The following is a 72,089-nucleotide window of genomic DNA, read 5'->3' on the forward strand; positions in this document are numbered from 1 at the left end:
TAAGTTTCGGAAATACAGACATTTTTTTGAGAAACTTGATTTGTTGGCTTAGTTTTTACCCTAATTCGAAAATTTTAATAGCATTCGATAAAAAGTTAGATGTACTCTACAATCTATTGGAGAGATGATGATTAGTGCTTGCTGTTTTTGAGTTATTTTGGATTAAAATTTCAAGATGTAATTTCCAAGATGTTTTGCAATTCATAAACTATGGGTTGTAGAAAACCCATTTTTGTTTTATCTGCTATTGCTAAACGAATAGTATAAACATAAATACACTAGACTCTCGCTAATCTGGCCCCTCAATAGTTTGCCCCTGTCAGTAGTCTGACCCACCTTCGGCCTGTAGTTACTCAAGCAGAAATGACACGCGCAACAATAAATTATCGTTGAGTTGAGTTGAGTTGGTGTTTTAAGTCCACTTTATGCACAGTAAGGCTAATCGGAACTGGACCTACAGTTCAAAGTGGGATCCGAACCACTATGTGCCTCCACCGGGTATCGAACCCGGGACCCCTTGATTACAAGGCAACGACGCTACCACTGCGCCATCGGGGAGGCCCTAATAAATTATCGTGTTCAACAATGTTGTTAGTTAAAAATGTTAAACAATGCTATACATACGTACAGTATTTGAAATTGCGACTTTCTTACAGTAAAGTTTAGTACATACTATGGTTTCTAAAAGGGAATACGTTACGCTTGACCTCAAGCAGAAACTCGAAATTTTAGATAAGTTGAACCGAGGCTCTTCCCAGAAACCTATTGCTATTGACCCTCTCGCTAATCTGGCCATTCCTTGCACATATGGGTGCCGGATTCGCGAAAGTGCCGGATTTGCGAAAGTCTAGTGTAATGCTTATTGTTTCATTTTAAAAAAATAGCTACTGGAAAAAACTGTTTTCTGGAATTATAATTTATATTTCATACGCAAGAGGATTGAGGGTTAGAAAGAGATTGTTCGGTAGAACAAGTTAAATAAAATTATGTATACATTCGATCCGCAAACATATTTTCTTATATTTTTTTATTTATTTACAGGGTTAATTAAGAAGCATATTTGTGGAAGACACCATCACCCAACAATAACATATACATAAATAAACCCCCCCAAACTAGCACTATCGCGAATTAGCCTCACAAGATTTTCTTTTGTAAGGATTTTTTTTGAGAACATACACACTTCACCAACCAAACAACACATATAAAATAACATACTCTAAGCCCTGTGTGCGAGAAAAATATTTCAAGTAAATATTACACACAACATTGTCGTACCTGTGTGCCTGGTAAACATGTGACTCCTACCGAATAGTGTTCCGGATGTGGTAAACATATTACTAAAAATAACATAAAAAGGCTTGTCTTGCTTGCAAGTGTGACGGAGCCCCAGTTCAACAAACGTCCACCTCGACCAAGAGTAAGGCAGAAGCAGCTGCCATCAACGCACCATCTGCCAAACGCATCAAACCTGTAGCGAAAGCAGACCAAATCGCTTTCGAGCATACGTTGGAGGATTTTGTTCACACTTCGGATGGCTCATGCGACGTGCGAAGCTTCTTGGAGTTTAAACGGGACAAGATTCTTTCCATTCTCCGCGATGCGTTGGCCACAAACTCCACCAAATTCTACTCATCGCTATGCTGCAAGTACAAGAAGCCATCCAATGAAACGTACAACTTCTACCACAACACTAAGGCCAAGTCGTTGTATATAGCGGATAGTAACAACCTCGTAACCATCTACGACAAGTTTGTCGAAGAGCTGCTAGCCAAACAGGAGGAGCAAGAGGCTAAAGGCTCGGGTGGCTCGCTGTGTAGCACCCCGCACAAACTCTGCGTCAAACTTACCAAATTCATGCCACCGTCGGGGTCCAGCTATGTTCCCCTGCCATCCAAGTTTTCGGCAAAGAAGGCAGTTCTGAATATTCAGAACAGAGACACCAAGTACTTCCTCTGGTCGGTGCTTGCAGCATTGCAACCTTTCCACTGGAAAAAAAAACAACCGCACCGTGTTACCCACTACAAGCAGTACGAGTCGGAGCTGAAAGATGCGATGGTTGGGATCGACTACCCGGTGGAGGTCTCGGATATTCGCAAGTTCGAGGCCCGTACACACAACCCGCAGTTGGCTATCAATGTTTATGGTATCACGGAGGAGAAAAACAAAGTATACCCTATTCGGGTAAGCGACGTAGACACCAATAATGCTCGAGAAATCCATCTCCTACTCATCAAGGATGAAACGCACCATCACTACACTCTTATTCGCTCTCTCCCTCGGCTTGTTTCTAGCCAAACAAGCGAAGACAAACACCACATAGAAGTTTGTCGCAGGTGCTTGTCTACTTTTGATAATCAAAAACAGCAGGATTACCAGAGCATCAGAGGTCCCAACACTGCTGCCCAGAAGCTTGCTCGCCACAAACTCTATTGCAATACCAACGAGCTAGGGGTGGCAGTTTTGCCCAAACCTGGCACTGTAGAAAAATGTCACATGCACAGTGCCATGGTAGAGAACCCTGCTGCAGATTTCGAGGCCTTCCTCAAACCCATGTCCACATGCGATCCCAATCCCGAAGTTTCCTCCACTATCCCTTACCAACTCCACGAGACCTCGAATTTTGCTTATATTGTGGTGTGGCGAGACCGACATGTTGACCCCGAGCCCTATGTGTATCGCGGTCCCGACACAGCCAAACACTTTCTCGAGAGGATGGTTGCGGAAGCCAACGAGATAGGAAAGTTCCTGGTGACCCCCAAGCCTATGCTACCACTGTCTCCTTACTACAAAATCAAGCACGAGGAGGGTACTACCTGTTCTGTATGCACCTGGAAGTTTCCACCAACAACCGTAAAGTTCAACATCACGATCACTTCAACGGCAACTACGTTGGTCCTTGGTGCAACCGGTGTAATTTGTTGGCCCAGGACACGCTCTTCATCCCTGTGTTTTCCCACAATGGCTCGGGGTACGACTTCCACCATCTGGTGCCGCATCTTGGGTACGACGACATGCAAATAAACGTCCTGGCGCAGAACGAGGAGCGTTACATTAGCTCGAGCAAGTGGGTGCGAATCCTAGATTCAGGCTCCCGCATCGAACTTCGTTTCCTCGACTCCCTGAGGATCCTCCCGGCCAGCCTCGATGCCCTGGCGAGAAAGCTCAGCGACGAACAACTGCTCATCACCTCTGTCATTTTTTCGAACTTGGGGTCGGTCTCTTCAGGCGTAAGGGGTCTACCCCTACGAATACATCACCAACCCTACCAAGTTTGGGCAGAAGGCGCTGCCTCCCCGAGCGAAGTTCTACAGCAAGCTGCAAGGCTCAGCCATTTCTGAGGACGACTACAACCATGCTCAGTCCATGTGGCGCGAGCTGGATTGCCAAAACCTTGGGGACTACCACGATGCCTACCTAAAACTCGATGTGACGCTCCTCGCTGATGTGATCCAGGCGTTTCGTTCAACTGCGAAGTCCATCTACAAGCTGGACCCTGCGTACTGCTACAGTCTTCCTGGACTGGCATGGTCGGCCATGTTCCTCGTTACAAAAGTCAGGCTTGAGCTTCTTTCGGACGTGGACATGATGCTATTTGTAGAACGTGCCGTCCGGGGTGGAATGGTCCAGGTGTCGCAGCGACACTCGCACGCCAACAATCACCACATGGCCACCGGTTACAACCCCTCCCAACCGTCCAGCTACATCATGTACACGGATGTCAACAACCTCTACGGGCGCTCCATGATGCTGCCACTCCCCTCCGGAGGGTTCAAGTGGGCTGATCCCTCCAATTTTGACGTTGAAGGTTTCAGCGATGTGGAATGCGGGTTCTTTGCCGAGGTGGACCTTGAGTTCTCCGAGAAGCGGCAGGATTTGTTCTGCGACCTCCCGCCAGCCCCGGAATTCAAGTGCCCGCCTGGCTCGAACCAACCAAAGCTAGTCATGGACTTCAAGCCCAAAGAGCGTTATGTTATGCACTACCGAAAAATCTGGTTGATAGATGCAGCGAGGGGTTACCGTCCGCACAGTACATCGAGTTCTTATATTCAAGCATTCTTCATGGTTGAAACCATACATCGACGTCAACACCAAACACCGCACAGTCGCCACTTCTGATTTCGATCACGATTTCTTCAAGTTAATGAACAACGTAGTGTTTGGGAACACCATGGAGAATGTGCGAAATCGTGTGGATGTGAGGCTAATATATAAAAAAGCAAAATATCGCTAGCTTGTAGCAAGCCCGTTATTCAAGTCTGGTATTATTTACAATGAGCAGCTTGCTCTGGTGCATATGAGGAAGAGCAAGGTGAGGCTCTACAAAGCCAATCTATGTTGGTGCCTCAGTATTAGACCTGAGCAAGCTGCACATGTTTCAAGTATATTATGGGATACTACGCCAGCACTATAACCACAATATTAGCCTACTCTACACGGACACGGATAGTTTGGTGTACCACGTTCACACGGACGACGCGTATAGGGATATAGCCACAGTACCAACTCTTGTGAACCTCTTCGACACGTCAGGCTATCCCTAGCCGAACCGATACGGAATCCTGGCTCGCAACAAGAAGGTGCCTGGCAAACTCAAAGACGAGAAGGACGGGGATGTGCCAAAGCCTATGTTATTCGGGCAGAGGGTTCCATCACAAAAAAAAGCTAAGGGTGTGGGCAGGCAGGTGGTCCAAGAGCACCTCAAGTTCGAGGATTACGTCGATTGCCTGAAGAAGACCAGATCGCCAATTCTAGGAGTGGAGCAGCGCATCCAGAGTCTCGACCATGTGTTGACAACCAACGAGGTGACAAAGGTTGCCCTGGACGAACGCGACGACAAGAGGTGTGTTCTGAAATGAGGGATTCACACACTCCCGTGGGGCCACTATCGTCTAGAAACTACTAAGACATGCCTCAAATGTAGTATGGAATAGTAGTAGATACTATGTAATAATGATAATGAAAAAACTCATGTAACAGAAGTTCCAATTTAATATAGCCAAGATATTGGAACACTAGTGTTTATCTTCAAATGCAAACAGGTGGAGGTTTGGGATTTTTTTAACGGAACTAACTCCCTGCCGTGTCCTAGGGGGCGAAAAAGGGGCACACGCAGCAGAGCCAAAGAGGAAGTTTCTTTGTGCGCTCAAGCGTGATTATTTCTAAATACATCAAAATTATTTTTATTTTTTTTAGATTATCCTCAAAAAATCTTCTCCACAAAAAGAACGGCATCGCACAATGCGTTGACAGGAGAAGTATCGTGAAATCTTAATATTGTAAGAAGATGTTCCATGAAGTATGCTCAATTATCAACCTCCACTCTTCGCAGTACATCCTGGACACTGCGTTTCAGGTTAACAAAAAAATCTAATGTTTGGACCTACGGTCAGTATAATCTTTATAGAATTACGCATTTTTTTCTTGTACTTAAAACTGTTCGGTCAATCTTTCATTCTTTACATCATACACAAAAGTTTTCTCTGCAATAAGAATGACGCTGCACAGGGTGTCGGCGGGTAAGGCATCGTGGAACTCACACACAATCTTGATGTTGGTGCGATCGTTAACAACCACCTGCTTCCTCTTAGATGTGTTGATGACGAACAATGGTCTGCGAGCTATAAACTCGTCAGGGTTGTAATACACCTCCACGTTGCCGACAGTCACCCTCTTGTACGATGTGTACGCCTCGTACAATTTCAGTTAATCTTCGTTTGCAATGTTTAGGTTGTAGTTCTCACGTGGGAAAACTTCGTTCCTACCAATTTTGAGGTAGATGTTCTTAATGTTGCAATTGTCGAACTGGTTGGAATCTTTCTCCTGATTATTGTCTGGAAGAGTACAGCCACGAACTCTGGCATGTCGTACCGGATGCTGTTGAACTGTGTGGTAACATCGAATTCAAAATGATTACCAGAAGCAGGTTTCTGCACGCACTGGTAACCGTAAAACTGGAAGGGGACTTGGGGATTCTTCAGGATGTCTGCTTTGTACTTGAGGGCATAGTTAGATTCGTATTCCACCACAGTCATGCGCAGCTTCATAGACCTCACAAGACACTTGGCAGGATGGGGTAGTGTATTTGGATTCGGGGTGGTCCCGTCCGCATCCAAGATGCTGTAACGCATCAGCGCATCGTTGTCGTTGGCGCTTCTGCGACAAGTAACGCGCAAACCACCCATCCACATGATCTCTGTGTAGTCGGAGAAGAAGCCTGGAAGCAGGCGCATGGGAAACAAAACTGTATGACTTTGGATTTTGGTTTTTGCACTTGCTTCGAATCCCCCTGCCTGGTGCAGCGGTCTTAGAGAGTTTCAGCGTTCCCACAGCTGTGAATGTAATGCCAGGGTAGTCAACCCTATCGATGACGGTGCCATGCTTTCTAACTTCCACCTGCGAGAACAGGTGCGGCACAAAATTGTCCACGAGTCTTAGGTTTGCGTTGGTGGGGAAAGCTTCGCCATTGTCTCTCTTCACTACATCAAACTTGATGTACAAATTAGCTCTGTGAGGGTGAATGAATACATCCCCGACGTCCACATCAAACTCAATCTCTCAGTTCGCTTCGTTGAGGTTAGCAAACGTGCGACGATTGGGAGGGAAGGACTGCAACTCGTAAATTTCAATTTGCTCCATGATGGTTATTTATTACACATTGATCTCCACGACAGCATTGGTCGTGGCACCGGCAAAATCTACCACCTCGCCCTTCTCGTTTGTCACTGCTAATTCTATGTTGTCTATGCGGTTACGAGACACGGGAAAATATATCGGTGAGGAGGGTGTGTAGATAATTGGCTTCACGAACTCTGAGTTTGGTTTAAACGTAGCAATAATTCCTGTATGCTTGTGGCTGCCTGGGATGCCGTCCGAGGATTTGGTGATCATACCTTCTGCCACATTGCAATGTATGTTCAGAGTCTCTATGGCTAGAAATTTTGGAATGTTGGCGCCGATGTGCTTCATGCCAGGTTCGAGCTTGGTGTTGTTCTCAAATCCCAGAAGCTCTCCGACAGTGCCCAGGTCCACGGTTTCCGTAGCAGACACCAGTTCCACTCTGTGGGTTATAGAATTTTGTGACAGCAACACATCTCTCGGCAAGTGGGCCTGCAAGGTAGACAGGTTGTACTAGCCAGGGGTGATGCTGATTTTTTCGCTGCCAACCTTGATGGTGTTGGTATGAATCGTGACATTGGGTATCAGGTACATGCTGTAGAATGCGCAAAAAGCAATAGATTTAGGATAAATGATGTCGTCATGCAATGCGAGTTTCAGAACTGAAGTCTGGCTTGTGAGATGGAACACTCTCATAGTGCTTCAGGTGCCACATTGCTTTTTGGATATCCTCAATGGTTGGGTTATTAAATTGCGAAAGGAAGACGAGAATGGAAATGCAGAGATGTCCGCAGTTCACATTGCTGAAACCCTGGATACGTTCGTCATTGTAGTAGAGGCTGGGAACACCGAGATACTTCACCAACCCGGCAGGTGGTGTACCTCCGAATGAATCGAAAACAAATGCTTCCTTGTTGTTTACTTTCAGGTAGCATATCCAATGGGTACCACTGATACAAACTCTTTAGGTAGGGTATTGTAGATTTTGACGCCACTGCCAGTTTTGACCTGGTTCCATATTGGCTTGATGAGGTTCCTGTACTTCTCGCCGCTGCTGGATTTGATGCGATTCTGTGTTGCATCATTGTTTTGGTACAGGGCGTCCGTCATGATCAAAATTTCCGTGTAACTTTGGTAATCCTCATCCGTGTAACCTTTGGGTTGATTTTTGGTGATGAGCTCCCACAGTCCCACTGTGCCGGGATACCTAGTCCAGCTGTTCTTCTCGCCCAAATTCATTTTTACGTCGTCGCCCTCGAACGTGACTTCCAATTTTCCAATTTTCCAAACCACTCAATCGTTGAGTTCCATGGTTGGGTATAATCCGAACACCTCGTCCTTTTCGAATTTCCCAGTGCTTAGGTAATCCCTCGCCAACGGACCCAACTTGACTAGCTTGTCCGAAGAGGTGCTGCCTAGGGCCTGACGTCTCGGAGTTGGTGAAAGTTCAAACGAAGTAGTGTGAATGCTGGATACCGGTGTGGGTATGGTATAATTTCGAGCAGTGAGTGGCACAAGCTCGTTGATCAAGTTTTTGTTTTGTTCTGTGACATGTTTGATTTCTTTACCAAGTCCGGTGATGGCATCGATGATAGGTTGGTCCTGGCGCTTTTTCCCTTCGTAAATTCCACGATTCTCGGATTTCCACACCTTGAACCTTTTGCCAAGTAGTCGCGCAGCTTCAGGTTGTCGTCTGCGAGTTTGCGTTTCGCCATTGTTATTTATAATACATCAAGACGTTTCTTGTAACGTTGCAACATTTAGAAAGTTATTAATTTTGTTTCTGTATTTTCCGTTATTGGGTATCCTCGTCATGTCTATTGTGACGAATCCGAAATCATCTTGGTTCCAGCATGAAGAGCAAAATTTGGAAAACTGATTGTAGTTTATGTCCCCACTTACATAATCATCGAAAGCGTGCTTTAAATTGGTGTGGTCTTGACGAAACAAACAAATGAAATTAGCATTGTCCCGGAGCAGCGGCTTGGGGATTTTGGAAAAAGTCTGAGCAAGGTAGAAGCAGTCCATGCCTCTGTGCCGGCCCTGAGTAAAAAAATTGCTAATCTGGTTCTGGTTCTCCAGGATCACATCGCCGAAGACCACCACCGAATTTTCGAGGCAACAGTCTAGTGGCATCACTTCAGAAGCAATAATAGCTATGCCCAGCTGACAGTACTTAGGTTGTTCCAAACCTTTGGAGAAAACATACAGGTGCCTTTTCTTCCAATCTAGCCAGTCGGGCGCAAGTAAAAAATTGTCTAAAGCCAACGTTGTTTTTCCGAAGGTACAACGACAAGGCAGCGAATATTGTCGGGCAACAGTTCACAGTTTTTCCTAACCTGACGTTCCGAGGGAAAATCTGGCAGTCGCCTCACCACATCTCAAGCACCCGTTACACAATCACCTCGTTTGCATCGATCCAACTTTTTTCCTGGAGTCCCAGCCATTTCACCAACAGTTTGTCACTTTTCTACGTAATACTTTTTCAATAAGATATGTGTCGGGGTATTTTGTTTTAGAAAGTTCCTCTTCGTAAATTCTTCCTTTCAGAATTTCGTCGCGATTATCTTTTTTTTTATATACGTGTGACGGTTTCCGGGTAAGACTCGAACTACGGTGAAAAGTTCCGTACTCCAATTTTTAGTGTAGCCTTTTCGAACGTACGCTTAAATTTACTGATTCTCACCTGATCTCCAATTTTGTGTTTCGGTTTCTTGCTTGTAAAGTTGTACTTTGGACAATAAACCGTAGAAATTAAAATCCGCTCGTCCGATTTGTTAACGTCAGCTGGTTTCACGTTTATCGTACGATTCAAACTGTGATTATAGCTGTTTACGAGTTCGGAAGCATGTCGAGCCACTTGTAATTCCCCTGAAGCGTGAATTGTTTCCACATGCGTGTTTTGAGAGTTCGGTTGAAACGTTCCACTACGCTGGCTTTCATGTGACTAAAGGTCGAGTAATGTTGAATATTTTGTTTTTGAATAAATTGTCGAAAGACAGAGTTGTAGAATTCTTTTCCGTTATCTGTTTGAAGAAATCGAGATCGCCTGCCACTTTCATTGAAAATAGTTTTAAATGCTTCCACTACACAGGTTCCTGTTTTTACCTTGAGGGATAAAGCCCACGCAAATTTTGAAAATGTGTCTATAACTGTGAGAAGATACTTGTACCCTTGTTGATTTTACGTACATTTTTAAAGTTGCCACCGCTCATTTCCACAAGGTGAGCTTGCCACAGGTCGTATATGCCTTTGGTCACTACCGGCAGTCGTTTGAAGTTTCGCCGTGCAGGTTTGTGCAGCTCGTTCACAATAGCCTGCCTAGACATTGTGTGAAAAATATAGCTTGGATGGGATTTCTGGCCGCAGACAATGCTGGGTTTTCTATGTACAGCTTGTCACCTACTTCTATGTCGATAATTTGAGTGGCATCTTCGTCATAGGCTGTCTCGCGACTTTCGGGGTGGGTGAAATCGACCAACTCCACTCCTCTTATTTTAGGCTCGTCACCGATGTTCGTCACGGTCATGCTTGGGTAGTGGGTCGCGTGAGACAAAGACCAGTAGGAAGCCTTGACGAACTGAAGTGTGTCAGCGATCAAAAACTGGTGATAGGCTTTGGCAGCAGTCAGCATGTAGAGTTTGGCACCCGGATGGAAGAGCGAGGAAAATTCCCTGTTTGGAATGCTGTACAGTTCGATGACAACAGTGGGCTTGAGATTGTCCATGCTGGCGTTCAGGGTATTTACATTGGTTCGAACCTCGCTCTCCACATCCTCCAATCTACCGTTTATTGATTCCAGATGTTCCTCGATAGCAGGGACAACAGTGTCGTAATTGGGCTTGATCTTCACATCGACAATAAGCCTCTTGAATTTTTCGTTTAACTCATGTAGTTGGGTACTGAAATTAGTTATGGCCGATTCCTGGCTCGCCTCGATGCTGCCAATTTGCTCTTTCACATTGGCGATAATCTGCTGTAGACTTTCCACGAGTGTCAACTTGGAGCTCTGGGTTGCGAGGTCGTGGACCTGGGTTCTAATTTCCGCAAACAAGCCATGTAGCTCGCTGATGTTCTGGTTGGTAGGCAAGGTTGCAACAGACTCCCGAAGCAATTCAATTTCGGTTTGGATGTTTTTGATGTCGTCGGATTTGAGTATTCGGTTTAGAGCCCTCTTCACACTTTTCAATTCCTGCGAGGTAGACAGGGTGGCCACCATGTTTTGGAGCGACTCCAAAACTTTTTTGACCGCGTCCAACTCGGAGGCAGCAGCAGCAGCGCGTATGCCTTCTTGTAATTGTGTTATGTCGTCCTGGGTGGGAGTGGATTGTTGCAAACTTTCCAACTTAGTCTGTATGTCGTCGATCAAGTGATGAAAATGCGACAACTCTGATTCGGTGTCTAGATTTTCCAGCTTGGTGATTTCCTGTTGGACGCTGGCCAGAGTATTTCTGATGCCAGGCAGTTTGGATTCCGGTGCCTCGTGTACGTTTGCCAGATCATTTTTGATGACGGCAAGAGCATCCTCAATGTGCGTTATGGTGTTTTGCAGCTTCCCGAAATCCTCGTAGGTCTCAAGTTGGAGTTTTATGTTGGCAACACTGCGGGCAATGGCGTTCAGCTCGCTGGACGAAGGTAGATTGTCGATGAAGTTCTGTAGCGTTTGGAGTTTAGTTTTGACGTCGGTGATGTCTGCATGCAAAGCGTCTGTGAGAGCTCCGCCTTGATGCTTTCCAACGTAGAAATTTCGAACGATTGAAACTGTTCGCGCAATTTGGAAATACTGGCGTTCACGCGATCGTAGTCATCTTGAGTCTTGATGCTCTGGATGATGGTTTGCAGTTCAGTCTGGATGGTGCTTGTTTGGTCCTGCAAGTGTCGCTTCAGCTGTTCCACATCGGAGGTCTGTGTTTGCTGCAGTTTCAAACCTTCGTTCTGCAGCTTGCCTATGCTCAGCGCCAAGTTGTTGAGGTTGTCTATTGACGCGAAGTCGGTGTACTTTTGCAGCAGCGATTTGAGCTCGGCGTCGATCTTGAGTACGGGGTCCAGGCACTGAGACTGCAGGCTGGCTATCTCCGACTGGAGGCTGCCAGCGTGGACTGCAGGGCCTGCAGGTCGCTTCGCAGCTTCTTGACCCTGACGTCGAGCATGAGAAGCTCGTCGCCATGGTCGTCGCGTTTCGTGTGGCCAAAAATATAGTTAGGCATTGTTACTGCTGTGGTTATTTATCATAGGGTAGGTGATTCGCATCTCCACAAAAAGAGGGATGAGTTTGCCAGAGATGAGGAACCGGTAATAATTCAAGTTGTTGTTAAATACATAGAAAGTTTTGCCCACATAATTATGTATAATTAATAGACCGTTAAATTTAGATAGCATGGAAGGCAGGAGTTGGTTGGACGGGAACTTCCATAGCTTGCTTCCTGAAGCCAAACAGGTTCATAGGCATTGTTATTTTATAGAAACATTGCCAGCTGTAAGTTCAAAATTGCACCCCTCTTCCCCCAAATCGCATTACATACATGTGTAGGACAGAGGTATGCATGTTTCCGTCCGTGGCGTTACAAGAGAAGAGGCCTGCTTAAAGATTTTTGGTTAGCATGCAATAGATCAGTATGCTAGAAAAGACAGAGAAAAGGGGGGTAACAATAGCATGAACACTGCACAACCACTATTGTCAGTTAGCATGTGTTAGATCGTAGTCATTTGTCACCAACTCTCCATCTTACTGCATACTTATCATCATAGAAGGCTACAGAATATTACAGCATAGATCGTAGTCAGCGCTGTCAACTCCTATTTGTAGGTTAGCCTCGCCTGTGAAATATCATATGGCAAAATAAAAAAAGAAAGGTTTCTGAGCGAGTTTTTGGTAGTAGTCAGTGTTACCAACTCCTATTTGTAGGTTAGCTTCGCCTGTAAAATATCATATGGTGAAATTTTCGTGGGGTGGGTTAGCAACACTGCGAGCGCACTGTGCCCAAAAGGATGTTGGTGAACCGGGAAATTACTACTACTAGCATTCCACCGAATAACGCTGTAAGGCACTAGAGGCTACAAACTGGCCAGTCATAAGGTCGGATGTTGCCCAAAGATTGCTACTGTGTTTGCATAAGGTTTTATGTCGTTTCTACTGTAGTCCAGTAACATACAACAGGTTTTATCCGTTGTTCTCGCATTCACTGGAATGTGCCATACAGCGTTATTCGGTGGAATGCTTCAATTGCACACGACAATAATAATATTTTGTTTAATTCAAGCTTTTTCAGGTGTGTGTTTGTAGAGTTCTATATCAAGCTGGTTATATTATGTGTTACACAAAAATATATTCTAATAATATTCACGAAAATGTAAGTTCCTAACACTCTTTGTCCATTGATGCACTAAGCACAGCGATTGAAATAAATCCTTACATGTTATTACATTTATAAAAACAGCTCAATATTGAATGTGAAATCAATCCAATATTTCTAATGTTGAATGTTTTATATTAAAGTTATACAGTATATTAAATTTCGGAAGCATTTTATGTAATTGTACAGGTGCAATAACACGAGTAAAGGTAGCGGTACAAATGTTTTGTTTGTTGCACAATTTGTATCATGTTATTTTCGTCTTTTATGAATTATGTTAATATTTATGTAATGACTTCTAAGAAGTGGAAAGTATGTTATGTACAGGAATCACAGCTTTCAGTGGCCTTTTTTTGTATATTTTATTGTATTTACACCCTTCATGTACGAGTAACGTTTGTAAACGTAATGAATGATATTCAACTTGACGTCATCACGCAGTGCACTTTGGGAAGAAACAGCATGAGGTCCGGCAGATTCGCATGTGTTAAGTAAAGCGAATACCTTCCTTACAGAGAGAAATTTGCATTATTTTATACGTACACATTCCTCATACGATCAAAACATTCATACCTTGAAAGAATACATGCACAATCTGACCTATTCGTCCGAGATATGGCGGCGGAACGTTAATTAGCGCAATGAATTGTGGGGGAAGTTGTTCGCGGAATATCACCCATTTACTTTGTATTGCACATTTTATTCTCATAGTCTTGATTTGTAATTTACAGGGAAACATTACAGTACATGTTAAGCACATTACGTACATTTTATTGCTCACTAACTTAAAATTATATTTTAGAGAAGTGGAAGTTTTGTTTTTCCAACGAACTAATAGCTCAAGTTCAGTCTTGCGTTAAGTACGTATATTAATAATTTCAAAAACCAATAGAACCTGTATGTGGGAACTAGGATGTGAAGGGTTAGGTGGCATAGCAGACCTTGGCTGAACCTCGTCGCTTAATAAAGAAAATTTATTACTGTTATTATATTTCTCCAATCAAGAAAATACTTTGTTAAAATGGCTCTAATTCTTGAAATAAAATTAAATAATGCTAACTTAAATTTCTGCGGTTGAAAGTTGCATTTTATAAAAATTGGCAAATTACGTAGGCTTGTAATAATTCTTCAAGTACTGCAGCAGTAAACGTGCTCAGTATATTTGGTCGGAAACAATAAAAATGCAATACTATCAATGGATGAAAATTCAACGACTTTTTTAAAACCCATTTTTGGCATAGTTTACCCACCTCCGAAATATGCATTTTAGTATTCTTCAGAGAAACTGTTCCAATGTTTCAGTTTTTGACAGTAATCTGTCTATTTGTACGAGTAAAAGTTTTGTGATTGTCAGTCTTATTCACAAACTATACATGCTTTAAAATAAAGTTCTCTTTAAAATTTACTTCATGTGCACATGTTCATTTCAGTGTAGCAATATGGAATGTCACTGCTACGTTTGATGATATAACTTTCATACACAAATTGACTATATTTAATTAGAAGACACGAACACTAAATGCTATATTAATCAATTTAGAATTAACAATCAACTGTCGTGAGTTTTTGCATCATTGACGTATGTTTTCTTGTAGAAACTAGAGAACAAATATATGAAGAAGAACAAATTTGGTAAATACACGAGTCCAATTAAATTAATCGCTTTGCAGCAGTTGCTCCACACACCTATCGCAATGTGGATGAACGAAACGAAAAACTGAATCTGAAAAGAAGGAAAAAAAGGACAATGTTACACTGTTCTATGATACTGTTCATTAGAATACACACACACATAGAATTCCATTCGGTTTGAAAATAGATCTAAGTAATTATATGAACCTAGTATACTTTATTTCAAGTTAATTAAGTTCATAGGCGAAGTTCTGCCCCAACCCCCCCATGACTCCCTTTGTGAATATGGATAGTGGCGTGGCCATTTTTACCCCACAAAAGCAACAAAATGAAATGAGTGATGAAGGTCAAATATGTTCTAAATCAACCATAAATGCACATGATAACGCTCTGCCCCATTTCTCCCTCTCGCGGACGGGAAATTGCTTAATTTTAGATGCTAAGAAAGAGTGATCAATCCCATAATGTACCATGAAAGACGAACGATACAGCAAATCGACTACTCCGTATTCTCTAGAACTATTACTTTGCAGGAGAGATTCCATAAGGAATACTTACCAACTGAATCGTAGTTAAGTATTTCTTCCACCAAAGATATTTTTGTACTTTAGGGCCCAAAATCGCAAGGAGGTAGTAGGTGTACATAATGGTGTGCACCACACAATTTATTGCTAGCGTTAGTGCCGCTTGTCCACCTGAAAAATTAATATTCGCAATGAATGTCTGATAATTACAGTAGAAGTTCAGGAGGATAAAACCATGACACAGCAGAATTTGACACGTTTGGTGTTAGGTTATATCCTGTGACAGCGGTGTATGAGTGGATAGAACACTGAGTCAGCAGAAAGTTGACGTGCCTGTTGACCTTGAAGACGTCCGGTGGCGATGTGGAAGAGGGAGGGGGGAAATTGACCCGTGACGTTGTTTTTGATGTATGCTAACTTAACACGTGCGTTAGTTTATGTGTGTGTGTGTGTGTGTGTGTGTGTGTGGAGGAAATGCGCGCGCAACCATTGTGTAAGATGCAAAGATATGAAGGAACGTGATTTAAAGATGCCGCCGAAGGTGCCTTAACCCGAAAGCTTAGCGGCTAAGGTTATTGCTTTGTAAACAAGAGGTGTCGAGGGTTCGATTCCTGATAGAGTCAATATTGATTGATTGAGTTATTGTCTTAAGTCCACTTTATGCACAGCAAGGGTAATCGGGACTGGACCTACAGTTTAAAGTATGGATCCGAAACATTATGTGCCTCCACCGGGTATCAAACCTGGGACCTTTAGATTACAAGGCGGCGATGTCAATATCGAAATCTCTCGATTAGCCTTCGCGTACATAAACCCAACAAGATGGTGGTGTTCGAAAATTGAGTTGGGTTAGTGGTTAAAGTTGTCGCCTTGTAATGAAGAGGTTCCGGGTTCGATTCAGTACGTAGTCAAATGGAGTCAATTGTTTTTGTCCCCCATTATAAATCCCGATTAGCCTATCTGTGCATAAATAGTCCTTGAATAAAAACAATATGGCGGCCGCGTTTTGTGTGCGGCATAGAATGTTGCCTCCATTGGAGTAGTCGAATCTGCGATCCCCTTTTGATAACAAAGCGATAGTGTCTGCCATGTTGCTTATCTTACCTACTCTTTATGCATTAGAGCTAATCGGAACAACAACAGCAAAACAACAGAATCTGCTTTCTCTTTATACATTAGTGGTAAAGACTTTGCATTGTAATCAAAAAGGTTCCAGTTCCGATATCTAGTGAAACAACTTCGTTAAAAAAACAAAAAAACACCAACGATAGCACCAGCGGGAATCGAAACCTCGACTCCTGGGTTACAAAACCCCAAAGTCAGCCATCTCTATCTGTGTATCAAGATTAATTGGGAATAGTAACTCACTTTTTAAAAATCAATGTTATTCTGCAATTTGTTAGCATTGGGACTCGAAGCAGAAACTTCTTGAATACACAACGACAGTGTCAGCCATCTTGTTTTGCTTTTTTTAATATCTGTTCGTGTATAAATGGTAATAGGGACCGATCACGCACTTCTTTCTTTGTTTAAATAGAAAATCATTATTAGGCAATTTGACAACATTGGGAATCAAACCTGGGATCTCTTGATTTCAGCATTAACTTTTACATCCTATTTCCACTTTAGTTCATTTCCTCTTTGTGCGCAAAACCTAATCGAGACTTTTAAACAAATAGAATTAAATATCCAATTTTGCCAACATTCGGAAACGAACCCCGAACCGTTTGATAAACAACATCAGCTTTAACCTTATCTATATCGGTCACAACCGCTTCGCCGTCTCCGCCACGGCACACAATACACAGCCGCCATAATGTTCTTTATATAAATACTATTTTTGCACAGATGGGCTAATCGGGACCTATATTTGGGTGAACCAATAGCAATTGACTTCATTTGACTGCGTACTGAACCGAACCCTGGACCTCTTTGTTACCAGGCAACAACTTTAACCAATAAACGAACTCGATTTTCGAACACCGCCATCTTGTTGGGGTTTATGTACACAGAGGCCAATCGAAACAATTCATTATTGACTCTACCAGGAATCGAACCCTCGACACCTTCTTTACAAAGCAAGAACCTTAGCCACTAGGCTTTCGGGGGGTTACGCCAGGTTCGGAACCATCTTAAAATCAGTTTCCTTCAAAACTTTGCATCTTACACATTGGTTGCGCGCGCATATCCTCCGCCATATTGATTTTATACAAATACTAATATTTATACACAGTTAGGCTAATCAGGACTATTTTTGTATCAACGTTAATCGGGAATAGTAACTCACCTTTTAAACAAATCAGATATTCTGCACTTTGTCAGCATTGTGGTTCGAACCCGGAACCTCCTACATACAAGACCACAATGTCAGCCACCTTGTTTTGCATAAATACTATACATCACACTTCATTTTTCATTTAAAGAAAAACTCCTTAACAGGCAATTTGACTACGTTCAAAATCGAACCAGGGACCTTTTCGATACAAAACAACAATGTCAGCCATCATGTTTAGCTTTTTGAATATCTGTTCGTACATAAATACTAATCGGGACTGTTACCCCACACTTCTTTTTTTTATTTAAACAGAAAATTATTATTAGGCAATTTGACAACATGGGGAATCGTGCCCGAGACCTCTTGATTACAGCATTAACTTTTACACCCTATGTCCACTTTAGTTCATTTCCTCTTTGTGCACAAAGCTAATCGAGACTTTTAAACAAATATAATTGAATACCCAATTTTTCCAATAATGGGAATCCAACCCGGGAACCCTTGTTCATTTCATATTTAAACTATTATCTATATATTATATATATATTAAACAATATATCGCTGATTAAGAAACAACATCATCGCCGCGTCGCGCCGCGCCGCCACCACCGCATCCCAAAACGCCGCCGCCATATTGTTTTTATTAAAAGACAGCCCGACCCTGTGGCCGAGTGGTTAGCACATCGCGCTGCGACGCCAAGGGTCCCGGGTTCGAATCCTGGTCGGGCTTGGTTGTTTGTGAATGTCCATTCATCAATTTCATCATTTCATCACTCATCCCCATCTTCGCAAATTAGCCAAGAGGCACAAAACGCGAAGTAAAATAAACTAAATCAAATCAAATCAAAAGACTAATTATGCACAGAAAGGCTAATCGGGATTTATAATTGGGGACAAAAACAATTGACTCCATTTGACTACGTACTGAATCGAACCCGGAACCTCTTCAATACAAGGCGACAACTTTAACCACTAACCCAACTCAATTTTCGAACACCGCCATCTTGTTGGGTTTCTGTACGCGAAGGCTAATCGAGAGATTTCGATATTGACATCGCCGCCTTGTAATCTAAAGGTCCCAGATTCGATACTGTAGGTCCAGTCCCGATTACCCTTGCTGTGCATAAAGTGGACTTAAGACAATAACTCAATCAATCAATATCGACTCTACCAGGAATCGAACCCTCGACACCCCTTGCTTACAGAGCAATAACCTTAGCCGCTAAACTTTCGGGTTAAGACACCTTCGGCGCCATCTTTAAATCACGTTCCTTCATGTCTTTGCATCTTACACAATGGTTGCCACGCAATTTCCTCCACACACACAGACACACACACAAGCTAACGCATGTGTTAGGTTAGATAAATCAAAACAACGTCACAGGTCAATTACCCCCCTCCCTCTTCCACATCGCCACCGAACGTCTTCAAGGTCAACAGGCACGTCAACTTTCTGCTGACTCAGCGTTCTATCCGCTCATACACCGCTGTCACCGGATGTAACCTAACACCGGATGTGTCAAATTCTGTTGTGTCAGGGTTTTATCCTCCTGCCCTTCTACTGTTACCGTATACCATATTGAATTATTAAACTGTTTTACAATAAAATTAATTCTTTTGGCTATTTTCTCTTATCCAGATATAATGGACTGTATGTAAATAACTATAAAAAGTAATAAATAACTATTCAAGAACATTTATATTAAATATATATTATTAAATTATTTTGTTAATCTTATATATCAGACTTTTATAAAGCAGTAATTTCTTTACTGACGTTAGAAACGTCAATAATTTACAAAATAGTTGAAATTGTTTTATTAGTGTTGCATATTTTTTTGATTTGTATTAATATAAATGTATTAGATTTCATATTTATTATATATGTTTTACTTTCATTGGGCAAATATTGTTATTGGTGTAGATCTTCTAATATAAGGAAAATATTTGGGCCTAAAAGGGAACCACCACGTGTTTCCCAATTTGGACCGGTCCATTTTAGGAGACGTTAGGTAAGAAAATATATATTTTTAAAACATTTCGACAGGAAGTAATTGGAGTACTGTCCTTCATTAGGTTCCCAAGATGTCGAATAGAGGCACGTATGGGAAATGGAATGATTTGCAGATGACTGTGGCTGCTTACACAAACGGTGACTATGGACTCGATGAGTGTACCCGCTTATTTTGAGTCCCAAAGGCTACAATAAAGAGACACGCTGACAGCAAAAATACGTTTTTGAATACAATAAGGTGCTTCGGTAGGCAAGCAACCTTCACTGGAGAAATTGAAAAAAATTCTGGCCGACCACATTCTGTTATTTGAGGAAAGGTTTTGCAGCTTTAAAAATATTTAACTTAGGTAAATAGCCGCTTGTTTCAACAAAAAAATGTTAGTACATAAGTGAAAAACACTACTTACAAATATTATTTCCTCTTGAAATTGTGTTTTTTATGTTATATTACATTAAGGGTCATGTGTCGATCGTTTCAGCATAAGTTTCATATTTCCTAGTTTTCAGTAAATACGTTGTACGTATAATGAAAATTGTTGCATTATCAATGTTGTTTTACGAAAAAAACACTTTTAATTTATTCTAATGTTAATAATAATTGTTATTTGCAGTTTTATTTCTCAGGTCCAACTTAGGCAACTGTAAATTCAAATTAGGCAACAGGTTTCCCAATTTTGACCATTGATTCAATTTCTTTTTCTTATTTTATAAATGTTAGTACTTACATATTTTAAAATTTATTACTCTCCGACGAAAGTAATGTAATGTAATGTTCTATACTTTTTCAAAAAAAAATATTTCGAATTAGTCATTAATAGAGAAATACGTAAGTTAAGAAAAACAAAAAACTGGTCCAATTTCGGCAACTTTCCCCTATTTGAGGATCTAGCTGTCCCATTTTTATTTCCGGTGAGTGTACTTATTTCAAGGGAATACATTCTGTGCTGCTGTTGTCATATACTAAGAATTTGTTGGAATTCCTTTTTGTCTTTTATTCTGGCACATGTTACTAAAGCAAAACATTATTGGTAAGTAGGCATGGTTGTCGGAAGAAAATTTTGTAGGGGATGGGGCTGAGCATAGTAGAAATAACAATAATAATAATTGTATTATTATTGCATAATTAATATTATTATTATACGTACATTACTATTATAAAATAATAAATCGTAACATACCCCATCGGTACGAGTAGAATCGTGTCCAGACTTGTCAGAACCTGTTATACATTTAGTTGAGAAAGAGGTTTTTACACAGGAAGCGGCCGAGGCTCGCCTTGGTGGAAGGTGAATGAAGGTCGGGGGAACATGAACAAAACCAGGGAACCTAGAAAGCAAGGGGGTCCTTTCATTTTCATCGCTGAGAGGAGTAACACTTCTAGGGGAGAGGCTGCTGGTAACGATGTTTTTTTTTTATTGATTGAGTTGGTGTTGTAAGTCCACTTTATGCACAGTAACGCTAATTGGAACTGGACCTACTGTTTAAAGTGGGATCCGAACCACTATGTGTCTCCACCCGGGATCGAACCCGGGACCCCTTGATTACAAGGCGACGACGCTACCATTGCGCCATCGGGGAGGCTTCGTACCGATGGGGTATGTTACGAAATATGATCCACTTTATTTCAAATGTTAATATTATTAGTAGTGTGATTTGTGGTACAACCAGCACCACTTACAAGTGTACAAATGATGAGCTCATTTGATTAAACAGCCCGATTTGCCCACACTTAAAATTATGCCAAGATGCCCTTAATCCCCAATTCTTCAAGTGTAATATGCTCTTAATTCTAAGAATTTTGAATCCTAGTGTACAAATGATGAGCCCCCTCAGATTGATTTGCCTACACTTATAAAAGGCACTTCTGTGAGATTGTTGTCCATAAATTTGTTAAAAATATGCCCCTCTTGATATTTTTTTTGCCCACATCTAAAACTAGGCCAAACGTATTAACACCCACCCACCCACCCACACACAAACACACACACACACACACACACACACACATATTTACTTCCGGTTTAAGTTCAATTGGGCACCAGGCTCAACTTGCATATCTAGTACTAAAACAATGTAATTCTTCTAGAATTGCTCTGTGACTCTCTCATTTCTTACATCATAAACATATCAAGGGGTCCCGGGTTCGATACCCGGTGGAGGCACATAGTGGTTTGGATCCCACTCCAAATGGCACAAAATTTACACAGCCCCACATAACAGAAACTGTACCGGTATATTCAAATGCAAATTCAGACAAAATAATAAGCAGTTTGATAGATCAAACACTCTGAATTTGCAGCAAAAGAGATGGATGGAGCCTATGCGGATCTTCACACAAGTTATATGTTAATATTTCTGAATTCAACCCATTACAAGGTTCCACTTATGTGCCATTACCTGCCAATATCAAAAACAAAACAGCCGTGGTTAATATAAAAAAATAATGACCAGAAATGCTTTTTGTGGTGTAGCTGCTTTGTTTCCAGTTTCAAGGAATCCTCAGCGAATAACTTATTATAAACAACATGAAAATGATTTTGATGAGGCAATGGAGGGTTTAGAATATCCAATGCTTGTTCAGAATATTGATAAATTTGAAAAAAAGGCCAGGCACATCAATGGCAAACAATTATCTATTAATATATTTACTTGTTCTACTGGCCGTGACAATTGCTTGATAGATCCTCTCAGAATCAGTACACTTGATGATGAATCTGCTATTCCGATTGATCTGATCTTAATTGAAGGAGATGGCACATATCATTACACTCTGATACATAATCTTGAAGCTTTAGTCAACTAGACAAAACTCATAAAATATTCAAGTTGTGCAGAAGATGTTTGTCTGTATTTGATGGTCAAAAAATGGTGAAAGGGGTTCGGGAAAAAATGCAGAAATTGCTAAAAACAAGTTACTTGAGCATCTGAAATACTGAAACCATAAACCTGTTCATATGGTGATGCCAATGCCAAGTGAAAATGCAAAATTCAAAAAGTTTGAGGCCTTGTTGGAACACCCAGCATATATAGTCTGTGATTTTGAATCAAACCTCAAACCCCTTGCATTCTGCAGCCAAACCCTGAGGAATCTTCAATTACATCATATCAATTACATGAACCTTCCAGCTTTTATTATGTGGTTGTACAGGATGGTGTTGTTAGTAAAGAATATTTATACATGGGAGCAGATGCCATCAAAGAATTTGCACATAGAATAGAAAATGAGTGCCATGACATAGCATCTAATATCTTATTAAAATCAAAGCCCATGTTGCCTTTAACAGAGGATCAGATTGAAGATTTCAACAATGCAGAAAAATGACCGGTATGTGATTCTGAATTTTCAGATACAAATAACAAGGTGAAACACCATTCCCATACAGATGGTAAATTCTTAATGGCCCTGTGTAATAGCTGTAATATTAAGATCCAGAGACCAAAATTTATCCCTATATTTTGCCATGGTGCATCCAATTATGATTTTCATCATCTGATCAGGTACGAGGGGTTTGACAAGCAGAATTTAAATATTTTAGCTGAAAATGATGAGAAATATATTGCCATTAGCAAAATAATTAAAGTTAATGGTGTTCCTATTCACTTAAGATTTCTTGATTCATACAGAATTTTATCGGCTAGCCTGGCTACACTGGCCACTCAATTATCTGATGATCAATTCAAAATTACATGTGCTTTGTTTCCAAATGAGGACCTGAAATTAATTAGGCGAAAGGGTGTATATCCATATGATTATGTTACAGATTTTTCTAAATTTGATGAGTGTTCTCTGCCACCAAAACAAGAGTTTTACAGCAAAATCAGAGGATCTGGAATCACTGATGAAGATTATCACCATGCCCAGTTGATGTGGAACAATTTAAAATGCCAGACATTTGGTGATTATCACAAGGCTTATTTAAAACTTGATGTCACTCTCTTAGCTGATATACTTCAGGCATTTAGAAAATCTTCCATGCAAAATTATAAGCTGGATCCAATGTATTTTTACAGTGATCCGGGCCTAGCATGGTCTGCAATGTTTTTAAACACTAAAATGCAATTGGATCTGATCCAGGATCAAGATATGTACTTGTTTATGGAGCAATGTATAAGAGGAGGCATGGTGCAATGTTCTCAGAGATATGCCAGAGCAAATAACAAATATATTCCTGATTATGTTCCAGCATTGCCATCAAATTATATACTGTATGTAGATGCAAACAGCCTCTATGGTTATGCTATGATGGATAAATTGCCATATGCAAGGCTTGAGTGGGTTGAAGATTTCAATATTGAAGATCTTAAGGATTTTGATGACAGTAATTATGGCCTCTTCTTAGAGGTTGATCTGACAATTCCAGATAATTTACACAATAACTTTTCTGATCTGCCCCCAATTCCCGAGGTTGAGTGCTCACCTGGCTCTAAACACAAGAAATTGATGATGACTCTAGAGCCGAAACAGGATTATGTCATATATTACAAAAACCTCCAGTTCCTGATGCATCATGGTGTTCAAGTGACCAAAGTTGGAAAAGTTTTGAGGTTCAGGCACTCAAGATGGTTGAAACCATATATTGATACAAACACAGAGCTTCGAACATCTGCAATGAGCCAATTTGATAAGACCTTGTTTAAATTGATGGTCAATTCAGTGTATGGCAAAACAATTGAAAATGTCAGAAAACATATTGATGTTAAAATAATTACTGACCCCAGCCGGAGCAAAAAATTGATAGCAAAGCCCAACTTCAATTACAGAAGAATTTATGATGAAAATATGGCACTTTTCAACATGAAAAAAACAAAGATTAAGTTTGATAAGCCTATTTATGTAGGGGCTGTGATATTGGAATTGGCCAAATTACACATGTTAAAATTGTTTTATAATGTGTTGAAGCCTTTTTATAAGGATCGTGTAAAACTGATGTACATGGACACAGATAGTTTTGTTCTTGATATTCAAACAGAAGATGTTTATCAAGATATGGCACAGCCTGAATTGTTTGAATATTTTGATACCACTGAACATACAAGGATTCAACCCCACAACAAAAAGGTGCCTGGCAAGTTAAAAGATGAGACACTTGGTGATGTTATTGTGATGTACAGTTTTGAAACATGTAGTGGTGTTGTTGCCAAAAAGGCCAAGGGCATTGGCAGAGTAACTGTGGACAAAGAGCTTGAATTTGAGGATTACAAAAATTGTCTCAAATCATGTAGCACAATCAGAACATCAGAAAATAGAATTCAGAGTGTGGATCACTTATTGACTAGCAATATTGTAAGAAAAGTGGCTCTGGACCCACATGATGATAAGAGATGCATTTTGTCATTTGGCATACATACTTTGCCATGGGGTCATTGTGATTTGAAAATTGGCATTCAATGCCTAATTACAGAGCATGATTTGAAATAAATAAATATGCCTATGAACTTATTTGGGTTCAAAAAACAGGCTATTATGGACCTGCCAACACCTCAACCCTCTTCTGATATGATATCTAAACTAAGTGCTTTGTTAATTATTCATCTGAACAGCATACTTACAGATGTTGATGATGAAACAGGTAAAACATTGTACATATTTAACAATAATTTAAATCATTACCAATTACCTGTAGGTGGTCAATTGCAATTTATTACAACCCCTGAGGGTGATGTCAAAATTTCAGTGGGGGGAAATATTTATAGAATTAAGCACTCAAACATGATTTCTGGCACTGTATATACTGTTTCTGCTGGTGACTGCTTATATATTGAGGTCCCTGGGTCATATGACAAGCTTATACCTTTTTTTATAGAATTAAGAATCAGATATTCAATAATAAATAACCACTAAAACAAAAATGCCTAATGATATATTTGGCCATACAAGACATGAAGATCACAGTGATGAGATTCTAATGCTTGATGTCAGAGTCAAGAAATTAAGAAGTGATTTACAAGCTTTACAAACCACACTCAATGCCAGTCTTCAACTAGAAATTACAAATTTACAATCACAATGCATGGACCCTCTTCTTAAAATTGACTCAGAACTTAAATTATTGCTTCAGAAATATACTGATCTGGCAACATTGGATAATTTTCAAAGTTTAGAAGAAGCTGTAGCAGCTCTTCAAGCCAAATTTAAGACCCAGGCCACCAACTCTGAGCAATTGAAACAGCAATTGGAAGAGCAGATAAATAATGTACAGACACAGCTCCAAACAATTGTCAAAAGCATAAAATCACAAGAAGATTTTGATCTAGTGATTTCCACTCTAAAGGAACAGATTCAATCACTCCACATACCTAATCTGGACCCCTTGAACAATGCCATAGCCGAGGTTAAAGAAAAAATTGAGACACTTGAAAATTTTATGAACAACTTGCCATCTTCTGATGCTTTGAGTGCAATAACTCGGAGTGTTGCAAACATCAAGCTGCAACTTGAAACATATGAAGATTTTGGAAAAATTCAAAGTACCATAACCCATCTTGAGGGTACAATAGCAGCAGTGCAAAGTGATTTGACAAATGTACAAGAATCCCGCCTGCCCGGTATTGTCGACACACTTGTCAGTGTCCAGGAACAGATCACAAAGCTTGAAAACCTCAACACTGAATCTGAGCTATCTCATTTTCATCACTTGATCGATGATATCCAAACAAAGCTTGAAATTTTACAACAATCAACACCCACTCAGGCAGATATAGCCCTGCTCCAAAATGCTATGCAAAATGTGGCTGATGCTTCTGAATTAAATAATGTGAATATGGCACTTGAATCTTTGCAAAATACTGTATCAAATCTGCCAACATCACAGGAACTTAAAAATATTAAGAGAGCAGTGAATCGCATATTGAAATCAGAAGATATCAAGAATATCCAGACAGAGATCAAACAACTCACTCAAACAGTGGCCACTCAACCAACTAATCAACATATTAATGAACTGCATGCCCTGTTTGAGGATATCAGAAGACAGGTCCATGATCTTACTGCTCAAAATTCAAAATTAGCAGTTATTGAAAATTTGCAACAAATTGTAGCTAATATCAAGCAACAGCTAGGGACCATGGAATCCAATCAAGCAAATGCTTTGTCTGTTTTTGCCACCCAGCTACAAGAAATTGTGCAACAATACAAGAAACTTGTTGTGGACATAAAAATCAAGCCAGGCCATGATGATGTTGTTAGGACCATCAATGAGCATCTTGAATCTGTAACAAGCAGATTGCTTACAGCAGAAAAAGAAATAACAGGCATAATCGAGAATCCAAAACATACAGTAATTCTTGAATTGTACAGCATCCCCAACAAAGAATATGATTCACCATTTACACCAGGTGGCAAAATATATATGCTGTCCCCTGCACAATTTTATTACCAGTTTTTTGTTGGGGGCACACTGAGACCAATCAAGATCAAATATTGGCTTCAACCACAGGCACACCACTACCCCACCTTATCAATAACAAATGCTGACAACAAACCAAAAATCACCAGTGTAGAGTTAGAGGATTTCACAGATCCCAATACATTAGAAACATCTTATGCTGAAGATGAAGGCTCTCTGGAATTTAAAATACAAATAGGAGACAAATTATATTTAGAAAATCCTGTAGTATCAGCTACTGAACACCCCATAGTTGCAATATTCTTGTTTTCATATTATGTCTAGACAAATTATTGTTGATGAATTACACAGACAAGCCAGACATAATTATAAGAGACTGCCAGTAGTCACAAAAGGCATAGATGATTTATGGCAGAGCGACTTGATTGAGATGGCAAGTGGACAGCTGAAAAACTTAGACAAAATCAACAAGGGCTACAAGTATCTACTCACTGTCATAGACACATTTTCAAAATTTGCCTGGGCTGTGCCACTCAAATCCAAGACTGGAAAATGTGTTACAGAAGCCATCAGGACAATCATCAATCAGAGTGGAAGATCACCGCGCTATTTGCAAACAGATAATGGCAAAGAATTTTATAATTCTGTGTTCCAACAATTTATTAAAAGCCAGTCAATAAAACATTACTCGAGTTACAGTGATCTCAAAGCCTCAATTGTAGAGAGATTCAACAAAACCCTAAAAAATCATATGTATAAACAATTCACACTGCAAGGTAATTATAAATGGCTTAATATTCTTCCAGAACTTCTACATAAATATAACAACTCGGTCCATTCCACAATCAACATGAAACCCTCTGAAGTAACTTCATCTGATGAGCAAAAATTGATCAGGACTGTTTATTATCCTAGATATCAGCCAACAACAAGAAAGGCCAAATACAAGGTGGGTGATCAAGTAAGAATCAGCAAATATAAGCACTTATTCAAAAGAGGCTTTACAAGAAACTGGAGCACTGAATTATTTACAGTGGTTCAAATTAAACCTGGGACCCTTAACACATATATAATAAAAGATCACCGAGGAGAAATTCTGAAAGGCAGATTCTATGAAGAAGAACTCAGCAAAACTAAACAGCCTGACACATATCTCATAGAAAAAATCATCCGCAGAAAAGGCAACAAGTTACTTGTCAAATGGCTAGGACTTCCAGAACACAGCTGGATCGATGCAGACAAAGTGATAATATGAGCGCCTGGGATGTTATAAAGAGGCTGAAAGAACCTGAACAGCAGATTAAGAGAAATGGCAAGTTGCTGCCTGAAAATATTAGATGCCTTATTGTTGGGCCATCTGCTTGTGGTAAAACTACTAATGATTGATAATTTTTTATTGGCACCCAACTGGTTAGACTGGAAAAACAGGCACTTGTATGTCTTCTCTAAGAGCTTGGAACAATTAAAATATCAGCAGGTGATGAAGCTATATGATGGATTGGATATAGCCACTTTTGAACCAGATGTTAAGCCACTTCATGAATGTCTCGATAATTCTGTTGTGTTTGATGACATTATACTGGATAATCAAAACAAGGTTAGAAATTTCTTTACACAGGGCCGACACAAAAACATTGATTGCTTCTACCTGGCACAGACTTTTTCAAAAATACAGAAGCAGCTGATCCGAGACAACAGCAATTTTATATGTGTGTTTCATCAAGATCATACCAACCTCAAACACATACATGATGAATATGTAGGTGGGGACTTGAGCTACAATGATTTTTCCAAGTTTTGCAGTAGGTGCTGGAACCAGGACAGTTATGGGTTTGTCACAATTGATATGACAAGAAAACCCAATAGTGGCAAATACAGAAATAAAATCAACAATTTCTAGACATTGAAACATATATAAATAACCATGAAAAGGCCAATCATTGATGATCTTAAATTAAGAGATTATCTTGTAAAAAGATTTAAGGGATGGAAATCACAGAACCGAGGAATTTATGAACAACACAAACAAACAGAACAGCCTATTATTGATGCTATTAGTGAATTAGGTAAAAATATCAAAACTGTTACAGAGCAAAATCAAAATTTGATCACAGAGCTTGTACCTGTAGCTGCAAGGAACATATTAGATTATCCAATCACCCCACTTTCCAGTATTCATACACCTAGTCCTATTGCTCCTCGAAGAATTGATGCTACTCGGGATCCTATTGAATTGGATCTTCTTGCTCAAAAATATTTAAGCACACCTAAAGACAACAAAGATGAGGTCTTTGGCTTATATGCCGACACAGAGCGTAATGGTAGCATCATACATAGAATTGGCAATTTCAGAGTAACATTTATGGGAGATGATCTCATTGTATATTCAGAATCTCATCTTGGACAAAGAGGTGGTTTTGTTAAATATCCCGGCACACCTGGGTTGTGGGAACTGATGACTAGGAAAAGGCCTGGCAACTATACAGATCAAGATTATGAGCACTACAAAGAAATATTAATAAAATCAGATGCTCTATACCAGAACAATGATCCCACACAAAAAAGAGTCAAGTCTAGCAGTGGAGCAAAATACAACAATTTAATCAAGCCCATATGGTCACAAATCAAGACAGGTAGTGGAATCAAACAATACAACACCCTCCCTAAAGAATTTGTGTGGGTTGATGATGTCAGGAAACTTGTAGATAGGTTATTGGTGATAGCTGGGGAGGAAAATGCTGGCAACCACAATTTTTACAATGAAAAGGTTGGAATTATGGACACGATAAGCACCAAATTGTCTAATTTTATAGTGAATGACACTAAGGGGATTGGATATCTTATAAAAATTATTAATACTCTACCACCTAAATTTTGGAATATTTCTGAGGGCCGGGGACTGGTTAATGACATTATAAACAAGCTTCCATTTGAACTACACATTCCAGGCTATCAGTATTGTGGTCCAGGCACAAAATTGGACCATAGATTAAACAGAGGTGATCCTGGTGTTAATCCCCTAGATGCTGCTTGTAGAGACCATGACATAGCATACAACACACATTCTGATCTTGACAAGAGACATGTTGCAGACAAGAAATTAGAAGAGGCTGCATTTGGTAGATTTGTAAGCAAAGATGCTTCTTTGAGTGAAAAAATAGCAGCATTGGGAACCACCATAGCTATGAACACCAAGCAAAAACTGGGGTGGGGGCTGTGAATATGTATATAATAAACCTAGAATGAAGGCCAAGGGTGTTATGTATCAAATACCTTACGCAGGTCTTAAATCTCTTAAAACTATTGATAGTCTTTTAACCAAAAAGCAGCGCAAGAAAAAAAGCTCTTGTATTGCCAAGGGTCATGGTATGAAATTGTTGCTTAGTACCCCCCAATTAAAAAAAATTACAACAATCCAGGAAAAAATCACATGTGGGGGGTTTCATATTTACTATCCCGGCCATCTTAGCAGCACTTGGGGCTGTTGGGAGCTTGGCTGGGGGATCAGCTGCCATAGCAAAAACAGTAATAGATGCCTAGAAAAATAGGGCAGAATTAGATGAATTGAAGCGCCATAACCTGGCCATGGAGAAACAAGGCAAAGGTGTTAAGAGAGCCATGAATAAGTTTTAAAAAAACAAGAGCCGCTTACAAACCAAGATATTGAAGCTTTAATCAAGCCACTGGGCATCAAAAATTTTAGAGGTGTGTACATGTCTGATTCTTTACCAGAACAACCACTCAACAAAGAGTGTGGCATTGTTAATTTGGATAAGTACAAAAATCAGGGCACTCACTGGATCTGTTATCTTAAATATTTAAACGATGAGGCATTTGTGTTTGATTCATTTGGAGGTGTTCCACCTGAAAATTTAATAAAATATCTAAAATCAGCTAATCTTTATTACAATAATGCCCGTGTTCAAAACTTCAAAGATGTTAATTGTGGACATTTGTGTTTATCTGTTCTTAGATATATGTCTCAAATAAATAAACCATCAATTGAAAATTTTCAAAAGGCCTTGTGGTATTTAAAACATCATGGGGGTATTCCATCTCACCAGCCAAAATTCAATATTGAAACTCAGATTACATGATGAAATAGTGTATCCCAAAACAATAGCTCTCAGAGCATTTTATGGCATGTACTTGATCCCTAATATTACTCACCACAACAACACAATTGCAGTAGGGGATAAAAAAATTGTCATCACTCCAGGGCAGTATAATCTGTCCACTCTAAATGCTCAATTACCCAGAGGTATAGTGTTAAGTCAAAATTCTGTCACTCACAGAGTAGAGATTGTATCTGCTACAGAAACAGTGGATCTGGGTACTATAGGAGAGCTGTTAGGTTTTGAGAACAACACAAAACTTGAAGCGGCCATCAAACACACTGCTATTAATATACCTAAATTCTTAGCCATAGAGACTCTAAATATTCACTGTAATGTGGCTGAGGGTATGATCACCAAATCAAATGGCATAGGCACTCACAAACAAACTGGCATCATTGCAACATTTAAACCTAATTCTGAATTTATGGAGCCAATCATCTACACTCCATCCCCAACATTATATTTTCCTGTGTGCCATAATAGAATAGATAACATTGAATTGATGGTCACTAATGAAAAAGAAGAATTAGTTGATTTTGCTGGAGCCACAACAACTGCAATCATAGAGATTAATATTTAAATAAAAATACATACAAAAAAAATGGAAAATATTGAGAGTTATGAGCTACAATCATTCCCCCCAAACAGGAGGACATTTGCAAATTTAAATCAACCCAACACAGAAATTGAGGTTGATCTTGATGTAGGGGATGGCTTTATACACCCCCACAGAGCAGATCTATACATCAAATTTGATGTTGTAAAGCTCGATGGAACAGATTATCCGGCAAATTCAAATATAAGATTGGTAGACAATTTTGTGCCGCATCTGTTCTCTGAAATTGAGATCAGAAAGCATGGTGTTGTTATAAACAGAGTGGATTATCCCGGCATTACCTCCACAGCTTTGGCCACACTAAAATTATCCAAAACCGAGGCTTCTTACTACAAAATAGGTGGATTTGAGGCTGGTGATAAAATATTATCCAAGAGCCACACAGTGCTGTTTCCTATGCGCTTGTTGCCAGGATTCTTTTCAGATTACAAAGATATTATGTGGAAGGGTGGTTTAAGAATCACATTTAGAAGAGCTGCCAATGATAATAATGCTTTGATGAGGTACAGTACATTAAACTTTACAGGGGAAGCTCTGCCTAATACCCTACCTGATGAAGGCAAATGCATTATTCAGACTATGGAGCTAAGAATGCCAGTTGTTGAATATGAAGCCAGTTATGCTCTTAAATACAAAGCAGATATAATAAAAAATCCACAAGTACCTTTACAATTTTATACATATCAATGTGTACAGAAGCCTGCCGCTGGTACTTATTATGAGTTTGATGCTACAAATTCATTCTCCAGTATACAATATGACATGCCGGATTTTGTGGTGGTACTGTTTCAGACTGGAAGACACAATAATCAGGAAAAAAATTCAAGTAGATTTGATAACTGCAGCATCAAGAACATATATCTTAAAAATGGCAGAAATGAGGTATTCCCTAGAGAAAATTATAATTTAGACATGTCCAAGGATGATTTCCTCAAATTATATGAAGCATTTACAGCATACAAAAGGGTCACTACTGGCAATACTGACATGTATTACACACCAGATGAATTCAAAGCACAGAGACCCATGTTTGTCATCAACACTTCAAAAAGGAAACAAGTTGTGGTTAATGACAGGACAAACATTAAAATTATCTGTGAATTCCACGATACACTCCCTGATGACACTATATGTAGTGTTATTCTCATAGGTGAAAAATCATATGTTTATGATGTAAGAAATGAGAGAGTCACAGAGCAATTCTAGAAGAATTACATTGTTTTAGTACTAGATATGCAAGTTGAGCCTGGTGCCCAATTGAACTTAAACCGGAAGTAAATATGTGTGTGTGTGTGGGGGGGGGGTGTTATTACGTTTGGCCTAGTTTTAGGTGTGGGCAAAAAAAATATCAAGAGGGGCATATTTTTAACAAATTTATGGACAACAATCTCACAGAAGTGCCTTTTATAAGTGTAGGCAAATCAATCTGAGGGGGCTCATCATTTGTACACTAGGATTCAAAATTCTCAGAATTAAGAGCATATTACACTTGAAGAATTTGAGAATAAGGGCATCTTGGCATAATTTTAAGTGTGGGCAAATCGGGCTGTTTAATCAAATGAGCTCATCATTTGTACACTTGTAAGTGGTGCTGGTTGTACCACAAATCACACTACTATTATTATTATCGTATCCTTGAGAAGACTATACTACTTGATTCATTTTAGGAGCGACTATTTAGCACAACTGTCATTCATTATATTCTTTACATTTCATACAGATTTCCAAACAAAATGTAGTCAGTTAAATCTTATGCTACGATAAACACGTTGACTACGGCATTACTTACAGTGTCCAGGAAATCTATCAGCCTTGAAATGAAATAAAACCAAAACACACGGGCCATCTGAAATCAGATACAAAATTAAAATTAGGAAAGCAAATAGTACTATTATCTAAACAAACATACGTATAATATTCGTTTTTACTTTTACAGCACTGACACACACACACACACACACACACACAAATGCACAGTTATATACATGGTGTCACCATACAACGTCAATAAAAGTACACACCATGTAGAGTACATTAGGACGGGCAATTTTTCGTAGCGGCCTCCCCGATGGCACAGTGATAGCGCCTTGTAATCAAGGGGTCCCGGGTTCGATACCCAGTGGAGACACATAGTGGTTCGGATCCACTTTAAAAACTATAATTCAAGCCTTTCTGTGCATAAAGTGGACATAAAACAACAATTCAATTCATTTTCGTAGAAACTTTCTTCTCGTTGAGGTCTTGTTTTGGAGCTACCAGCCCTTGTAAAACTGCATTTTCTGTCATGTGCGGTTACGGGGTACAGATTCCCAGTTGCCAGTGAGCAGAGGCGTAGTCGAAGTGGGTGACAGCTAGTAGGCCTAGCTTCTCTTGAGTCTTGTACAGAAAAGTTGTAAGAAAGAGAAGTGATAAAAATATATGGAAAATGCAAATTTTTGTGGGCAATAAAACTTCAACATTCTGTTGTTGTTAAACGTTACAATTTGAATTAATGCGTCAAATATTTAGAATTTTGAATTAAACCGGCTAAAGTCGTCTGCTTTTAGAAGCCACGCCGCTATAAATAAGCTATGAACAATTTCTCGCTGTATCGAATCTGTGATTGCTGTTCGTCTTATGCATTTTATATAGTGAAACTCGGAAGTGAGCGTGTACACTTGCATTAGGCAACAATGAACACCGAAGATAGTGGAATGGAAGAAGCTTTTCCAAGTTGAAGATAATAAAACCTACCTCTGAAGGACTATGTCACAAAAAGGAATGCTATTACTGGCAATATAACCTCGCCCAAAATCATATTGAATTCAATTGAATCCATAGGCAACATCCATTCCTATTTTCAGTCGCACCGGCCCCCGTGGCGGAGAGGTTAGCACATCGCGCTACGACGCTATAGAGGTCCCGGATTGGAATCCCGGCCTGGCATGGATGTTTGTGAATGCCCATTCATCAATTTCATCACTCATCCCCATCTTCGCAATTAGCCAAGAGTGGCACAAAAGCGAAGCAAAATTAAACAAATTAATCAAATTAATTATTTTCAGTGGAAAAACGATTAAATAAATTCTAGCTCGTTAAGGGTAGACTGCGTAGTAAATAAATATAGAGTCCTTTGCCGCTTTCAGAGTATGAATAACTTGGAACGTAACGTGTAAAAGCCTCCTTCTTAATGTAAAATCATCAGAGTGGATATGTACATATGGATGACACATAGCTGGTTTATATAGGAGGAGTTTAAACCCTACAACTTTACCCTCCCTGCGTTTCTTCTGGGTTGGTAACATTTCCGTAGCCTACCATCAAGATTTCGGTTTCCGAAAAAAAAAAAAAAAAAAAAAAAACGACATTGGAAACTGAATTTATGAAGCATGGCAGCACGATAGATGCTTTTTTTTTCTTTTTCTAGGGCACGTATTACCAAAACGAGAAATCAACGAGTGAAATGTTGCTAAGAAAAGATATTCGTCTTGATATTCTCTACACTCTGTGACCTCCTCGATGAAGTAGTGGTATCGTTGTCGCCTTGTAATCAAAGGGTCCTGGGTTCGGCATCCCGTTAGATGAACACCAGTGGTTCGGATTCCATTCTAACTATACATACAGTGCCAATTATCTTAACTGAACATATCTAACTAACTTTCTAGCATTCTTAAACCCGAAGGATGCAGCAACACAAGTCTTCCATCTGTCCATACCCTGGGCAAGATCAATCTAATCTTTTCCAACCTTGCCGATTTCCTTTAGGTGCATCTCATCGATATCCTTTCGTCTTCGTCTTGGCCTTCCTACAGATCTCTTACCATTAGGTTTCCCAACAAAAATCCTGTAAACTCTCCTTTCTTCAAACATTCGTGCCGCATAAGGATTTCAAGGTGCAAAATTATGGTCGGGGAAAGGCAAAAAAAAGGTTCTGATAAAATGCCTTTATTCAATGCTCTCTTTTTCTACGTCTTCTGTATATAATGCGCGCGGACCGCATAGAGAACTGTGATTCTGCCGAATAGGTTTTGTTGAAGGTTGTGTTTCCTCTCGCGGGTTGTGTTACATTATCTTGGGAACTATTGGGGCTGCTATAATTAAATTATACCATTTTATAGTTCTCGTTAAGTTCTACAAAATGAAACTGTAGGATTTTATGTAGCTGCTCAAGAAAAGTGAAGATCATTTATTTTTCTGTCCAATTTTTGTACAAAACATGAAAGAAAAGGAGGGGAAAAGGCGCTGAAGCATCAAAGAGGGAGTAAAAAGAGGATAAATGTGCTAATCTTACGAAAAGGTGAAACAAAGTGTGTTAATTTTACTTGATTCCATGTCCTAAAACACATATCTCAAACGATCGGTTTGAAAACAGATATATTTTTGGAAAGCTGCTGCACCTTAAAATCCGTTCCCTACTTATTACAAACGTTTGCTCTGCCACACGTTTAAACGGTGGACCGATATAAAATCTAACGATTCCAGTAACGCATAACCTATGAAAGCGATATTAAAATTCAAACGCTCTGTGAATACTTCCTCATTCAAAATATGTAACCAGCTGACTGTAATGGTTTTTGCCTTGGGAACGTAGAACTACCAACTTTTAGATTCACTCTGAGACAGTACGTATAGTAAATATTGCCATAGTCACGAAAACAAAAACAAATCTTGCTAAAGATATTCATTCAAAACTTTTAAACACGTCTCCTGAAATATTACATTTTTTTGCTACGTCGTTTTTACAGCAGAATTGCAGCAAATGAGCAATGTTGAAAATACAAGAAAACGTAAAAATATTTTAAAATAACTCACTCTTAATCCTTTAGGACTGGACGTGTCCGCAGGTTGACAAATGATATTATAGTCTCCCCACAAACCAGATTGGAGGATCTGAAATATTAATACTAATATTAACAACAAAATAATATGCATACAAACACCGTCTGTGCACTGTAAGAATTAACAATTTGTACAAAATTTACCTCATAAATCAGTTTTAAAATATCATTTTATTATATAGACTTGAGAGTCTTAATTTTGTGTTATTTTGTTATCTTTAGACAATTATATTGTCTTTTGTATTTTTTTTAAAAATTATACACGTAAGAGCAAACTATATTTACTAATATACATGACCACATGGTTATATTTATATTTTATATTTATGATAGCAAATGCTTCTATGCACAATATAATTGAATCAAATTGATAATAAAATAGAAAGAAATTATCATCCTATTATTAATGTAAAGGATTACACTTATCTTCTAACTCTTAAAATATACACTGAACTTACCTCCATTGCTAACAACATGTTGGTAACTATTTGGAAGATGTTGTAGAAAATTATGACAGTCTTCAGATTGTAAGGTTTCCTATTTTTCATGTAGTTTGGTCCCCAGAATTTTATAAAATAAAGGTAGACAGCACACAACGACAGAACGGGGAAGTAGCTGTCTACAAGGAACCAGGATTTGACACGAGGATCTATAAAGGTGAAAATAATATATATTATAATATATTATATAATATATACATACACACACACACACACACACCATCACACACACACATATATATATATATATATATATATATATATATATATATATATATATATATTGTGACGTGACCTTGGTATTAGAGGGATAGGAGTCACGAGAAGCGTAGCTCGGAATAAAATAGGAGGCTTCGATTCACTTGCTTGGCTATCGAGGACAATTGAGAGGTTACAGAGTTGATTGGAGGATGGTCACTCACCTATGTGGTCCCTGGACAGTGGTCGGCCGGCGACGGGCGGCGGAGGTGGCGGTTGCTTGGATCGTTGCGGTCACCCTGGTGGTAGCAGAGGGCGACTGGAAGACGGCGTCACAGCGAGGCTGGCAGCAACCGGCAAACCCCGATCAGCGTGAGAGAGAGAGAGAGAGAGAACGGTACCTTGGTCAGCTCAGGCGGGAACCTCCTGCTCGGTGTGTTGTCTCGGATGGTGATCTCTCCGTTCTCTCGCGTTTGTCTCCTGAATTGGGGTTTTATCGATCTTTATTTGGTGCCGGACGTTGCTGACATTGCCTTGCGTCAATCTCTGCTCGCTGCTTCTTCCCGCTGATTGCAACCCAGTGTTGCGGCGTTATTCAGCTGAAATAGCGGAATTCGTTGCTATTCCTCTTCCTGGTCTGGGGTGACTGTTCGGGGGTAATGTCCCGAAGAGTGAGCGACTCTCGATGTTAGAGACTCGGATCTTTCTTGGAGCCTGGTCCTTCATCAATATATAAGGTGTCCCAAAAGTAACGGAGGATTTAAATTGCGCGCCATTTTCTTCCGTTGGGTTGGCAACGCTGTCTGCAGCACACGTTGTAGTAAGCACATTCCGGTTAGTAGTGAGTTAGTCGTGATGGAGAATGCAACGTCCGCGCGCCGGAGCACTGCACACTACACCACGGAGCGGTGCAAAAGTGTACCCATATATGCTAGCTTGTAGCCAGCCGAAGACATGGACTCAAAGTATCTCAGGGCTTGCGGGGTTTAATATTGAAAGGTCAAAGGTCAACTAGTAAATGTTTATTTATATTTATACACGCATGTAAATAACCTGTTTAGCACATACGCTCTTAAATCCTCCTCAGTGAGGTACCTGGGCAGTATTAGTATTCTTATCTAATTTAGGGGGGGAACCAACTAGTACAGGTAACCAATAGGAACCTTAGTAGTCGTCACATGCCACGCCACCTGGGGACAACATGCGAAAGCGTCCAATCAATAGCGAGGGACGGGCCAAGGGCCCGCGGTTTCACAAAGGTGTTGGTATGAAAGGACGCCGCAAAGTCAATCCAGCTACGACAAGGGAACGGTTCGGTCCCTTGGTATGTCCAGTCAGTAGCAAGAGACGGCAAGGTCTGGAAGCACCCAGGAGACTTGGGCTTGGGCCGCCACGACCCAAGGTTAGCACACCAAGCTCTTATGGAGCAGACCAGGTAGGTAGGTAATCTGCTTTTCTTATCCTCCTCCTTCCTTCTCAAGGAAGCTATTGGATCCCGGTAGGGGGAACATCCAGACTAGATCTGGGAACCAGGTCTTTCGCAGTCGACATCTGGCAGTCGACTGAGCTCCGGGCCTCGCTGCATTGTTTATATACTGTTTGGTGGCAGCACTGAGGCGGGTGGAGAAGATCGGAACTAAGCCGGCTGCAGCGTTGCAAACTCCCTTCAATTCACGAGATGCAACTCATGCGTTATAAATTATCAAGTTTAGCATTGTAAAAACCACTAGCATGTAGCGATATAAACTCAACACTTGTGTGCTAAACTGAACACATTAAAAAAAAAAGTGTTCCCCTGTGCATAGCACCACGCCATGAAGGCGTATAGGGGGTGTGGGGGTAACGCCCCACACTTTCTTGATCCGGTCGTGAGTGGGGGTGATGTGATCAGCATCACGCCTCTGACCGCCTTTACCCCCCAGGGTTTCCCCCAGGTACCCATTTTATTCGACGCTGGGTAGGCGCCGGGGCCGTTTCCACCGTTAGAAAAGTTCCCGGATTTGAACCGGCCGGGGATCGAACCCGGGACCTTGAGCATGGTAGTCAGACGCGTTACCGACTGAACACATTACATTAAAGAAATTACAAGATAAAGAGATTCGACAATGCAAGTTACAAATTAAACAACAATTACTGCACAAAAGATAACTGAATGCGTAAACCACGCAGGGTATTTAGCATGCTTTCTTTAACCTAAACGTGTGTGCCATAACAATATATGCTTAACAACAATGCACTCAAAATTAGATAAAAGATAAATCAAAAGCGTAAGCCTCGCAGGGCATTTCTCAAGCATTAATAATTATATATTAAAGAATATGGCTATCACGCAGGATAGCTAAATGTGATGACCACGCAGGGTCGTTACATATGCCCCTCTCTCGGGCAAAAATTTTGAGGAAAATTAAAAAGTTTAAATTTTCAGAAAAAAATTTGGTAAACCAGACTCTATATCTCTTTTAGGGCCTCCCCGATGGCGTAGTGGTAGCGTCCTCGCCTTGTAATCAAGGTATCCCGGGTTTGATACCCGGTGGAGGCACATAGTGGTTCGGATCCCACTTTAAGCTGTAGGTCCAGTCCCAATTAGCCTTACTGTGCATAAAGTGGACTTAAAACACAAAATCAATCCAATCCAATCTATATCTCTTTTACTTTTTCAATCACTAAGTCTTTTCTTCATTCACTATTTGTCTTCTCCGTTCGGGGGAACACCTGAAGAGACGAAGGTTGTCAAAATTCACTCGGTCAACTGGGTTCTTGGTCGTCGGGTTCAACAGCAGGGCAGGGTTGCTTCGAACATCCGAGGCGACATAGGGGCCAATGTATACCTCAAACAATTTGGCGATAGTCCTATTCTTTCGGGAACTTAACTTGTGATTCCTGACAAGAACCAAGTCACCTTCTTCTAATTGAAGAGCGTTTCTTTTTAACCTAATTCTTCTTTTCTTGCTTTTGGTGCTTTCCCTAGTCCTTGCCATAAATAGTTTCTGATTCCAATTAGATATTTGGGAATCTGCTTCATTTATGGGCCAGTTGAAGTGGTCCAAAACTTCATTAGGCACAGGCCTGTTAAAGAATAACTCGGAGGGAGCGTAACCGGTCGTGTCGGAAACAGAGTTGTTTAGAAGCCAAGATATTTCGGTTAAGTATTTTGACCAGGACTGGTGCTCTCGATGACAGAATAGCCGTAGTAATCTTACTATTTCCTGATTCATCCGCTCGATGGTATTGCTGCTAGGATGATAAGCGGTGGTGAAATAATACTTTATTCCCTTTTTATCCAGATATTCCTTCCACAAGCCTGATGTGAATTGCGTTCCTCTGTCTGATAGAATGGCTCTGACTTTAGGAAAGTGGGTAGAATATCCTTTCTCCATCACATTAATGGTCTCTCTGGCCGTGCCTCGCCTCAGGGGATAGACAGAGACAAACTTTGTTCCTACATCAACCAAGGTGAAGACGTATTGATAACCCAAAGACATAGGTAACTTTCCAATTAGGTCGATGGACAAAAGTTCATGCGGGTCTTTCTGGTTAATGTGTAATTTGTCTTTGATGATCCCAAGTTTATCCATCTTGGTCTTCGCACAGGTCAGGCAATCTCTAACATGTCTGGCTACGTCTTGTTTTAATTTAGGCCAAAAATATCTGTTCTTCACTCTTTTCAAAGTCTTAGCCATGCCAAAATGTCCTAACTCATCATGGTTCTCTCGTAAAACCTTATCTTTTAATTTCTCAGGAACACACAATTTCCAGGAGACTTCCTCGCCCGTAGTTTTTCTAAACAGGAGATTTCCGTACAACTGATACAACCTTCTCACCTTGGACTCAGCAGGGGAGTCTTCATCTTCCTTCTGTCTCAGTACTTCCAAGATGGAAAGGCAGAAAGAATCATGCTCTTGAGCTTGCACCCAATTCTCGACATTGTCTACTTCTCCTCTTTCCTGCCAAATGTAATTAACATGGAAAAATTTTGGTTCTTCATCTTCCTCACTGACTTCTGCAGGATAACGACTGAGTACATCTGGCACTACGTTTTCCTTTCCTTGTATATAAGTAGTGTAAGTGTATCGTTTCAAAATAACACTTTGTAGGTATGCATTTGTAGCCTCTGTTTTTTACCAATCGAATATCAGTTTTTGACATATTTTGACAATTTTTTGTCGATGTTTTAGCGTTTAGCGATGTTTTAGTAAAATTTCCCTTTTTTTCCCACTCACACTTGGTAGGTATGCATTTGTAGCCTCTTTTTTTATCAATTGAATATCAGTTTTTGACATATTTTGACAATTTTTTGTCGATGTTTTAGCGTTTAGCGATGTTTTAGTAAAATTTCCCTTTTTTCCCACTCACACTTGGTAGGTATATCACGATCTTACGTGATATAACTTAACCTATCCTTTTTTTTATTACGTGCTAAACTACACGAGAGCCTCTACATGCTTTGACCTACTTTAGAGTAGTGTAGGTGCACGGGTTGACCAACATTAATTGAGGTTCAAAAATACCTCAAAAACTCACTTTCTCTCCACGTTCCGCGCCTCATTTATTGCGCTGACGATGTTTCACAGCGTAGAAAACAGCACCAAAACCTCAAAAACTCACTCAAGTGAGCCACAGTGTTGCTAACCTACGAAAATTTCACCAAAACCTCAAAAACTCATTTTCTCTCCACGTTCCGCGCCTTCATTTATTGCGCTGACACAGCGTGATGAGTAAATAATGCACTTTCTCATCCTTGAAGGATGAATGCATCTTATCGTAATTTTTTTCCGAGTCCCGGTCAAGTGTGTATATATCGTGACCTTTGTAAACCTCTCTCGGAACGATGTGCTACGCGCGCGCGTGCCTCTCATTATTTCCGTATTGTGACGCAAGCAAACAAACAAATAATAATTGTTTTTTTTTTTTAGGATTCCTGGCCCCTATAACCCCGCCAGGGTGCGTGCAAATTCTGATTGTCTCGTGCTATAGTGCAAAAACTGATGAAAAAAAAAGACATTGTAACTGATAACTGATGAAATTGACATTGTAACTGATCTGAACTAGTGAAATTCGTATTGTGCCATTGTAACTGATTGTGCTACTACAAAAATTCCTTATTGTAACTGATTGTGCAAGAGAAAAGATGTTAAAAACCTGTTAAAACTGCTCCGTGACCCTCTCGTTCTTCACGTCGTGGACGAAGGACTTCTCTGCGACCAGGATGACGCTGCACACGGTATCGGCAGGCAGCGGGTCGTGGAACTCGCAGACGATCTTGATGTTGGTTCGATCGTTGACCACCACCTGCTTTCTTTTCGTGGTGTTGATGACGAACATGGGTCTGCGGGTTTTGAATTCGCTGGGCGCGTAGTACACGTCCACGCTTCCCTCCGTTACTCCCTTGTAAGCGGTGTAAGCTTCGTAAAGTTTGAGGTAATCATCTTTGGTCATGTCGAGGTTGTAATTTTCGCGCGGGAAGACTTCGTTCCTACCGTTCTTGAGATAAACGTTCTTGATCTTGCAGTCGTCGAACTTGCTGGAATCTTTTTCCTGATTCTTATCGCGTCCGGTCTGAAAGAGCACTACGACGAAATCTGGCATGTCGAACTGTATGTTGTTGAACTGCGTCGTCACGTCGAATTCCATGTGACTTCCCGACGCTATCTTCTGCACGCACTGGTAACCGTGAAAGTGAATCGGCACCTGCGGACTTTTCAATATCTCGGCTTTGTACTTGAGGGCGTAGTTCGTCTCGTATTCCACCACCGGCATTCTCAACTCCATGCTCCGGATGACGCACTTGGCTGCTTCGGGCAATGTGTTGGCTATCGGCGTGCCGTCGGCGTTCAAGTTGGTGTATCGCATCAGTGCGTCGTTGTCGTTGGCAGCTCTTCGAAACGTGATCCTCAGTCCTCCCTTCCACACGATCTCCTTGTAGTCCGAGAAGAATCCCGGAAGCAGACGCATGGGAAAGAGCACCGTGTGACTTCTCGTTGATATTTTCGTCCCCGCTTCGAAACCTCCCGCCTGATAGTATGCCGCGTCCGTTTTGGATAATTTCAAAGTTCCCACTGCCGTCGACGTGATGCCTGGATAATCGATTCTGTCGATGACGGTACCGTGTTTCCTCACCTCCACCTGCGAGAACAGGTGAGGCACGAAGTTGTCCACGAGTATCAAATTTGCATTGGGCGGAAACGCTTCTCCGCTTTCCTTCTTCACCACGTCGAATTGAAGGTAGAGGTCCGCTCTGTGAGGATGAACGAACCCGTCCCCTACGTCCACGTCGTATTCGATCTCCCGGTTCGCTTCGTTCAAATTTGCGAACGTGCGACGGTTGGGAGGGAAAGATTTCAATTCGTAACTTTCGATTTGCTCTATTTTTTTTTTGTTGTTGTTGTTGTTCCATGCCGACCTATGCCAAATGTTTTGGTAGGAGAGTACAGAGGACATCGAGACGATGTTAACACAAGAAATCCCAGCTCTCTATGATCATCTTTTCGGAAGTTACGAGTGATCAAAAAACATTTTTGGCAATTGGCCCACCCTCGACCTCAGGAAGTCCAAATTTTGTACACGTACTCTGCATCACCAAAATCGACAAGGGGGTCAACGGGGAGGATTTTCGCGCTATCTCTCTCAGCGTTTGTCGAGATTTTTTTTTTTTTGCAATTTAACGCTGGACTTAGAAAATTTTCGATTGATGAAAAAAAAAATTGGTTCCATGACGACCTATGTTTATTTTGTTAGAAGATCAAAAAGGACACCGAGACTCGACCGACGCACTAAACCCGACCTCTCTACGACTATTTGTTCAAAAGTTACGAGTGATCAAAGTTTTGGAGAGTGGGTGGGCTAACTTCTTACCCCTTGACCCCAGGACCACCAAAACTTGGTATACGTATTCTACACCTCCAAAATCGACAGGGGGCATCTAACGATGCCGTATGGGGGTGTTTTTCGATATATTTTTTCGATAACTCTTATCATTTTCGAGATATTTGCAATTTTAAGATTTTTTTAACGCTGTGGACTTGGAAAAAGTTTTCGGAAAATTTTTGGTTCCATGACGACCTATGTTTATTTTGGTATGGGAGGACAGAGGACACCTAGACGATGCTAACGCAAGAAATCCCAGCTCTCTATGATCATCCTTTCGAAAAAGTTACGAGCGATGAAAAAAATATTTTGGCAATTGGCCCACCCTTGACCCAGGACCTCTAAAAACTTTGTACACGTACTCTGCATCACCAATATCGACAAAAGGGTCAACGGGGAGGATTTTTACACTATCTCTCTCTCTCTCTCACTGTTTTTCGAGACATTAGCAATTTAACGCTGGACTTGGAAAATTTTTCGACAGATGGGGGTCAAATTTGGTTCCATGACAACCTATGTTTATTTTGTTAGAAGATCAAAAAGGACACCGAGACACGACCGACACACTAAACCCGACCTCTCTACGACTATTCGTTCAAAAGTTACGAGTGATCAAAAAGTTTTTGGGAGGGGGTGGGCTAACTTCTTAACCCTTGACCCCAGGACTACCAAAACTTGGTATACGTATTCTATACCTCCAAAATCGACAGGGGGCATCTAACGATGCCGTATGGGGGTGTTTTTCGATATATTTTTTCGATAACTCTTACCATTTTCGAGATATTTGCAAATTTAAGATTTTTTAACACAGGACTTGGAAAATTTTCGGAACATTTTTTTTTTTTGGTTCCATGACAACCTACGCCAATTTTGTTATGAGAGGACAGAGGACACCTAGACGATGCTAACGCAAGAAATCCCAGCTCTCTCTATGATCATCCTTTCGAAAAAGTTACGAGCAATGAAAAAAAAATATTTTGGCAATTGGCCCACCCTTGACCCAGGACCTCTAAAAAAAACTTTGTACACGTACTCTGCATCACCAATATCGACAAAAGGGTCAACGGGGAGGATTTTTACACTATCTCTCTCTCTCTCACTGTTTTTTTTTCGAGATATTTGCAATTTAACGCTGTGGACTTGGAAAATTTTTCGACAGATGGGGGTCAAATTTGGTTCCATGACGACCTATGTTTATTTTGTTAGAAGATCAAAAAGAACGCCGAGACTCGACCGACACACTAAACCCCAACCTCTCTACGCGTACTCTACGTCACCAAAAAAAAATGGACAAGGGGGAGATTTTTCGATAACTCTCTCACTGTTTCCAATGTACTTAGGTTTTTTGATAGACGACAACGACGGAGTCATCAATGAGTAAACATCTGTGAACTCGGTGAACAAGTCAACTTTTTTTTCAGTACGTCAATATTTTTTTTCTTATTTCTTAGTGAATGGGTTATGGATGACTTGCAACGACGAAGGCCTTCTAGCAACACGTACTTAGCTTATGCCTCTTCCACCGAACATTCAACACAAGAGGGCTGTGTTAAATATACAGAACAGCGATAACAAGTGTTTCCTTTGGTGTATATTGGCTGCACTGCATCCTGTTTATTGCAAAAATAATCCACAGTGGGTTGGACATTACAAACAATACGAGTCCGAGTTTTGAAAGTGTAATGTCTGGCATCGAATACCCGATGACCATTTCTGATACATCAAAATTCGAAACACGAGCACGAGATGCAGAAGAAAAACGCTTAATCATCAACGTTTATTCCTATACGTTGGATAAACATGTCGTGCATCCCGTCAGGATAAGCGATGTCGACGATGATGATGCTCGTGTGATTAATCTTCTTCTAATTTCAAACGACAGTGTTCACCATTACTGTCTCAGGAATGTTATGCTCTTCCCCTTTTCTCTATAAAAAAGAGAGATTTGTGTTGATTGTTTGGTTAAAAAGAATTTCCTAATTATTTGTTTTTGTCACAAGAATTGTTTGCATTTCAAACATTCCTAAGTGTTTGCGTTAAGATTGATGCATTAACCTGTTAAGAATGTCACATTAATAATACCGGCTCGGAAATGTCATGTCCTCTTCCTCTATAGAAGGTCATATAAATGTGCTAATTGGTTGGTTAAGGGGGATTTTTTGATTAGTAAATTGAGGTTATAAATACGTACGTATAAAGGTTTTGCTAATATGGAATGCTAAAGCTTAGTACTTGGCTCTCTCAGAGATTCGAATTCTATTAGGTTAAACAGCATAGAAATTTCACAGCAAGAATTCTCATATTTACTGACGATATTCTTAACAACCTGTGTTTTGATTCCACTACAAAAACTGTATACAAAATATGCAGTCCCTAGAATGAGATGGATGAGGCTTATGAACCTCGACCTATACAGTTGTACAATCTGGCAATGAATAGATGTTGTTTTTTATTAAGCATAGCAGAGTGTTTTCGCTTATTTTAATATCAGGCAACAATGTTAGAAAGTGGCCCCAAGAATAAAATTTAAAATCACTAATGTGATATGAACTTTTTTTTTTTTTTACTTGTGTGTATTTGAATATGAAAGTGAGGTACTTTGAATAAATGAGGGGGACAATCACAAGTAAACTTGCAATGGTATTGGGAGGTGTCACGAGTTCAAACTTCAGACGATTCCTGCTAATCTGCTAAGGCGATATCAGTACGAAAATTTGTAAAAAAGAAGAGGCTAATGGCAACGATGAGGATGAATAATGATAATTATGACGAAATTGATGTGTGGCACTTAGAAAACAAAACTTCAAAGTGTATTGCACCAACAGCTACAATTGTTCCCCTCTCCCCAAAATACAAGGCAGTCAATAGAGGTGTATATTTGTTGGTTTACGAGTCTGAGGGCTTAAGTTAGTATGTTTATTATAGCTATACATATTAAAAAAAAGAAATGACCTGAGCAATAAAATATAACAATACTGATCCTGACCTTTGTCGGATGACGTAGTGGTAATGTTGTTGCAATCCCACTTCTGATGGTGTATAGACTTAAATATTTCCATAACATGAAATACTGTTAATGGGAATATGTTGTTTCTAATATTCTATATAGAAAGCAGATAACAAGAAAAAGAAGAAAAGAAATGTTGCAGGTAGATACGGAGCCTCAACCCAAACACATATATGATCGGACAGGATGTCAATAATGCATTTATAACTAACATGTGATTATTCAAAAATTGAAATAGTACAGTGGGAAACAACTAACTAACTAACTCTCTATGTTTTTTTTTAAACCGGCACGAATGAGAAAGGAATAAAGGAGATTTTTACAGGAATCTTGTTGGAAAACCTGATGGTAAAGGACCAAAACGAACATGGAGATGAATCTAAAAGAAATCTGTAAAGATTGGAATAGAATATATATAAATTTTGCTCAGGATAAGTACAAATTGAACTGTAACCATGAATTTTCAGAATCAAGAGTGCTAGAGAATTAATTAATTAATTAATATTTAATATAATGAAGGTAGTAATATAGTATTCTTATTGAGAAGAGAATTTCTACAAAACTTATTTTTCCTCGTATGTTTACTAATAGCAGTTACATTTGACATGTTTGACTAATCGCGAATCAACGTACGGAAGCTGTTGGAAGCAGTTTGAAGACTGAAATGGCTATGGAAGGACACTTATTATAATGTTAATATTTTAGTATAATGTTTTGAGAATTGCTTCTCGATAATGTTTGGTATATAATTTAATCTGTTGTTAGATAAAATACATAATTATCAGAATTTAAGGATGGAAAATATGAAGAGCGAATGAATGATACGTTTGACTAATTGTGAAGATAAGTATCACAGTACGTTTTATCGTTCTTATATAAACGTTGAAATGTTTAAGAACGTATAAGAACGTTTACTGAACGTTTCAACAACCTCCTCTTCTAATTATAGTTCCAGTTTCTTCATGGATCTCTCTTCGAAGGGACACTTCCAGTCTCTTGGTCTCTTCACGGAGAGAGTTCACTTTTTCTCCAGCAGTTGTTACAACTTCTTCCCGGAGATTCCGCGTCAATGCATCGGCAGCCTCCTTCTGCTCTCGTACAGTTTTTTTCCATCTGCTCGGTCCTTTCCCCAAGGGTTTTTACCACAGAACTCATTGCTTCAACAGAGACCTCTATCTGTTTAACCCTCTCGGGATCGTCACTTTCAGTTTCTTTCCTAGTAACTTCCCCTCTAGACTGGACCAGTTCTAAGCAGGTATCTAGATTCCTCTTCATCTGTTCATGCTCTCTTTCTATCTCTCCACGCCACTCAGCTAAGGGCTCTAGTTGTTCTTCTATTACCCTTACTACCTCCTGTTGGCAAGAGATCCGGATTTTCTCCTACTCTTTAACACTTTCTCGTTGGTCAACCTTAAGCTGAGAGAAAAACGTTCGCAACTCCTCCCTACTTTTCTCGGCTTCTAGCTGCCTTCTTTCATTCTCTGCCTCTTTTTCTTTCTTTCTCTTTTCTTCCTCTTCTTCCTTTTCTTTCTTTCTCTTTTCTTCCTGACTTTAAACCAGGACACGGAGAACTTCTAACTCCCTTTCTCTTTTCTCTTCAGCTTCTCGCTTCTCCACCTCTCTTTTCTCTTCAAGAGACTTTATCAGAGTCCTAAACTGATGTACCTCTTCTTTTCTTTTAGCTTCTTCTTCTGCTTTCTCTCTTTCTCTTTTAGCTTCTTCTTCTGCTTTCTCCTCTTTAATACGGGTTGTCTCCTCTTCCTTCTCAAGGAGTCTCCTCTCCTCCATGGATTCGACCACCTGTCTCAGCTCTATCAACTCTTTCTTACGAGTTTTCTCTGAGCAGTTTCCCTTTTCCTTTGCTTTTCATCAATCTGTCTACGCTCTTTCTCTTCTTTCTTACGTTCCTCTTTATCTTTCATTAACCACTCCAGCAGCCATTGGTCTGATTGGGTCTTACTTGGAAGACTTGGTTCAAGCAGGGACGCTACCAAGGGTGCTGATAAGCATGTTTTACACCTAGCCTCTGCATCAGTCTCTGAGGTCTTTTCTTGCCCCTCACATCTCAAATGGAAATTCTTGAGACACTGGAAACACTGGAAGGACTCCATCTCGGCTCCAGAATCATCACAGCATGCGAACCCAGTCTCACCTTCCATGGTTTTTCTCCCTCTGCTCCGTAGACTCATTCCGGACGTTTCTTTTTCCATTTTGTCACAATCGTATATGTCACAACACTTTACCTTCGTGAATTCTGTATGGTTTCTCCGAAAACACTTCACTACCTTCGTGAATTCAATGGACGAACACTGTCACTAACTCTTGCACTACAACCAGTGAGCCACTTCTAGTCCATATACGGCTTCACCACGTAACTAATCTGACCCCACGTTTTACAAGTCGAGCCCTGTGTTTTTGCAAATCGGGCTCCACGTTGGGCGCCAAAAACTTTTGCAACGTCCGCGCGCCGGAGCACTGCACACTACACCACGGAGCGGTGCAAAAGTGTACCCATATATGCTAGCTTGTAGCCAGCCGAAGACATGGACTCAAAGTATCTCAGGGCTTGCGGGGTTTAATATTGAAAGGTCAAAGGTCAACTAGTAAATGTTTATTTATATTTATACACGCATGTAAATAACCTGTTTAGCACATACGCTCTTAAATCCTCCTCAGTGAGGTACCTGGGCAGTATTAGTATTCTTATCTAATTTAGGGGGGGGGAACCAACTAGTACAGGTAACCAATAGGAACCTTAGTAGTCGTCACATGCCACGCCACCTGGGGACAACATGCGAAAGCGTCCAATCAATAGCGAGGGACGGGCCAAGGGCCCGCGGTTTCACAAAGGTGTTGGTATGAAAGGACGCCGCAAAGTCAATCCAGCTACGACAAGGGAACGGTTCGGTCCCTTGGTATGTCCAGTCAGTAGCAAGAGACGGCAAGGTCTGGAAGCACCCAGGAGACTTGGGCTTGGGCCGCCACGACCCAAGGTTAGCACACCAAGCTCTTATGGAGCAGACCAGGTAGGTAGGTAATCTGCTTTTCTTATCCTCCTCCTTCCTTCTCAAGGAAGCTATTGGATCCCGGTAGGGGGAACATCCAGACTAGATCTGGGAACCAGGTCTTTCGCAGTCGACATCTGGCAGTCGACTGAGCTCCGGGCCTCGCTGCATTGTTTATATACTGTTTGGTGGCAGCACTGAGGCGGGTGGAGAAGATCGGAACTAAGCCGGCTGCAGCGTTGCAAACTCCCTTCAATTCACGAGATGCAACTCATGCGTTATAAATTATCAAGTTTAGCATTGTAAAAACCACTAGCATGTAGCGATATAAACTCAACACTTGTGTGCTAAACTGAACACATTAAAAAAAAAAGTGTTCCCCTGTGCATAGCACCACGCCATGAAGGCGTATAGGGGGTGTGGGGGTAACGCCCCACACTTTCTTGATCCGGTCGTGAGTGGGGGTGATGTGATCAGCATCACGCCTCTGACCGCCTTTACCCCCCAGGGTTTCCCCCAGGTACCCATTTTATTCGACGCTGGGTAGGCGCCGGGGCCGTTTCCACCGTTAGAAAAGTTCCCGGATTTGAACCGGCCGGGGATCGAACCCGGGACCTTGAGCATGGTAGTCAGACGCGTTACCGACTGAACACATTACATTAAAGAAATTACAAGATAAAGAGATTCGACAATGCAAGTTACAAATTAAACAACAATTACTGCACAAAAGATAACTGAATGCGTAAACCACGCAGGGTATTTAGCATGCTTTCTTTAACCTAAACGTGTGTGCCATAACAATATATGCTTAACAACAATGCACTCAAAATTAGATAAAAGATAAATCAAAAGCGTAAGCCTCGCAGGGCATTTCTCAAGCATTAATAATTATATATTAAAGAATATGGCTATCACGCAGGATAGCTAAATGTGATGACCACGCAGGGTCCTTACAAGAAATACACGATGAATGCAGGAGCGCATAACTATCGTAAAAACATATTACAAATACGAAGAGTTGTGCTGAAATCGCGTCCAAATTACGTGGTATGATTGGGCAGGAAAACGAGCCAAACGGAACGACTGTGAAAAGAGTGGTTCAAAAGTTTGAACATACAGGTTCGGTGATGGACGACAAAAGAAGTGACCGTCCTCGTGCCAGACGCTTGGCCGATTACATTGCCGCTGTGAGCGCTAGTGTCGCTGAGTGTTCGATAACGTCAATCCGCCGCAGGTCTCTTGAGTTAGACATTTCGAGGAGCACCATGCAGCGGATTATGGCGAAAAATCTGCGTATGCACCCATACAAGATTCTGATGTCACAACAGCTTAAGCCGCAAGACCACGTGCAGCGACGGGCATTCGTCGATTGTGGACAATCTGCAAGTGGATGGTGATTTTGCTAATAAAATCATCTTCAGTGCCGAGGCACATTTTCATCTGGATGGGTATGTAAACAAGCAGAACTGTCGCATTTGTGGCACCGAAAACCCTCGTGTTATTGAAGAAAAGCCGATTTATTCCCAACGAGTGTCTGTGTGGTGTGCACTTTTGTGTGGTGAAATTATTGGGCCTCACTTCTTCGAAAATGAGTCCGGAAGTGAAGTAACTGTCAATGGTGTACTTTATCGCGAGATGATATCAGCATTTTTGTGGCCTCGGGTGGAAGCCATGGACGTTGTCTTTGATGTTGATGAGATGTTTTTCCAGCAGGATGGCCGCACGTGTCATGCGGCACGCGAAACCATTGAGTTGTTACAGCAAAAATGTCATGGGCGGCTGATTTCGCGCAACAGTGATCATAATTGGCCACCAAGGTCATGCGATCTTACACCGTGTGACTTTTATCTCCGGGGATTTGTGAAGTCCAAGGTTTACAGTAAACGCATACAAACCATTCACGAACTTAAAGAAGAAATCCGACGTGCTATCGCAACAATTCAGCCACAAGTTTGCGAAAATGTGATTGCAAATTTTGTCAAAAGATTGCGCGAGTGTCATATGAGACGTGGAGGACATTTGCAGAATATTATTTTCCATATTTAATCGCAGTGTTTACTCTTTCAAAGTATGTCACATCTTTGCCAATCCATGTATAAATAAAGGTTCGTTTTTTTAAATTTAAATCCTGCGTTACTTTTGGGACACCCTTTATATGGGTTCATTTTGTCACTTTTGGCTAATCACAAAGATGACGATGAGTGACGATATGCTGAAATTAACGAATAGCCACTCATAAAGAACACACATTCTCAGGCCGGGATTCGAAGCAGGGACTCCTAGCGGGCTGTGATTACCATTCCGCCACGGTGTATGTGTGCCTCTACAACTAGAAGAGAAACACCAGACTATCTAACGAAACTACAATGAATTTCTCCAAAAGGCAAGAAATAAGTATGTAACGTCACCGACACTTCTGGTTTGTAATATTCCAATTGGAAGTCAGTAAGATCGTTAGAACCCAGAAGTGCTGTCCGTAATATGAACGAAACTGCGCTCTTATGATATTAAATGAGTTAGATTGGATGGCACTATGTGGCACTACTTCTCTGAGTTCTGGTGAAGTTGCCGACACACGTATACACTTCGTATTATCGTAATCTATTTCTATCGTATTGTCATCAAGCATAAACTTGTAAGTATCCTATTTTGTCAAGCGATATGTCCTGTAACAGCGGAATAATGGGGTAAAACTGGATGTAACTGACAGATGAGGAAGACCAATAAACTTTGACTAAAAATTCAACAAAAATATTTGGTTTTATTTTCGAGGTGTGAGTAAAATTGAGCAAAACACAGTAATATTCATCGTCAGTTTCATGCGGCTAAAAACCAAAATACTATTTCTTGTGTGCGGTTATAGAATCATAATCTACTTTCTAGTACTATAGTTTTGTAATTTCGGAATAAAAAAAAATAGGAAATGAACTTTAATGGAGGAGCCCTACCCCTTCCCCCTTTCTAGTCACCCAGAATCAGAAAGTAGTGTAACTTACCGATTGTTAAGGAGAAGATATTCCCATCGTCCTGTGGGATAGATTGGCGGGAGGTCTCTGACATCCTTCAGGACTTTGACGACTTTTCACAGAAAGACTGGACAATATTTCTTGATCTGAAATATGGAGAGAAATTCACAGATAAATTACAGTTCAATACAATCTGTCTCACTGACCCATGATTTGGAGAGGAAAGTAACATTTTTTTATACGATAGTAGTGTGTGACGCCTTGCTCCATCCTTTCATATGTTGTTCATTTCACAATATGCACAAGGCAACTTCTGTCACAGTTAATACGGAAAACTGCTCTGGAACATCAATACAGTTAAACTTGAGACTCGCGTTTGAAACACTCTGTATTTCTGGGAAGAACTTTGTTCTTTGAGTCGATGGAGAAAAGTTCTAGCTCACCCAACAGCACCAGAGCAGTGCCTCCTAAATAAAGGACATCTGGTAAATAAGTATCCCAATATAGGCATTTTTGTATGGTCTTTTTGACGACACCCCTTTAAAGAAAATATCCCCCCCCAATTCGTATCCTTATTCTTTTGCCGCCTATGGTATGGCACAGGCAACGCCATATATAATAGTAAGCAAATTGTGCATTGTTGCAGATTTCTGTTGCTGCGAAGCAGATATTGTTCTGTGCTTATTGACTTTCTTTTTTTAATTTCAATTTGTAATCATCCATTTTAAAAGCAGACTGAGTTAACGGACGATTCATCTACCGGTACTGTTACTTCTGCCGTTGAGTGTACCGCTATGTTAACATGACCAATAAGAGAACAAGACAATATTCTCACGAGACGAGACTGGGAGAAATCTCGTCTTGATATCATCGTTAGTTGAAAAGTTCTTACTCTGGAACAGAAATGACAGAGGAAAAGCGAGAAAAAAAGGAAGGGGATAGGAAGAAAAGAAAGTGGGGAAGGCGAGCAAGTGAGAGGAAGAAAGAGAAAATAAGAGAGGGGAAAACAGAAAAGAAGAGAAAAAGGGCAAAATAGAGAGAGGGGGAGGGAGAAGAAAGAGAGAAAGAAAAAAGTAGAATAATGATTGAATGATTGATTGACTTGGTGTTAAGTAAGTTAAGTAAAGCTAATCGGAACTGGACCTACAGTTTAAAGTGGGGACCGAACCACTATGTGCCTCTACCGGGTATCGAACCCGGGACGCCTTGATTACAAGGCAACGACTAACCGCTACGCCATCGGGGTGGCACTAGAAATAGAATAAAAAAAGAGAAAGTGAGGACGGCGAGAAGGAGAGAGAAAGAAAGTGAAAAAGGGGAAAGAGAAAAGGAGAGAGAAAGGGCAAAAGAGAGAGATAGTGAAGAAAGAGAGTAAAAAAGAGAAAGTGGGGAAGGTGAGAAAAAGATAGAAAGAAAGTGAAAAAGGAGAAAGAGATAAAGAGAACAGGAGAGAGAGAAAAGGCAAAAAATGAGAGGGAGAGGGTGAGAAGAAAGAAAGAAGCGGAGGTAAAAAGAGAAAGTGGAGAATGCAAGATAGTGAGAGAGAGACAGAGAGAAGGAACGTGTGAAACGAAGAGAGAAAGGGCATAAGAGAGAGAGAGAGAGAGAGAGAAAGGGAGAGAACAAAGAGGAGAAAGAAAATGAGAGAGAGCGAGAGAGAAAGAAAGAGACACTGAGAATAGTTTCAACATACAGACAGAATAAAATCACAAAATAATACGTACTCACAGATTTGTCGGAACGAGTGTTACAGGGCAACTGTGATCGTAAGAACTGTCTTGCTTACCGTAACATACAGTTATAAAATCCTTCACTCTCTCATTAGAAATAACCTTGGCATGATAAATTTAAAAAAAACGTGCTCTTGCGAAATCTCTCTCCCACGCCTTATACGCAGGTATATGTTTGATAATTCCCTCAACCTTAAAAGAACATCAACTATGAAGCAAGGATAGTGATTGATTGATTGATTGATTTGGTGTTTTAAGTCCACTTTATGCACAGTACGGCTTATCGGGACTGGACCTACAGTATAGAGTGGGATCCGAACCACTATGTGCCTCCACCGAGTATCGCACACGGGGCACCTTGATTAGAAGGCAACGACGCTACCACTGCGCCATCTGGGAGTCACCAAGCAAGGATAGTAAAATAGTAAAATAAGGTACACGAATCTAACAAATTTCTAGATAAGAAATACAAAAACGAAAAAAAAAAGTGAAATGGTAAGAATTTTAAAATCTCAAACAATATTATTAGGGCTCTGATTTTGAATATACACTTCTATCCTGGTCCGCAGGGACGGCGACAGAGGTGGGCAAGGGTGGGCAAGCGCACACCCAAAAATTCCTGTGCCCACCCGATTGCCCACCCAATCAAATTCAATAAGTACATATACTTGGAGATATATGAATGATTCGATAAATAATTGTATTCTGGCGTTCATAACATGTATATTTTACTTGTGAATGTTATCTATGCTAGAAATGTTCACATATTATCAACCCATAAAAAGCCTATTTTGTCATTAGAAAGTGAAAGTAATGAACCAAAAACTGTGAACAAATGAATACTTCCATGATTAAAAGCAGTTAGTAGGCTTAGGAGGCTCAACATTATGCAGGGTATGATCAAGATTACATCAGAATTTAGGTTGAACTTGAGGACTGCAGCTCCGGGCCTCCGCATACGTATATAAATCCCAGCCTGGGTATGGTTCAAATAATCTTCAAATAAACAAATAAAATCATCATCTTAGCGTTACTTCCTCCGGCAACACAATATATTATTTCGACTATTTAATTATTATTAGAATAATTTAATCAAGAAGACTTAGATGGGCAGGCCATGTGACACGAATGGCAGAGGAAAGAATAGTTTACAGAATTCTTGTTGGGAAACCTGATGGTAAGAGACCAGTAGGAAGGCCAAGACGAGGATGGAGGGATAACGTTGAGATGGACCTAAAATAAATTGGCAAGGATCGGAAATATTGGATTTATCTTGCCCCGAATAGGGACAGATAGAAGGCTTCTGTTGCTGCAGCCATAAACCTTCGGGTTTAAGTATGCTAGAGAGTATAATATAGTTTTAATTAGCTCTGCATTAAAATTCCAGAAGTGTCCCTTTTATATTTCATTATAATTTTTATATACTTGTTATCTTCAAATATCAATATCGTATGAGAAATATCAACTTTATATTAATTCTACTCATAAGAAGGAATCACAATAATCACTACAATACTGAAGTGAATTAATTTTAATAAACCAGTTATGTATGGAAAAAACTACAGAATTATTCAATTGCTAATAAATGGCTTATCCTATTTAGAAATTCTCATCCCACACATAAATTTTGCCATATGAGTCAGCCGAAAATATCAAGAGAATCTGCTGATGCAGCTGAAGGAAAGAAAAAAAGTTATGTCACGAAGAATCCAGAAGACGATTTTGTTAGTTTGTTTTTAAGACCACTTTTATGCTCAGATAGGCTACTAGGGACTAAACCTACAGTTTAGTGTGCATTGTGCTTCCACCAGAGGAGGGGGAGTCGAACACAGGACCTCTTCATTATAATGCGACAGCGTTATGCCATTGGGGACAAATATACAGAAAGAACTCGCATCAAAAGTGGAATTTTATCACCACAAAAGATGCGTCCATTTTAAGAGGGTGATTGGCTGAGACAAATATTTGAGACTTTCGGAAAACAACGTCATTGTTCACGGAATTAGCTGCCTTGATCCACTAATGAAACGCTGTGAAATTGAAACTACCATCTCACTTTCCAAGAGCTATGGATTAATGAAAATCCATTTTTGGAAGAGTAAGTTGTGGTTGATTTGTTTTATTTAAAGTCATTTTTCTGCTAATTTTGATAATTTCAATTTCCTTTTCCTTTATTAAAGGGCGAGGTTCAGCCTGTGGCTGTTCTACCACCTAACCCCGATGGATACATATACATACTAAATACATTCTACCTACTAAATGTTTGTACAATAACAAACAAGGAAGAAAGAGAGAAACATAAAGAAGACACAAAAAGAACAAATACAAAATTGAAAACAAAGGCTCGTCTACACACTAAAAATAATAATAATAATAAAAAGATTGAAAGCAAATACACAAGGATACACAAATTAATTGACACAATTGTGCTTGGTGTGATATGGTTAAGAATAATACAAATTAATATTAATGTTATGTGTAAAAAACATATAAATGTTCTTAATATGCGAGAAAGGACAAAATATTGTTAAGGGTTGGCAACATGTAAGGGGAAAAGTAAACAAGCAAAATGAAGATGAAAATACTTGTTATTAGGAAGTTGGTTCAGATATGCGAGCTATTATTCGTGAGTGCTGGAACACAGATATTGTTCATTTAACAATAGAGTTTTTAGTTTGTCTTTGAAGGTCTTTTAAGGTTCAATGGTGAATAAATGGGGCGAAAACAAACACACGCATACACTCAAAATACAAACCCTCATAAATTATTACTTTGACAGTGGTTCCAAGCGCCGGGACTCGTTGCCCTGAAAGAATAAAGTTTCCAGGGTATGCTGCACAGGGTAGAGCTGGAGGTTCACATCCTAGTGTGTTCGAAATGGTCACACCATACAACCCAAGTCATCTATGAAAAATGAATGAATTTGGCACGGTGATCAACTTCGATGAATTCCTTGCGTCCTAAATCATTTTGTTACCTCAAAAAATATGTTCACGTAACCATACGTGTATACCTTCTCCCGCATTAGTAACATGACAGTTCAGAAAACGAATAGCAACTTAGCTAATAATCTCAAATTCTGAACAGATTTTTCAATCTTATTTGTTTATTACTTGTGAGTGATATTTTGTCAAAATAGCCCTTCATTAGCCTAGGAATACTTAATGGACAATGAACAAAGAATTTGTTTCCCGTGTGTGTTTTAAATCATTCCTAATAAGACGTTCATTTTAATCCAAACTTTCAGTGGCGGCGATTAGGACGACCGGGAAGTGGGTAATGAATGCAGTTCCCCGCCACATTTTGCCGCTTCTTGCCCCCCTCACTATGGCCTCTTTATGCTAAGCCTTTTCTACCAAGAAAAAGTATATTGTCCTTGCCCATCAAATGTTGGCACCCAATCGCCACTACTACAAACATTCAGATAGATTTCTCCATTGTACAAACCTTGTAAGCTAAGAAAAGTAACCCCCAAGGAGTAAGGAAACTCTTTCAGTTAAAAACTTATACGATGAAAATACTATGTTGAGGAACATGCATTTAAATTACGAGAAACTTCACGATTGTCTACCATCGCACTTTCTATCATTGTCGCCGAATACATAACATCAAGTATGTGCCTTGTATTTGAAACACAAGCTTAAACCTAATTTACATTTATTTCACTGTATTAACATGCATGAAAAAATATGATTAGAATGCAGTGGCGTACCATGGGCATTTCGGGTGGGAACGCCAAGTCCGAAGGAAAGGTCGGCCCTTTTTTGATTAATAAATTACTTATTGAATTAGTCGCCACAGGTATTGTTTATTTGCCTGAAGTCAGCTGGGGTTTGCAATAAAGCATCATCATCCATGCAGTTTTTAGGTAGAAAATTAGATGCCTCACTATGCAACAAATGTTTTGAACTCTGGTGTTTTATACCTTTCGGCATGACACAAATCATTATAAAACCTACCTGAATCACAAGCCTCTGGACAACAGTAGACGTCATTGTTGTGAATGATCCAACTAATGATTCATTTGGTTTATTTTACTTCGCTTTTCTGCCACTTTTGGTTAATCGCGAATATGAATATGAGTGATGATGATATTGATGAAGGGACACTCACAAAGAACACCCGTGCTCACCCCGGGATTCGAATCAGGGGCCTCTGTCGTCTTGGCGCGCTGTGCAAAACACTCTGACACGGAGTTTGGCGGATGATCCAACTATCGTACACTCTACTAACGTAACAGTGCCGATTAGTAATTCAGACCACTGTTTATTACGTCTTGAGAATGTTGATAAACATTTTAAAATAATTTTGTCCAGAGACCATTCGATGTTAAGAGTTTTCAAATGAATGCTAAACATTTCCATTGACACAATATTAAGCAGTTACATAATAACGAAAAAATAATAACCCGCAAAACTATTTTTGTTTATTAAGTGGTAGAGCAGCCACAGGCTGAACTTCTACCACGAGGACTTCAGCAACTTATTTGACAAAAACTCTGTTGATCTTTTAGTTTTTAATGCACATCGCTGTTCGTGCGATAAATTATACAATGCAGTGGCCATTAAGAAGTGCTATATTTCAGTTTGGTAAAGTTACGTCAGTCAAATACTGTGTATTGTAGCAACACATAGCACGAGTGGCACGAGCGCGAAGAACCAGGTAGGAATTCTACCGCTGTCGTCTGCTTCAGAAGGCAGGAAGGGTCACGTGAACCAATCACGTAGCCCTGTGCTCCATACGCTGGCGTAAGAGAGAGCATTTGGTCGCGTGCTTTAGAGATCCAAGCTTTCCCTCCAGAAAGGCAGCAAGGAAAATAGGGTCCTGTACGCCGATGCTCGGCGTCCGGCCAGGAAAGGCATTGAAAAAAATGCTAGAACGAGTGTTGTTAGTGGAGCGTTGCAAGCGGATCGCGAGAAATAGCTATTATTATGCCATGAAGGTCAGACATATATGAAATTAGTCAAGATTTACTTTATATTTACAGCATTTACGCATTTTTGAAATTTTAAATCTGGGAACGCCGGGCGTACGGGCGTACTATAACGCTACGCCACTGTTAGAATGTATGACTGGGGTATGGCTGCACATGGGTAAACACTTCCTTCAAATAATTGTGTCCATCAGAGACAAAGCGAAAGGAAATGAAACAAGATGCGACAATATGTTAGAAAAGAATAAAGCGGAAAACAAGAAAAGGAAAGGGAAAATAAGTAAGAGGAAAATCGGGAGTGTAAGAGAGAGGGGGATACATACGTGTTACCTAATCTATCAATAAGGAGCCCACCCTAATCTATCAATAAGGAGCTTCTGCCCACCCGGTCGAAAATTTCTGGCGCCGCCCCTGCAGTGGTCCGATATGTCCAAGTTGCCGACTTTCGTGGTGGAGTTGTTTGAACATCGTTCTATGACGCAATGGGTCTCAGGTTTGAATCTCAGTCTGGGCATGCGTGCGTGATCCTTGTAATTGTCCCTTCATCAATTTTATCATATTACTACTCATCTTCATGCTTGTACGTACCGGTAATGCAAAGAGATCATGCTTTCCTTTTGCCCCATTAAAAGTAATAATAATAATAACGTTAAGTGAAGGATGATGATGAGATTTGTAATGAATATGTCTTTGAAGAGTAGCAAGAGACTTTTGCGAAGTTATCCTGAATGTGGAAAATGAGTAAGCGCCACGATACATTACTAGTATGACTTTACATGACTTTATATGTATTCAAAACAGTAACACACGCGTATTGAATCGATTGATTCGGTTCATTTTACTTCGCTTTTCTGCCACTTTTGGCTAAACGCGAAGCTGAGGGATGAGTGATGAAATGAAACTCACAAAGAACACCAATGCCCAAGCCGGGATTCGAACCTGATGTCGTAGCGAGTTGTGCTAACCACTCCGCCACTGAGATCACCTTATGAAAGTAATGTGGCTTTGTTAGTTTTTGGAATATATTATGTAGATTTGTTTGTCTTGAAAGGCGGTACGTGAATTGATGGAAACAGTTATATTTGTGGAGTGATTTGCAGTCACGAAATGACATTAATTTGGAAAGAAAAGTAAAATAAAATTAATAAATAAATAGCATGCGTAACACAAGAAGAAACATCGTAAAGTGATTCCGGACGTCAGGTGTTTGATTGTGTACTAGAGTTTTATTTATCTATGTTATTACAATATACATAGTATCCTGAGGGATATTTCATACCGAGGCGACAAACCACAAGTGTCGCTTGAAAGCGAGCAGTCCATAATCAATGCAGCCTTTCGAACTGTAGGGACACAAGCTCTGACTGCACCGTTTCCTCAAGGAGATTTTACACCAAAGCGACACGCGACAAATGGTACGAGGATTTCACACCAAAGCGACACGGGTCCTTCGGTCCAAGGAAACTTTCACACCGAAGCGACACATGTTGCTTGGAAACGATTTCACATCGCAGCGGCATGACGGGAAGCACAGGCCAGCGTTCGGTTGGTGAAATCCTCAAGCGATAAGTGTCGCGTGCCGCTTATCGCTTTGGTGCGCAATCTCACTAAAGCAAGACATTCATTACATCGTGTATGCGCGAACAACAAACCACGGCAACATGTTGCAAGCTATTGAGGAAATGGCCCAGTTTGAGCGACGCAGAAGCGACAAAGCGACACGTGTGGCTTATCGTGTCGCCTAGATCTGTTGTTGTAATGTGCGGTTTATCGTGTGGCCTATCTGTTGTTCACAAGCAACGCTTGCTAATAGACTGAAGGCACCATGTCGCTTGTCACTTGGTTGGGAACTCCCCCTGTAGCGCGTCGCTTCGGTCTGAGCACCCTTCCTTTAAGGAGCTTTCGGACCGAAGTAACAAGTAGCACGCGAATACGCCATATGAACGTGTCGTTTGCTGTTTGGACTCTCATGTGCAATGAATGCTATTTTACAGTCTGAAAGTGTGTGTCACTAGTGTGACAGTGTGAACATCCCGTGTCGCTTATCCCATTGGTTTGAAAGTTTCCTTACACTCATGTCGATGGCACTAAGAAAGTTTTGTGGAGTTCCCCTTGTCGTTTCATGGAATCATCATTATCATCATCGCCGCGATTAGTTTAAAGCGGAAGAAAAGAGTCAGTAAATATCAAAAATACAAATGCTTCAGTGTGTATATCTTTAAAAGAAATGATGATGATGATAATAATAATGAACCTAATTCATACACAAAAATTTAGTTGCCAAGAGCATTCCACGCGTATTTTTTGTCCCGTATTATTAACGAAAGTATGACGATAACAGGACGTGGTCGACTGTCTAGAATGTTCGTTAATATCTTCGCGACCACTGTACCAAATATAGCATTTATCACATTCATAGAAATGCTTCATGTAAAAGAATCAGACGTTGCAGCAAAAAACTCCATTTACTTCCATTATAAGCAGACGAATACAAAGCACCGGGTTCAACACCAGCGCCTCTAGCGGATCATTTTCGAATAGAACCAGCCAGAGCGCCCAGAACTGTACCGTTTTCCACACTACGTTATTCAAGGCGCTGTACTTGGAGTAATAACGCCAAGTGCTCGTAAATAGCATAGTTGGAACGAAATCCGACAGATGACACATGCAGTACCTTGATTGAAGATTCTGAATGAGGCAGGCTACTTCTGGTGGTTCCCTCCTTTTGCTATTGTGTGTGGGTACTACATAAGCTACTTTATCTTACCCTGTGCCTGTTTGTGAAAAGGAACTTTCGCCAACTAGAAATACAAGCGACAGAACCTTAACGTGGCGTTCTTACCCCCAAGGGATGTTATGTAGACAAATCTGTAACGTCTAACACTATGTATGCCGTAATGGAGCCTTACTCTCTGGCATCAGTTACTTAATAAATAAATGAAAAACTGGTTTAATTTTCTGTTAACAAAGGAAAGTTTCTTTCGAATGTTTAGGGCCTCCCCGATGGCGCAGTGGTAGCGTCGTTGCCTTGTAATCCAGGGGTCCCGGTGCAGGCACATAGTGGTTCGGATCCCACTATAAACTGTAGGTCCAGTGCCGATTAGCCTTACTGTGCACAAAGTGTACTTAAAACACCAAATAAACCTTTCGACTGTTTAATTCGGTTTCTGTTCTACCTCTTTATATGCTCAAAATGTGTCGTACAGAACAATTTACAGCAAAAAAAAAATAACGATTTTCAAAAATGTTTAATAAAATATACACTTTGTAAATTTTTCAATGTTTTTAGGTATATTTCAATGTTAGGGTTATAATCAATAAAATCTTCAAAAAGAAGCACTCTTATGCGACGGCTGTCTGTATCTGATGTCTGTTAGCCGGTATTTTAGAAACGACCGTAGTTATAATGATAAAACTTTGTGGACTGATGGATCTAGTAAATAACCCACGGCTGCACAAACTAACTTGAGAGACCCATGTGTCTATAGGTACGTATCTAGAAGATATTTCTGGAGTGGTCCAAACCAAGAGTTTCATAAATAATAATAATAAATATAATATATATATATATATATATATATATAATGATTATCTTGATATAACTTGTATGCATATTAATCATACTAATTATCAAAATATGTAAATTAATTTATTTTGCTATTATTACATGAATAGTTAAAAAGACGGTACGTGAGTAAAGATATACAACGGTATTCATTCTATACTTACGTGTAGTTAAGATCGCTAAAATTTGTATAAAAACAACTGTCCTAAACGCACGGTCATGAAAATAGGCGGCTGAGCAGAATTGCGCTGCTGCTACGTTTGGAAAAAGCAAAGCGTGAGCGGGACAGAAGTGCCTGGTTCCCGTGCACTGTGTGGCAACGTCAACCAGGCTGCGTTGCCTAGTACGTGCGTCAGACCGACCTCTCTCCGGGCCACATTTGTGTCATCCCTGACCTTTCGAGCAAATACTGTCAGTTTGTATCACATGGATTACAAAGACCAACTCTACAACGAGATCTTTCATTCTCTTAAACTTCCGAACACACGAGGTTGTACTCCGACGTGGCAACAGCGCGAACTTCTGCCACCCGCCTAATTTCATGGTCGTGCGTTTTAGTAAGGAAATTGATACAAATAAATATATATATATATATATATATATATATATATATATATATATATATAGGGTAAGGATGGGGCAAACGGACACCCTAAGGATATATTGCAAAATAACTATCAAACTGTTTATTGAAAAATTACAATTATGGTCGATATAGAAAGTGTGAACATTGAGTTAACAAATAGTACAATGTATAATTCAAAATAATGAACGTTGTCCTCAAAATTGTTAAATGAATCAGTGTGTGTAGCAGTGTCCGTTTGCCCCACCATCGCGGGGCAAGCGGACATGTGAGAGGGGCAAATGGACACTAGCTCATTTATGAACTGTCATCACTCTCAGAAGAAGAACACACAAAGTATGGGTCATTTCCATTCGCAACGCACTTTAAGTGGAACCAGACAGAACACCCTAAGCACTGCACCCAGTGTTGACCCTGCTAGTACACAACGTTGCCTACACGGCACACATCTTTTGCGGTGCGTTTAACATGCTTTCCCATTCTTGTTGTTTGATTTGCTGCAGTCAGTTTTTTTTCTCTTTGAGGCGAGCGATGAAAGAAGGATCCGTTAATAAGTGCGATTCCCCCGTTTTTCGTTTCCTGCTCGAGGTCCCAGAAGTGGATATCAAGGGGTTGAGTTCTTGAAAACTTCCTTGGGATGAGGCATCATCGTCTGTCGCTAAAGGTTCTGGTGATCGCTGATCTTGACCATTCACTTCATGGACAGTTCCAGGAATAAATGCGTGCTCAGGCAGGCGTTGTGGATTAAATGGATGTATCCCTCACGCATGAAACCCATTTACTGCATTCTCCACTGTAGCCGCACGATTCCAAGCCTCTGCAAAAAAATGCCACCAAAGGCCACTTTATTGATACCTTTCCCCGGATTTCTTCGCACGTAAACTCTACATCCGTCGTTGTAAAATGTTTTAAGTGGCCCAAAGAACGAAACGTCGAGCGGCTGAAAATTGTATACATCTGAAGGGTAAAACATGCATTACATACAATTCACACATGCCCTTTCGACTTTGAGTCAAATGTAGATTAGTTGCTGAATTACATAATACCTTATAGTATTTAAATGATATGCACTTTATGCATATCCGTTTGCCCCAACACAAGCCTGTACGTTCGCCCCGCCTGTAGCCCAGTGTTGCCACATGAAGGGAAATTTCCCTTTTTGAAGGGAAATTTGGAGCTGATTTTAAGTGAATGGGGAAAAGGGAAATTCGATGAAAAATAACTAATTTTCAGGGAAATTTTAAGACAGACTCAACATTAATTATATTAAACATTATAAGGGATTTCAGTTTTGAAAATGAGAATTTTTTTATTTTATTTTCTCGTATACTTTGTTCTGAGAGGAAGGGTGGAATTTGGGTTGACCCACATCTGGCTACCGTTTGGGGCCGGAGGTCTTTGGCCATTCACCCTTATGGGAGTGGGAGTCCGAGGGTATTGTTTATGTAAAGATTTCCCCGGTTCTCTGAATTTTGCCTCAAACACTACACGTGCAAACCACAAAGTTATCTTTGTCGCAAACCTAACTTTACTTCAGTCTTCATTGCACACTGGGTGGGTTATTCGTCGTGTGCGAGTGTTTGGTGGAAGGCTGTGCCCGTCTTGGACGACGCGAGAACAAGGGAAGCAAAGGAAACTATCTGCAACTCCAGAATATATTAGAAAACGTCGTGGAGAATTATCGGAAGATGAAAAAACACCGCGGAAACAAGTTAAAAATTCCGTGCAGAGTGGCAAGAAGTGACCAACAATGGATTAAATTTTAATAAAAAACTTGCTGTGTTTTAGAAGTTTCCACCTAATATGTGAAATTTACCAGAATAGAACATTTGCTCAGGTATGTACTGTATATCTTTTTTAATAAAACGCGTATATCCATGCGCCGAACTTAACATTTTTATGCTGAGGCAAAAATTTGATTTTCCACACAAACTCTTCATATGTGCGCCTTACTAGAACAGCATTTTGTGTAGAATATTTTTAATTTTCTTCTGATGGTGTGATGAAGACAAGGGGCATTGGCCTCCCTAAATCCAATCTCTGTTTGTGTGTTTTGCTTTTTACTGATGAAAATCTTCAGTTGCCAACTATAACAGTTTTAGCTTTCATCTCAAAACAAAAAAATTAGCTTGGTTTAGAAATAAAATCTAAATCTTCCAAAAAAAACCATTTAAAAGTTATTGATTTTATTGTTTATTGATTTGGTTTATTTTACTTCGCTTTTCTGACACTTTTGGCTAATTGCAAAGATGAGGATGAGTAATGATATGATGAAATTTATGAATGGACACTAACAAACAGCCATGCCCAGGCCTGGATTCGAACCCGGTACCCCTGGCGTCGTAGCATTTAAAAGTTAAATTGATTAACATTTTATACATACATACGAACATGGGTCAACGATAATATTTAATTATTATTATTAATAATAAATCTTTAGATGAAGGGAAAAAATGGGCGAAAAAGGGAAATTTTACCCCTTGGAAAGGGAAATTGTGCTTACAGATTGTGGCAACACTGCTGTAGCCTTGGGCTTTACATTTTCGAAAAAGTCCACCAGATGGCAGCAGCATGTTGACACAGGCTGTGTATGTCGAGGAAGCAATGCCGTATCCACACTACAAAGCGCAACTTTGGCGGGACCATCATAATCCACGCAATCCTTATGTTCCGCACACAGATTCTTACTGTTTAGGTTTTTGCTAGTACAAATATCCTTACCTGCAGGGACGGCGACAGGGGTAGGCACGGGTGGTCAAGCGCCCACCCAAAAATTCCTGTGCCAACCCGATTGCCCACCCAATCAAATTCAAGTACATATACTCGGGGATATATGAATGATTAAATATTTAAGTGTAACCTGGTGTTCATTACTTGTGAATATTACCTATGCTGGAAATGCTCATATATTATCAACCCATAAAAAGCCACTTTTGTCATTGTTGAAAGAAAAACTGTGATCAAATTAAGTACTTCCATGTTTAAAAGCAGCTAGTAGGCTTAGGAGGCTCAAAATTATTCAGGGTATGATCAAGATTAAATCAGAATTGAGGGTGAACTTGAGGGCTGCAGCTCTGGGCCTCCACTACGTATATATATTCCGGCCTGGCTGGAATGGAATGGGAAAGATTGGTTTGATTTTACCCAGGATAGGGACAGATTGAAGGCTTGTGTTGCTGCAGCCATAATCCTTCGGGTTTAAGTATGCTATAGAGCAGGCATGTCCAACGCGTCGATCGCGATTGACCGGTCGATCGCGGAGCGTTTGTTGGTCGATCGCAGTTATCTATTGTAATTATACGAATACACGTTATTTGAATTCAACATCTATAATATATATAATGGCTGAGTAGGCACAAATTTTTGCAAAGATTAAGGATTAATAGTAGCTCACTGCCTGTTGAGACAATAAAAAGTAGATCACTGCTTGATTGAAGTAGGACATGGATGCTATAGAGTATAATATAATTTTAATTAGCTCTGCATTGAAATTCCAGAAGTGTCCCTTTCTTTCCATTACAATTTTTATATACCTGTCATCTTCAAATATCAATATGGTATACGAAATATCAACTTTATATTCGTTCTACTAATAAGAAGGAATCACAACAATCACTACAATACCGAAGTGAATAAATTTTAATAAATCAGTTATATATGGAAAAAGCTACAGAATTATTCAATTGCTAATGAGTGGCTTAACCTATTTAGAAATTCTCGATGCACACATAAATTTTGTCACATGAATCATCCGAAAATGTCAACAGAATCTGTAGATGCAGTTGAAGTAAAGAAAGAAAGTTATGTCACGAAGTATCTATACAGAAGACGATTTTGTTAGTTTGTTTCTAAGCCCGCTTTTATGCTCAGATGGGCTAATCGGGACTAAACCTACAGTTTAACGTGTAGTCAGAACCCGTGTGCATTGTGCTTCCAGCAGAGGAGGGGGGGAGTCGAACACAGGAACTTTTCATAATGCGACAGCGTTATACCATGGGGGGAAAAATATACAGAAAGAATTCGCACCAAACATGGCATTTTATCACCACAGATCATGCGTCTATTTTAAGAGGGTGATTGCCTGAGACAAATATTTGAGACTTTCGGAAAACAACGTCATGGTTCACGGAATTGGATGCCTTGATCCACTAATGAAACCCTCAACTTTCTAAGAGGTATAAACTAATGAAACTCCATTTTTGAGAGACTAAGTTCTGGTTGATTTGTTTTATTGTAAGTCATTTTTCTGCTAATTTTAATAATGACGACGTTATAAGGTTCAATGGTGATTAGATGAAAGTAACGAAGGGGCGAAAACAAACACACGCTGACACTCAAAATACAAACCCTCATAAATTATTACTTTGACAGTGGTTCCTGGCGCCAGGGACTCGTTGACCTGAACGAATAAAGTTTCCAGGGTATGCTGCACAGGATAGAGGTTGACATTCTAGTGTGTTCGAAATGGTCACGCCATACTTTGATATTTTGTCAAAATAGCCTTTCATTAGCCTAGGGATACTTAATGGACAATGAACAAATAATTTGTTTTCCGTGTGTGTTTTAAATCATTCCTAATAAGACGTTCATTTTAATCCAAACATTCAGTGGCGGCGATTAGGAGGAGCGGGAAGTGGGGGATGCAGTTCCGCCAGCCACATTTTGCCACTTTTTGCCCACGCACTATGGCCTCTTTATGCTAAGCCTTTTCTACCAAGAAAACGTATATTTAGGAGTGTCCACAGGGGGGATTATGGCGCAGGCTGCTCCATCGAGATTCTTTGGGAGATTTTTTCCCTTCAAATAATGTAAAATTAAACATTTATATATTTTTCCAAAATACAGGTAAAAATTTTACACCTTAAATTCACCATATTTAATCCATTAGATGAAGAAAAGAAAGCGTTTAACGTCATTATTGAAGGTGCGAGGGGGGGGGAATAAATATCCAACTCTTATATATTAGGCCTTAATTGACACGTGCGTTCTGGGGGGAATTCTGAATTAAACGTTGGCGGGGACAGTATTCAACTCTAAGTCTTAGATTATGGCGGGTATCTTAGTTAGAGGGGCATTGAGCATTAAGGTATCCAATTCTTGTGTATTACTATTGTCTTAGAATGTTGCAGAAATTCTGATGTGGAGACTGAGAATTAATTTTTTGGAGGAGGAAATATCCAGTCTTCAATATCAACAGTAAGTCTAAAATTGGTATGGACATTTTTGTAGTAGGATTGAGTATTAAATTTAAAAGGTAAGATAGGAAGCTCTTGATAAAGTGTTAAATCTTAGATTGTCAAGGGATTTCTGTAGTGAAGAGAGAGTTTGAACATTAAATTTTGGAGACTGTATGTAGCGATATGGTATCCACACGTTTTCGACCCCGAACGTGCCAAAACAGAAGTTGGAAAAGACTAAATATCCCGGGATCCTAAGAAAGTATTGACACCAAGTTAAATTAATATTCTTGAAAGCCTGCAAAGAAATGGATGTGAAAATGTTCTTGCTTGCTTCGCTCGCAATAATGTGTTTGTTACAACAATGCGTGTTTGGCGCTTTACTGAGGTGGATGTGAATTTTTATGCTGTAGCTGCATTACAAGACATGAGCGATATTCTCCATATTCATGTGTAACATCACTTCTTAAAATATAGTGCTTAGTGTTGGTATACTGCTTATTTTAAAGCAGTTGCATCATTTGTAACAAAAAGCTAGGAAAAAGTTACTTTTGGTGTAGGGATTACGATATAGTTTCAGGGCGCAGATGATATGATTTGGGGTGGGGGTGGATGGCATGGACATGATTTTTGTGGGGATGCGCCATTGGCCTTGCGGGAGGGGGGGGGGGATGGGCACCCCTGCGTATATTGTCCTTGTCCTTCAAAGTTGGCACCCAATCGCTGCTACTAAAAACATTCAGATAGATTTGGCAGTTGTATAAACCTTGTAAGCTAAGAAAAGTAACCCTCAAGGAGTAAGAAAACTCTTTCAGTCAAAAACTTATACGATGAAAATACTATGCTCAGGAACATGCATTTAAATTACGAGAAACTTCACGATTGTCTACCATCGCACTTTCTATCATTGTCGCCGAATACATAAAATCAAGTATGTGCCTTGTATTTGCAACACAAGTTTAAACCTAATTCACATTTATTTCACTGTATTAACATGCATGAAAGAATGTGATTAGAATGTAGGGCTGGGGTATGGCTGCGCATGTGTAAATACTTCCTTGAAATAATTGTGTCCATCAGAGACGAGACGAAAGGAAATGGAACAAGATGGGAGAATAGATTAGAAAAGAATAAAGAGGAAAACAAGGAAAGGGAAAAGAAGTAAGAGGAAATTCGGGAGTGTAAAAGGAGTGTGGGATACATACGTCTTACGTACACATACATGGTCTTACATTTATACTGCGCACCCTAATCTATCACTATGGAGCTTCTGCCCACCTGGTCGAAAATTTCTGGCGCCGCCCCTGCTTACCTGGTCAGGTTTTACGGCTGGATTGGCGTTCTTCTTCAAGATTTCAACCGATGTTCAACACACCTTCTTGCCAACGTTCTGCTTCAAATCACAACGCCAACTGATGCACTGTTGGAAACTTCAAAGCCAAATTATTCGTATTTTTCTTAGGGACTGTCCGTTTGCCCCATTGTCCGTTTGCCCCGTCCTTACCCTATATATATATTTATTGAATATCAAAAAAAGGTGTAGGGTCCAGTTGACGACAAAAATTAAGTTAATATTGTATGCATGTTATTGTAAGAAGTAATGCGAATAAATCTTCTTGGGTACTTTCAATTGAAAGTCTTATGATCCCAATGTAATTCTTGCTGGTCATCATGTAAGTACGGCGGAGAAAAGGAACCCTCGATTATAAAACTAGGACTACACAGAAATTCTCTTTCGGAGGAGGTTGGAATTGTAAGAGTGGATATTACATAGACGCTATCTAGGGGAGGGGGTGTAATTAATATTTTTAACCTTTATTTAAAAATATGTTCAAAGACAAAAATGGTAATCCAGGGTCAGAGTTTGCATTTACCACTGTGGTTTGGCTCTATTGATTTGGTTTTGTTTTCTACTGTTTCCATTTGAAAATTGTGATTTTCTCAAAATTTCTGGAGGGGCTGCAGCCTAACAGCTCCCCTCGGCTTATTATAGTGCAAATAAGTATATTTTGATTGTTTACTTTATGTTCTTGGTAAAACGTTTTTGGGGGAGGGGTTGAACCCATCTATAAATACGTACGTGCTTGTCAGTCTACCAAAGTTATGTACCATGTCATGCAAGCATTGCACGTAATTCTGCAGGTACACGAGTAGATGTACTCGTTAATTTTTACGTAATTACTTGTTCTGAATGGCAAGTAAGGCGTTTATACAGGAATTACAACATTTAGTGAACTTTTATCTCTACATGTAAAAACTTCACGTGAGAGAAATTTTTCTATGTCTTAATACATTTTATATTATGCAGTTCCATAACCAAGTTTCACAAAGTACGAGTACATTCTGAATAAATACCTTCATTTGTAATTTATTTCGAAATGTGCTTAATTGCAAGTAAAAACCAACATTCAATGCTATTGTAAGTTCATTAAATTAACATATTTCTTATTTCATTTTATATTATGCAGTTCCATGACCAAGTTTCGTAAAGTACAGTCTGAATAAATACCTTCATTTGTAATTTATTTAGAAATGTGCTTAATTGCAAGTAAAAAACAACATATATTGTAAGTTTATTAAATTATCCTATCGCCTACTGAGGATTTTCCAACTCAATGATGCGAAGCAGATGTTGTCTTCTTATTGAGGCTTTTTTTTTATTATTATTTCAATCGTGATCATCAAATTCTAGGAAACAGAATGCATTAAGGTCGAATCACACGGAACTGGATTATAAGTAGGGATGCCTTAGTTGGCGCTGGACTGGCTACCTGGCTGGAAATGGCTGCCAGACTGGTTTTGAGGACTAGACCGTGTTCTAATTGCAACTGCTAGATTCTGTGGAACTGCCAATCAGAGCAAAAGTTTGGTCATGTGAAGAAAGTTTATGGCAAAGAAAAAGAGTATTTCTTTCTATGCTTTCCGACTGTTGGTTGTTTTTGTCAGCTACTCGATGATATGAAAGAAAAACAGGGATGAGGTGCATTCGTGATCATTAATATTTAGCCTTAATATTTAGGAATTTATCCAAAGCGATAAGCTTTGTACACGACAGATGTGATTATCCGATAATGAATATCCTTATTATTACCAATGTATTTAATGTTTGGCATATTTGTTCAATAAAATATTGTTTTATGAACGAATGCGAATCTCGTGTATGAATATACATATCAGGGTTTATTAAAAGCTTGTTCCGTATACCTTGATTACAATATTTTCTTTCGCGAATCGCGCTACGACGCCAG

The 72,089-nt window shown here is 40.0% G+C and overlaps 1 protein-coding gene across 1 annotated transcript; it reads right to left on the bottom strand.

Moving 5' to 3' along the window:
• Positions 1-13,565: 13,565 nt before the first annotated feature.
• Positions 13,566-54,631, bottom strand: LOC145983838 (very long chain fatty acid elongase AAEL008004-like). Its single transcript, XM_083116884.1, has 7 exons — positions 54,578-54,631; positions 52,884-52,999; positions 36,772-36,962; positions 36,288-36,365; positions 33,282-33,342; positions 15,162-15,298; positions 13,566-14,694 (listed from the first exon to the last, which is right to left on the bottom strand). The coding sequence occupies exons 2-7, from the start codon at positions 52,945-52,947 to the stop codon at positions 14,521-14,523; spliced, it is 705 nt and encodes a 234-aa protein (XP_082973010.1). The 5' UTR covers positions 52,948-52,999; positions 54,578-54,631; the 3' UTR covers positions 13,566-14,520.
• Between the last annotated feature and the right edge of the window lie 17,458 nt (positions 54,632-72,089).

This window comes from Lepisma saccharinum, chromosome 1, assembly GCF_977018435.1.
Source record: "Lepisma saccharinum chromosome 1, izLepSacc3.1, whole genome shotgun sequence".
Lineage (NCBI taxonomy): Eukaryota > Metazoa > Arthropoda > Insecta > Zygentoma > Lepismatidae > Lepisma > Lepisma saccharinum.

What these genes read in the sequence shown, in the direction of transcription:
- LOC145983838 (XM_083116884.1), bottom strand. Translation starts at nt 52,947, where the DNA reads ATGTCAGAGACCTCCCGCCAATCTATCCCACAGGACGATGGGAATATC. An exon ending in TATCTTCTCCTTAACAATCG is followed by an intron (nt 36,963 to 52,883) that starts GTAAGTTACACT and finishes TCACCTTTATAG; the next exon opens with ATCCTCGTGTCAAATCCTGG. An exon ending in CCAGTCCTAAAGGATTAAGA is followed by an intron (nt 33,343 to 36,287) that starts GTGAGTTATTTT and finishes ATCTGATTTCAG; the next exon opens with ATGGCCCGTGTGTTTTGGTT.